General features: G+C 58.4%; 3 protein-coding genes and 1 pseudogene across 10 annotated transcripts; all 4 read left to right on the top strand.

Moving 5' to 3' along the window:
- Window positions 1-1,481: 1,481 nt before the first annotated feature.
- On the top strand, window positions 1,482-24,536 carry CPXM1 (carboxypeptidase X, M14 family member 1). The gene is made up of 14 exons (XM_030563357.1): window positions 1,482-1,701; window positions 3,393-3,500; window positions 8,779-8,888; window positions 10,012-10,151; window positions 10,363-10,447; window positions 12,162-12,312; window positions 13,507-13,595; window positions 13,749-13,872; window positions 14,456-14,652; window positions 15,560-15,739; window positions 16,292-16,589; window positions 19,479-19,618; window positions 22,079-22,181; window positions 23,462-24,536. Exons 1-14 carry the CDS (start codon window positions 1,482-1,484, stop codon window positions 23,722-23,724), a joined length of 2,208 nt encoding a protein of 735 aa, XP_030419217.1. The 3' UTR covers window positions 23,725-24,536.
- Window positions 24,537-27,054: 2,518 nt separating this feature from the next.
- Window positions 27,055-37,466, top strand: LOC115651944 (probable N-acetyltransferase camello). Of its 4 annotated transcripts, XM_030563296.1 has the most exons (3): window positions 27,112-27,126; window positions 33,626-33,703; window positions 35,800-37,466. In XM_030563296.1, exon 3 carries the CDS (start codon window positions 35,806-35,808, stop codon window positions 36,469-36,471), a length of 666 nt encoding a protein of 221 aa, XP_030419156.1. In that variant the 5' UTR covers window positions 27,112-27,126; window positions 33,626-33,703; window positions 35,800-35,805; the 3' UTR covers window positions 36,472-37,466. The 4 variants fall into 4 exon arrangements, with proteins under 4 accessions (XP_030419153.1, XP_030419156.1, XP_030419155.1 ...); XM_030563293.1 differs by lacking the exon at window positions 33,626-33,703 and having other exon boundaries at window positions 27,055-27,127; XM_030563295.1 differs by lacking the exons at window positions 27,112-27,126; window positions 33,626-33,703 and adding an exon at window positions 31,804-31,873.
- Window positions 37,467-37,560: 94 nt separating this feature from the next.
- On the top strand, window positions 37,561-43,268 carry LOC115651945 (annotated as a pseudogene).
- Window positions 37,915-67,831, top strand: LOC115651946 (N-acetyltransferase family 8 member 3-like). 5 transcript variants are annotated; one of them, XM_030563299.1, is made up of 4 exons: window positions 53,851-54,067; window positions 60,853-60,933; window positions 64,640-64,837; window positions 65,350-67,831. In XM_030563299.1, exon 4 carries the CDS (start codon window positions 65,372-65,374, stop codon window positions 66,041-66,043), a length of 672 nt encoding a protein of 223 aa, XP_030419159.1. In that variant the 5' UTR covers window positions 53,851-54,067; window positions 60,853-60,933; window positions 64,640-64,837; window positions 65,350-65,371; the 3' UTR covers window positions 66,044-67,831. The 5 variants fall into 5 exon arrangements, with proteins under 5 accessions (XP_030419161.1, XP_030419160.1, XP_030419159.1 ...); XM_030563301.1 differs by lacking the exons at window positions 53,851-54,067; window positions 60,853-60,933 and adding an exon at window positions 37,915-37,972; XM_030563300.1 differs by lacking the exons at window positions 53,851-54,067; window positions 60,853-60,933 and adding an exon at window positions 38,526-39,617 and having other exon boundaries at window positions 64,637-64,837.
- Window positions 67,832-68,071: the final 240 nt, after the last annotated feature.

Here is a 68,071-nt window from a genome sequence, read left to right as displayed (position 1 = left end):
AGACCAATACCATTGTCAGGATTCTTTTTGTTCCTAATATATTTAAATAACTTATTGTCCTTAACTTTGCTGGCTCCTTGTGTCCCTTGGCTTCTCTTATCAATGTTCTTCAGTTCCTAACTTCTGATTTATATTCATTATTATCAACTTCCCCTTTCTTCCACTAACGATATATATTTTGCACTTCCCCTCTAAACCAGGCTGGCTTTTTAACCAGTATAACCTTCTGTCTTGATGTTGGCTTTTGAGGCATCCAGTAAGGTGTTCTTAAAAGATTGCCAATTTTTGTTCGCATTTTTCTGGAAATGCCCGATGGAGACAGAGCGTGCCCGGCCAATTTCTGTCCTCAGGCACCCTGGTGCAGGCTCCACTGAAGATACCGTATTAATAGTGATACTTAACTCTCCGTGTTGCATGGCCTCAGAGTGTGCATGGTGCTGTGGAGGCACATGCACCCCGTGGGGCTGAGGGCACAGTGAGGGACACAAGGACTTTCACTCCAGTGCTGGTTTAGCACCTTCCATCCAAGAGACCCAAAGCACCTCCCATGCACTAATTGATTAACACCCTTTCCTAGGAGGCAGAGGAGGAAGGTTGATCCAGTGGCTTGGGCACAGGCCTGGGTGTCCCTGGCTTCTCTGCTATCACCTCTGGCGTGGCCTTGGACAAGTCACATAGACTCAGGTCCTTAGGACCTTATTGAGGGGCTTAAAGCCCATTGATCCAAAGTCTGTCTGGCCTCAGTTCCCATCTGTCAGTGTGGCTCACAGCCCTGCCCTGCCCGGGGTGCGAGGAGGAGAAACACATTAATGATCCTGTGTCGCTCAGCTGCTGTGGCAAGGGGGATCTTCACAGAGGGAAGCCCCATTTTACAGACAAGGAAACTGAGGCTCTGAGCTGTGAAATGACTGGCCCAAAGCCGGGGGGTGGGATGGCAGGCCCAGGAGTCAGGACTAGAAGGCAGATCTCCTGGCACCTTTTCAGTGGGGGCAGCACTGGCCAGAGCCAGCGCCCAATGCCAGTCCCCCCCAGGAATGATTGTGGGGCCGTCTCTGGCCTGTGCCATCCAGGGGGTCAGATGATCCCTGTGGTCCCTACTGGCCTTAGACTGTACACCGGGGCTGTAGCATCAGGCCTGGTAGCAGTGCACCCGCGGGCACACTTCGCCCACAGCCCTGGTGCCATGGGCTCGGGCAGCTCCTGGGAGCTTCGCTGGCGGAGCAGGGCAGCAAACAGCAGCAGGCTCGCCCCAGGGAGCAGCGGGCCGGGCCCCTGACTCTGACTTTGGGGACTCCGGGCCCGTGCGCTGCAGGAACTGCCCCCCACCCCTCCAGCCGGGAGCCCAGGCGCTTTTGGAGGGTCCCGCTACTCCGCGCAATGCGGTAGCTGTGTGGAGCCCGGCGGGGGGAGGGACCAGCCGTGCTGCGGGCTGAGCGCACCGAGCCAGAGCAGCGCGTCCCGCGTCCGCTGCGCCCCTCGCCATGCTGGCGCTGCCCCTGCTGCTCCTCCTGGCTCCGGCCCCGGCCCTGGTCCCCGCAGCCCGCCTGCCCGGGGCCCCTGTGCGCGCCACCCTCCGTCCAGGCAGCGAGCGGGAGGTGACGGCGGCACCCGCAGCGCCGAGCACCCCAGGGCAGCTGGGGGAGCCCGTCTCCGAGGGCGAGAGGCTGCGGCTTGCCGAGGAGGAGGCAGCGGGTGGTGAAGGTAGGGGCTGGAGCCCAGCCTGGCACCGGGGGGTCGGGCTGGGCTGGGCGCGGCGCTTGGGGGAGGGGGGTCAGAGGTGGGGTGGGTTCGGGCAGGGTGCTCCAGCCTTCTGCTGTGTGTGGTTGTGTCTCCTGTGGCTGTGTTGGCTCCGTGCACTCTCTGCTCAGGGTGTCTGTGCTGCTGGGGTGCGTTGTGAGTCCTTGGCTGGGTGCGCTCGGCTTGGCTTCCCCGTGGGGCTCAGGGGTTGTGTTGGGGCATGGTGTCCTGTTGTGGAGCCTGCTGCATCCCGTTTTCTTTCCTGTGGGCTGTGTGCTGTGGCCTGGCGTGTGCGCTCTGTGGGGCGTGTTGTGTGGTGTGTGCGCGCTGCGGGACGTGTTGTGCGGTGCCGGGGTGTTGTGGGCGCGCTGCGGGACGTGTTGAGCGGTGCCGGGGTGTTGTGGGCGTGTTGTGTGCTAGTTGTGTGGTGCCGGGGTGTTGTGGGCGTGTTGTGTGCTAGTTGTGTGGCTCGCGGGGGGGGGGATCTCTCACTGCACAGCATCCCCCAAGAGTGCCCAGCTGGGCACACCGGCTGCTCCCATTGCCCTTCTCTGCAGTAACACACAAGCCGCGCTGGGGCGGGGCAGGGGACTCGCTGGGCACTGGGCTGCGGGGATCCTCCCCCGAGCAGCCCGGCTCCCCTCACAGCATTTCTTCCCTTCCCTTCCCTTTGCCTGCAGAGGGGATCGGTTGACCGGGCTGCTCTCCCGCACCGGCTGGCTGCCAGCTGGCCTGTTCCACACTTGGCCAGCAGCTTTCTGCTGAGCAGTCGGTAGGCGAGGCCAGGACTGGTGGATCCTGGCCCAGGGTGATGGACAGGATGCCCCTGAGTCTTGCTGCTCCCAGATCCCACCACCCCCAGCACAGCCAGGCCCCTGGCCTCCCGCATGAGCTGGGCTTGGCTGAGGGGGTGGAGAAGCCACAATGGGATCTCTGAGCCGGGGCCCAGGGAGAGGAGTTGGGGAATGGAGCAGAGGGAACCCATCCACACCCGCTAGCCCCAGCCCTCCCCTCCACTGCCAGGTCTCCGAGCGCTCCCCAGGCTCCTCTGGGCCAGGGGGGGAACTAGCAAATCTGTGGTCAGGGGTCCCCCACTATCCAACAGCCCTAGGTGCCTCCCTGCTCTTCCACAAACCTACTGACAAACTCACTAGGGCTCTGGGCACCAACTGCCTTCGTGAGACCGGACCGAGCAGCTCCAGTCCGTGTCCCAGGCCCTCGTGACCTCCTCTAGCCACAGCCGCAGAAGCCGGAGGAACTGATTTCTGGCCCTGCTGCAGCTGTGCTGCTCCCAGCAGCCGGGATGTGCAGCACAGAGGCAGCAATGGAGCTGCCTGGGGGCACTGTGTGTGTCACAGCGGACAGGACCCACAGGGCAGTTCCAGCATAGCTGGGCCCTTTGCTATGGGGCTGAGCTCTGGGGCAGCAGGAAACGCCAGTCCTCAGTTGTTCACGAAGGAACCTTGATCTCTCGGGTTAGAGGGAGCAGCACAATCCTCACAGCCACTCCCCATGGCAGGCCTGGCAGCCGGCAGAGCCCTGAATCGCAGCCCCCACGTCCCCCGGTCCGGAGCTCGCTGCTGTGCTGGCTGCTCCGGGTGCCCCCTCCCCAAGGAGAAGCAGGGTGACCGTGTGTCTGGTTTGCCGTTCTCCAGCCAGGGGCACCACAAAAAAATCCGTGCGGGTTAAAGTAGTGAAGAAAAAAGTCTTGAAGAAGAAACCCAAGGCTTCAGCCCCGGGAGCAGCTACCGAGCAGCAGCCACGTACGTACTTCCCCCGCCAGGGGGTGCTGACGCAGCCTGGGTATCCCCGCTGAGCCCCATGCCGCGCTCCCAGGCTGCAGGAAAGCAATTCCGGCTGCTCCACACGGTTCCACTTGTCCAGCGCCGGTCTCTTCTCCAGCTCCCACATGCACGCACAGTCGAGGGCCTGCGTCCTATGCGGCACATCGGTCCTACGCAGCAGAGACCTCAGAGTCCTGCGGCTCCACCTCCCCGCCCCACCATGGCCGCCCGTCCAAGGCAGCAGCACGGGATTCCTGGTGGGGTTGGGTCTGATCCCAAATTCCATTCACTATACGCTGCCCCCTGGCCCCCCACTACATTGCCGGCGCGCTGCTCCATTACCCGACGCTTACCTGCCTTGCAGAGATGGGCAGGGCCAGCGGGGGCTTGGAAGTGCGGTTGCCACCTGCTCAGGTTTTCCTGGGAGAGTCCCTTGTCCTGGGAGATCTGTCTGGGTGCTGCGTGCACATGGCCGGCTGGCTCACTGGCTCGGGAGCAGCCCGGATGTAGCTCCAAGCTGGCAAACCTAATGGGGTCCTGCTTGGGAGGCAGGTGACCCTGCGAAGGGGAGTCAGCTCCTTCCTTCTCCCTTTGGGGCAGAGGTGACTTTCCATTGTAGGGGAGCAGGGTTGGAGTCTTAACCCCCCCCACACCTCAGCAAACCTTGTCAGCAGCCTGCTCCCCCCCACGCCCGACCCCGTGCCTGCCACTGCAGCCAGCCCCCAGGAGCTGCCGTAGCTAGCGGTGTCTGCAGAAATGCAGTTACAGCTGTCATTAGATCAGCGTTAACACCCCATTGCTCCTGCCCCTCGGCTGTACCCCCCTGCCCTGGGCACCCCGACAGGGACTGCCACGGGCTCACATACCTGTCTCGGTGTACCCACCCCCCTGCCCTGGGCACCCCGACAGGGACTGCCACGGGCTCACGTACCTGTCTCGGTGTACCCACCCCCCTGCCCTGGGCACCCCGACAGGGACTGCCACGGGCTCACGTACCTGTCTCGGTGTACCCACCCCCCTGCCCTGGGCACCCCGACAGGGACTGCCACGGGCTCACGTACCTGTCTCGGTGTACCCACCCCCCTGCCCTGGGCACCCCGACAGGGACTGCCACGGGCTCACGTACCTGTCTCAGTGTACCCACCCCCCTGCCCTGGGCACTGACAAACAGCCTTGTGCGCCTGCCCCCACATGCCTGGGCCTGAACCGCCCCCCATGTATCCCCCACGCACACACGCCCCCACATGCCCTCTCCCCGCTCCCACGAGCTCCTGCATGCACACACAGATACCCCCCGGGCAGTGCCTCTGAACCTTTGCGCAGAGGAGCCAGCCTTTCCAGGGCCCGCCCGGGCTCCCGCGGGTTATTCTGGGAAAGCTGGCGCTCTTTTTCCTTGGGCTCTTGAGGCTTCAAGCAGCGCTGAGGAGCGTTTCCTGCTCAGCTCTGGCGCAGCAGGGTGGAACGCTGGCTGGAGCCCGCTGCTCACTGGGACGGCCTCGTGAGGCAGCAATGCCAGGGCAGCAGGGCGCCCGCTCTCGCAGGCCCCTGAGGAGCTGTACTGGGGAGATTTCCAGGGAACATCTAGTGTAGACGCAGCCTCCGACAACCAAACACGGAGCAAAGCCCGGCCAGGAGCCTTTGGCAGCATCCCAGCAGGAGATGCTGAGTCTAGGGTGCTAGTCTGGGGCTGGGCACGTCTGCGAGTGGCCCAGAGCAAGAACTGGGCAATTTCCCCCCTCACAGTGGGAGCTGATCACTAGCATGGGGCCGAAGGACATTCCCCTGCAGGGTGCAGTGGGGAGCCACTGTCCCTGGGCTCTGGGGATTGTGCTTCCCTGGGAACGAGCTGGAGAGATGGGCAGATTTGGGAGGAGAGTGGGGCAGAGAGATGGGCAGATTTGGGAGGAGAGTGGGGCACTGGAGAAGACGAGGGGTCTCTGGGCTGTTCTGCCTGGCAGAAAGGGGATACTGGGGGTGAGACAAGGTTGCCAGGTGTCCAGTCGACCGGAATGCCCAGTCAAAAAGGGACCCCGGCTGTTAAAAGTCCAGTGAGCAGCACAATGGGGCTAAGGCAGGCTCCATACCTGCCTTGGCTCTGCGTAGCTCTCGAAAGCAGCGGCATGTCCCACATGTGGCTCCTAGGCGCCGTACGCTGCCCCAGCCCCAAGCACCAGCTCTGCAGCTCCCATTGGCCAAGGGCCACAATCAATGGGAGCTGTGGGGGCGGCACCTGCAGACAGGGCAGCGCGCAGAGCTGCCTGGCTGCGCCTCCGTGTAGGAGCCGGAGGGGGACATGCCGCTGCTTCTGGGAGCTACTTGAGGTAAGCGTCGCCCAGAGCTTGCACCCCAAACCCTCTCCCAAATCCCAACCTCCTACCCCAGCCCAATCCCCCTCCCACCCTTCGAACCCCTTGATCCCAGCCCGGAGCCCCCTCCTGTACCTCAAATCTCTCATCCCTAGTCCCACCCCAGAGCCTGCACCCCCAGCCCCAGTTCTGATCCCCCTCCTGCCTCTGAACCCCTCGGTCCCAGCCCAGAACCCCCTCTTTCACCCCAAACTCCTCATCCCCAGCCTCACCCAAGAGCCTAAGCCCCAGCCAATGCCCTCACCCCCCACCCCAACCCTAGCCCTGATCCCCCTCCCACTCTCTGAACCCCTCAATCCCAACCCAGAGCCCCGTCCTCCACCCGAAACCTCTCATCCCTGGCCCCACCCCAGAGCCCACAGCCCCAGCCAATGCCCTCACCACTTCCAACCGCCTACCCCAGCCCAGTGAAAATGAGTGAGTGAGGGTGGGGGAGAGCGAGCGACAGAGGGAGGGGGAGAGAGTGAGTGGGGGCAGAACCTCGGAGAAGGGGTGGGGCCTCATGGAAGAGGCGGGAAGGGAGCAGGGCAAGGGTGTTCGGTTTGGTGCAATTAGAAAGTTGGCAATGCCAGGGTGAGATGGGCACTGGGCTGTTCTGTGAGGCAAATCCTAACCTTGCGATTGCTCCAGGGCCTGGGAGCAGCGTTACCTAATGGTTCCTGTTCTCACTGTTCCCCGGAGAGAGGGGTGTCTCCCAAGCCAGGTCCCGGGGAAGACATACAGCGGCAGGAGGCAGGGAGCCCACCTGTGTCCCTGGCAGGGCAGCTGAACCGCAGGGCGGGCTCACCCCGTATGTCTGAGACGAGATCGCTTCCCCTGCAGAGAGGGGGCCGTGGCTGGGGGGAAGAGGAAGCCGAAGGCTCCACTCCAGGCTGCTGGGATTCAGGCTTGGGCGTTCCTGGGAGAAACGGGGCTCAGGGGCCGCGTCGGGCTGCAGAGGCAGGAGGGAGGCTGCCCGCCCCGCAGTGGGCTGGAGAAGCCCAGTTCCCCTGGCTCATCCCTGTGTCTCCACACGTGCGCAGGGCAGCCCCAGGGTGGCATTGGCCCTGCTACAGCTGCCGGGGGGGGGGGGGGGTATGACCCTGCTGGGCAAAGACCTCATGAGAGTCACTCCCAGCCTGTGGCTGGCCCGGCGCAGTTCTCCCATCGCGGGGCCTGCCGGTTCCCATGCTTGGACTGTAGCACGGGGGGGAGGAGAGGGTTTGTGTCCGAGTCACCCTGTGAGATCCCCTCTTTCCCCGCGTCTCCAGGGCACTGTCAGTGAATCTGGGTGCCCAGGAGTTCCTAGGACTTCTCCTTTCACCCCCCTGCCCTCTGAGCAAGGACCAGAGGGAGCACCACAGAGCAATAGTTACCTGCCTACCCCGCAGGGACAAGCCCAGCCTGCAGCCGGAGGTTCCACAGGGGAACAGCTGCGACCAGCCTGGCCCCATCCCCTGCACAGACCCCCTGGGATCGCGCCAGCTGGGCAGGATATGATGGCTCTTTGACTCAGCCTCACAGGCTGTGGTTGTGGTTTCAGCAGCCCCTGTTGTTCTCTGGTATCCGCTGGCCTGATCTCCGCTAGCGCTTGTGTCTCCAGCAGTGTGTTTGGCTCCAGGCTGGGCTGAGTGCGCTGCGCTCTTCCTGGGGCGGGGAACGGGGGAAGTGTGCAAAGCTAGACACCATCCGGGAGCTCGTTCTGAGTCCTGGCTGGAGGAGAACTGAATCAGGCTGGCCTCGCGGCTGTGTGCAGCCCCCTGGATCCAGGGGATCCCCATGGACTTTGTGCCCAGTGTGACAATAAATAATCCCCGGCCCTAGCACTAACGCGGCCTTCTGGGTGTTGCACACAGCTGTGCCCGCACTCCCCCCAGCCGTGAAATGCTGCAGCCACCTCGAGGGGAGTTCGGCCACTGTTTAATAGGCAGAGTAACCCTGCAGTAATGTAGGACAGGCAGCGAGGAGGAATGCTGGATGCGGTTTAAACTGCAGGGGGACTCTTAGGAAAGCTGAATGTAACCGCCAGGCTGGAATGCTGAGGTTAGCCTGGGCGCGTTAGCGACGGCCGGACGGCGTTGCAGTGTGTCCCTGCACGGCTGGCTCCGGCACTGAAGTCACTCTGCTCTGGCTCTGGGGATAGACGCGTGAGCCCCTAGGCTCATTCCCTGCACTGTCTGTGCCTCTGTGACAGCCGAGATGTGAGGTCTCCAAGCCAGCAGCCCAGCACCCCGTAGCAGCCAACTGGGCTCTGTATCGGCTCCGAGAAAGAGCTCATCAAGCACACTGAAACCAAGCAAAGGGAAAGAGGAGGAAATACTCCCTTCTCTCATGCCACGGGGTAACCCCCATCACTCAGCACTAACTCCCAGCCCCCTGCGGCACTGGGAATAGGCCGCAGGGGATACCCATGCTGCCCGGGTCTAGGGCCCGCGCAGAGGACAGGGAGCTAGGAGAGCAGAGCTCTGCCCCGCGGTACATCTGGGGGGGTTTGCAGTCAGTGCCGGGCGGGGCTCTGGAGACTGAAGGCTCTGAGCAGGGGTCACTGGGGCCCGGGTGATGCTAAGTGTAGAGGGCAGCAGATTTGGTGCTGGCTGTCACCCAGACCATGGGCCCCCAGACATCACACCCCTCTTGACACCAGCCAGTGAGAGAAGGAGAGAGATGGTCCCTGACGCCCCAGGGTGCTCAGCCTGGCTGGTCTGCCCCTGGGTGGGGTCTCCCCATCGTTCAGAGGATGGGATTCCAGGGGGAGCGGCTCCTGGCCCGGCCTCCCTCTCCTCCTGCCCCTGTCGCTGGCCAAGGCTGCAGGGAGGAGAGGTTTGTTTACAGTTGCACCAAGGATGCCTTTGGCCCCTCTGGCTTTTCTTTAAGCTGATTTTCTTTCCTTTCCGCCTTCGGCCTCCCACCAGAATGTCCCCCGCTGGGGCTGGAGTCTCTGAGGGTGTCGGACTCGCAGCTACGAGCCTCCACCAGCAAGCGCTACGGTCTGGGTGCCCACCGGGGACGCCTCAATATACAGGTGTGCTGTGCCGGGGGGAGGGGGGACCCTTTCCGTCAGAGCGAGGCCTCTCCCAGCCCACATGGCAGTTACCTGGCCACCGGCTGGGCATCGTCTCCCTCCAGGGGCTGTGGGGTGCCGTCCGCACGGCTCCTGGCTGCAGCCCCAGCCCCCTCACCCAACTCTCCCCCTCCCCCCCAGAAGGGTGACCCCATCCATCCCCCACACTAGCCTCTTCACTGCACTATCTTCCACTGGAGGGCGAGAAACCTCCCACGGCCGCTGGCTAAAGGGTCCTGCTGAGCATTTCTCCTCTCCGGTAGGGGACGCGCCATCAGGGGTGGCTCTAGACATTTCACCGCCCCAGCACGGTGGCACGCTGCGGGGGGCGCTTTGCCGGTCGCCGGTCCCACGGCTCCGGTGGACCTCCCGCAGGTGTGTCTGGGGAGGGTCCGCTGGTCCCGCGGCTCCACCGAAGTGGAGGCACACCTGCGGGAGGTCCACCGGAGCCGCCTGCCGCCCTCCCGGCAACCGGCAGAGCGCCCCCCGCCGCATGCTGCCCCAAGCACACGCTTGGCGTGCTGGGGCCTGGAGCTGCCCCTGGCCGCCATCAGACACTGAAATGTGTATAACGACCCAGCAGCCCCCCGAGCCTTTCCATTTCGTTCAGAGCCAGAGAACTCGGCCCGTTTCTGCGGGGAGGGTTGGGGGGAGTTTTGCACAGCTCTGTGGATTTCCCCACTGAAACCAGGGCTCTGTTTTCCAGCCAGGATGTGGGGATTTTGGGTGGGAAGCTGCCCCGTTCCCGGTAGCGCAGTAGGTCCCACTGGCCTGTGCCCCAGACGTGGGGAGAGCGCTCGTGACATCTGGCCCAGGTTGTTCAGAATAGTCAGATCTGCACAGAGCTGGTGAATTTCCCTGCAGTCCTCGGGGGGCGATGAGCCCCAGGGCCGGCTCAGGTAGGGTTACCTGTTCACAGTAGCACTCGCTATCGTGGGAGGGACAGTCACTGCCACGAGGAGCCCCAAGGAGTCCAGCACCCCAGGGCGCTGGCACGGGAACTCCCAGTGCACAGCTTCACATGCTCCACGGCTGCCCCACAATGACCTCCCGCCGCTCTCTGTCCCTCTCCTCCCCGCTGCAGTCTGGGATTCACGACGGTGACTTCTACGATGGAGGCTGGTGTGCTGGCCACGAGGACCGGGACCAGTGGCTGGAGATTGATGCCCGGCGGCCAACCCGTTTTACCGGCGTCATCACACAGGGACTGAACTCCATCTGGACGTAAGCAGCAAGTGCAGGGGAGGAGAGAGTGCGGGGTGATGGATCCAGGGCCGCAGCCACTGGCTGGGTCAGTGAGCCCATCGCTGTGGTATCTAGGCTCTCGGACAGCTCTTGTGGGGCTATCAGTGAAGGGGACCAGGATCCCTATAAACCCCTCAGTGCTGGTGACTGACCCCACAGCTGATTCTCTCTCCCCCTCCTCCCCGTGTAGGTACGACTGGGTGACGTCCTACAAAGTCCAGTTCAGTAATGACACACACACCTGGCAGCCAGGCAGGAACGGGACGGAGGAGGTGGTGAGTGGGGGCGCTCATGGGGACGGGAGGCTAGCGGGGCAGGCGGCCAGGGCGATGGGCCAGCACCGGGGCGAATGGTCTGTGTGAGTGTCTGTGGGTGGCAGGGCCTGCCTGGGCCTCGAGGACTTAAGGACAGAGGTGCGGGGTCAGAGCCTCTGGATTTCACTGAGCTCTGTGCGGCCCGGCAGGGGCAGGGCACTGGATGCTTTAAGCTACATTTGCTGCCCTGGAGTCAGGCTGTGCCAGACCAGACCCCCAGCCTGAGGGCGCCTCTCACTCACCCACCTCGGGTGCCTTTCCCCTAGCAGCAGGAGCCACAACAGCCCCCCAACGGGACCTGACCCCTCCCTGCTCCCCACAGCCCTCTCCTGGTGTCAGCCAGTCTGCGGAGGGTTAATATAGCTGTGTGGGCTGGGATAGTTTGTAGCTAATCCTGTGCTTCCCCCCCCCCCAGCATCAGCTGGGCTCCATCCATCCAGAGCTTCTGTTTGGGGGTGGGGAACGGCCAGAGCCCCAGGGCAGCTCTGCTTCCCCTGGCAGCCCCAGCCCCGGGCCAAATTCCTGCCTCCCGGGCTGGAGGGGGTGTGTGTGTGTGTATGTGTAAATAAATCAGTGCAGTGTGTGTGTGACTACATGGTATGTGTGCGCGTGTGTACAGAAGTGCGGTGTGCGTGTGTAAATAAATCAGTGCAGTGCGTGTGTACGGCCGTGCAGTGTGTGTGTGTCTGCGCTATAGAATTAGTTCTGCTCTGACCTCTCCCTGTCCCTCCTGCCCAATCTTTTGGGAAAGAACTGAGTTTGTGAACAGGCAGAAAGCAGCCAGCCGGGGGGAGGAACCGGCAGCTCCCAGCCGCCTCTGCACTAGGGGGAAAGGCCAGTCCATCTCACTGGCGGCCCCGAGAGGGAGCCAGGCCCCCCTGGGGAGGGCGGGGGGGTGGGCTTGTGGCCGGGTGGTGAGTGGGTCTCTGTGAGAGTCCCATACTGCACTCTGCGGCTCTCTCCCTGGGGAGCTCTGAGCTGGCGTGAGTCCCAGCGGGCGCCTCGAGCCCTGTTGGCCCGGGGCAGAGGAGCTGTTGCTTTCCCTGGGATTTGGCACAAGCCTGGGTCTGGTGTCAGGTTCCAGCCTCACGCAGGCAGCTCGGGTTGAATGGGAGCCAGGGGGAGCAGGCGGGGGCTGGGTCGGTGTAATCCTTTGGGTTCTGATCCTGGGCCCTCTGAGCTGCCAACTGGGCAATGTGGACACTGGACCCAGCTGCTGTTTCTCTAGTGCCAGGCAACATGGGGCGGCTCTCACTGCCTGGCAGTCCAAGAGCCCTAGTTCCCAGAGTCCCGGGAGCCTGGGAGAATCCCGGCTTGTGTTAGAGACGGACTCAGCATCCTGCCCCGGGAGGAGGGCTGGGTGTGTGGCCTGGACAGCGCTTTGGGCAATGGCGGCAGCAGGCCACGAGGTGAGCGGGTACTGTCCTGCTCAGAGCAGGGGGAGATCCGGTCTGGGGCATAGGCGGGAGATCAGTGACTCCAAGGGCAGGGGGCAGCATGGAGGAGCCCTGCTCCGGCTGCTGGGGGTGTGCAGGGCTGGAGGCCCCAGGCCTGGCATGCCAGCCCCTGTCACCAGCACCCACCTCCCCCAGAAGGACGAGTATTTATAATGGGGATAAGAATGAGCCTCGCAAGCAGCCGAAGGCCAGGACCGTGTCCGTCTGTCTGTCTCTAGGTGTTCCTGGGGAACAAGGACCCCGAGACGCCTGTGCTCAATGCACTCCCCACCCCGGTGGTGGCGCGCTACATCCGCATCAACCCCCAGACCTGGTTTGAGAACGGCACCATCTGCCTGAGGGCGGAGATCCTGGGCTGCCCCTTGCCAGGTAAGACGCGCTGCTGGGGTGGGCTTGTCCCTGTGCTCTCCCTCCGAGAGGGCGTCTGGCCAGGCCCATCTGTCTTCCCCTTCGTTCCGTTATGCGGCATCAAGCCGGGGCCTTTGCTCTCAGTCCCTCCGGCCTGTCTCCTCTGCAACCCTCTGTCGCGCTAGCAGTGCCAGGTCCCCGGGCCAGGCTGGCTCTGGGGCACAAATCCCAAATGGTCTGGGACGCGGCTGTCTGAGAAATTCCTCTCACCTAACAGCCCTGCCGGGTCATGCACAGCAACACAGGAACTGCTGGGCCAGATGAGATCCGCAGTCCTTTTAACCCAGGCTCTGGCAGTGACCTGTACCAGCTGCTTGAGAGAGTCCCTGGGGGATAGGTTAACCTGCCGATGGCAGCGTTCCCTCCTGCCCCCCCAGGAGCTATAGGCCAGGTCAAGCCCTGAAGCATGAACATTTCTGTCCCTCCCAGCTTGCTCGGATATTTTTACGTATTTACAGGTATAATTCTAGCTTGTCTTGTTCTCCTGGAGGTGCTGGCCGTGCCCTGTAGTTCAGGGTGAGTTTTGCACTTGAAGCAGGGATACAGCCTCTGTTATGTAGGAAAAAGACTGTGTATTCTCCCACGCTGGGCAGCCCAGACTCTGAGCCTAGCACGCACGGGCTGAGGTGTTGCACGTGGATCCGTGAATTAGGTTGTGAACAAAATTTAATTCTGAAAATGGGTCAACACAGCCTGCAGCGTCAGACCCGTTTTGTCCCTGTTGATATCAGATCAGGTATTGGCTGTTTACACACCAAGGGGCTGAGAGGTGGATCTGGAGCAAGGGATAGATTTGTATGTAACTTTTTAGGCTGACTGGTCATTTTTTGCCATTATTCGCCATAAGGGGAAGGCTGCACAATAATCTTTGTTAGTGACGCTCGGGGAGAACTGCCCTCTTTCCAAAATGGCGGCCACCTCCCCTTGTTCTAAAGGGGACGCAAGCCGCTCTCCGCGAAGGGCCTTCTCAGACGGGAAAGAGGCAGCGGGCTGCCCTTAGCCAGGATGACCGCTGCCTTCATCCAGCTGCTGAGGGCAGCCTCCCATGGCCCCATCTGGGGAGAATGGGGGCCGGCGGCCCGCGAGCGAACACGGGAACGCTTGGTGCCTGGACCTGATGCCAGCCCCGAACTTCACGCCCGTCTCTCCCTGCAGACCCCAACAACATCTACTCCTGGGAGAACGAGCCAATGCCGACCGACAAGCTGGACTTCAGGCATCACAACTACAAGGAGATGAGAAAGGTACGTTCCCTTTGCTCCCTGCCTCCATGCGGCTGGGGCAGGCAGCTCCCGCCCTGAGCCCGCCCCTCGCGGTGCCCACCGCCGGCAGGGAAGGCAGGCACATGTCGGCCAGCCCTGGCAGGAGAGGCTAGCCGTGCCACTTGCCCTTCACAGCTGATGAAGGAGGTGAATGAGGAGTGCCCCAACATCACCCGGGTCTACAGCATCGGCAAGAGCTACCTGGGCCTGAAGATGTATGTGATGGAAATCTCGGACAACCCCGGGCAGCATGAGCTGGGTGAGTCCCCGCAGCACGGGGCCGAGGGGAGACGCCACCGGAACTGCTTCCCGGCTGCACCCCTGGCGCTGGCGGACGGAGAGAGGGAGCTCTGTTTCCTGCCTCTCATGCCATGCTCCGAGAGTCCCATTTTGGTTGAGGGGACGTCCATCTGCACCGCTGTTCTGCTGCCCCATGTCCCACAAGGCTGGCCTGGCTGAACTCCACCCTGAGCCAGGGTGCCCCTCTGAGTCTGCCCCCACAGACACCCCCAGGGCCAGGGCGCTCACTGGGTCTGCCCCCAAACACCTCCTCCCTCCAGTCTAGGGCACCCACTGGATCTGCCCCCAGACGCCCCCTAGAGCCAGGGCGCTCGCTGGGTCTGCGCCCAGACACCCCCCCAGAGCCAGGGCACCCACTGTGTCTGCCCCCAAACACCTTCAGTCTAGGGCGTCCACTGGGTCTGCCCCCAGTCTAGGGCATCCGCTGAGCCTGCCTCGGAGAGCAGGTGGGGTTGGCCGTGCTCTCAGCCTGGTGCCCGGAGGGTGGCGCCGGGCGGGCGGGCAGCAGGCTCCATGGGCAGCTGGCTGCGTGTCACCGGCAGGGGAACCAGAGTTCCGCTACGTGGCCGGGATGCACGGGAACGAGGTGCTGGGCCGCGAGCTCCTGCTCAACCTGATGCAGTATCTGTGCGGCGAGTACACCCGGGGCAACCCCCGCGTCGTCCGGCTGGTGAGCGAGACCCGCATCCACCTGCTGCCCTCCATGAACCCCGACGGCTACGAGACGGCCTACAAGCTGGTAGGGACCACGGGGACCCGTGCCCAGGGGAGGGCAGCTCCGGCCGGGCGTCTCCGCTGCTGGGCCTGGGGGACCCGTGGGCATCATCTCACCACCACTCGGGCCCCTGCGGACGCAAGGCAGCACCACTGACGGGCTCAGGGAAGCAGGCAGTACAGCTGCACCAGACACCAGCCAGGTTGGCTCCGAGTGGGGTGGCCTGGGAATCCCAGCCTGCCGGCAGGGCTGGGTCCCTCTCTGCACCCTGCTGATGCAGGGCCGGGTGGCTGCTGAACGCTCGCCCCCTCCACTCCCGTGAAGCCAGCAGGAAGCGCTCTCAGCACGCCCGGTCAGCATTGTTCCGTGCTGCTGGCACGGCAGAGGCCAGCCCCAGGCGGGAACAGGGGCAGAGCTCTCGGGAGCTTTAACCCAGCTCGCTCCTGTGGTCAGGCAGCTGAGCGCGTGTGCCTGCAGGGCCCCGGCAGGGAGTGGGCCAGAGGGGCCTGACGGGCTCTAGGGGGACAGCCCCACGAACTGTGCTGGGGCTGGCCGTGGGGCGCCCTGGCCGTGGGGCGCCCTGGCCGTGGGCAGTGAGGGCGATGGGGATCCCGGGCCATCAGCCTCATGTCGTTGTGCTCTCTTCCAACACAGACGCACAGGGAGGAGCGAGATGGGATGGGGGCAGGGTGCCAGAAGGGGGTGTGGGGGCCCTTCTGGCGGGTGTGGGCTGAGCTGTCTGGGAGGGAGGGAGGCAGATGGGGGTAGGAGAGCCGTGGCAGGCCAGGGGATGTCACAGCGGCCCAGCCGTTATTAGGGGCTCTGACCTGTGGGGGGCTCTGAGCCCCACATGCTCTGAATGAGCCCCAGAGAGTGGGCGGGTGGCAGAGGAGGGGGAGCTGAGCTCTCCTGCAGCCCCCCCTCCCCACAGGGCTCAGAGCTGGCGGGCTGGGCCGTGGGCCGCTGGACCTACGAAGGCATCGACCTCAACCACAACTTCGCCGACCTCAACACGGCCCTGTGGGACGCCGAAGACAACGAGCTGGTTCCTCACAAGTTCCCTAACCACTACCTCCCCATCCCGGAGTACTACACCTTCGCCAACGCCACGGTGAGCCCCGCCGGCCATGCGGTGGGGGGGGGGGGACACAGGGTGGGCCGGGATAGGGGGTGCTGTGGAGTGTGGGGGGTAGGGGGCCCTGGGGGGGGCCCTGTGGGGTGTGGGGGACATCGGGGCACTGTACGGTGCAGGGGCAGAAGGCGCATTGGGGTGCAGGGATGGATGGGGCTGGGAGGCCCGGGGACTCTCCTTGCTATAAGGCAGAGTGAGGGGCGGGGGCTGGCGTGACGGATGCGAACCGGGGTGTTCTGGGCCTGCTGCCCGGCGGCTCTCACGTGCCAGCAGTGGGACGATCCAGGCCCCGAGGGGGAGCCGCGGTTCAGGCCAGGGGCCTGCAGACACCATGGGCACCCTGCTCCTCCTGCAGCCCTTCACCCCAGGGCGAAGCGGGTGCGAGATGCTGCCCGGGCAGAACAGCAGCACCTCGCACAGGAGCCAGTCCCAGCCGAGGGTTAGGCCACGCTTCCCACCCCACCCCTGCCCTCAGCGTCTGGGGGCACTTGTCCCCCCAGCGCTCTGAGGCCGAGGCCTGTCCCTGCCCAGGTGGCCCCGGAGACCCGCGCTGTCATCAACTGGATGCAGAAGTTCCCCTTTGTGCTGAGCGCCAACCTGCACGGGGGGGAGCTCGTGGTGACCTACCCCTACGACATGACCCGCACCTACTGGAAGGCCCAGGAGCTGACGCCCACGCCCGACGACGCCGTCTTCCGCTGGCTCGCCACCGTCTATGCCACCACCAACCTGGCCATGGTGGACGCTGAGCGCCGCCTCTGCCACTACGAGGACTTCACCAGGGAGGGCAACATCATCAACGGCGCCCACTGGCACACGGTGCCGGGAAGTAGGTGGCCCCGCTCCGCAGCCCGGGGAGAAGGGCTGTTGGATCCCCTGGGGCAGGGAGGTCCTGGCAGCCCACGTGCCCTGCGCTGGACAGGGAGTGAGGTCTCTGGGTTGGAGCCCCATCGTTTCCCGAGGCCCCCAAGCTGGGAGCGATCCCGGCTGTGCATTGCCCGGGGCACTGGCTGGCACAGGGGGTGGGGGAGGAGGCGGCCTCACTGTGTTTGGGACGGAGCTTCTTGGCTCAGGATGCAGACAGGCCTTGCCCAGCTGCCCTCTGGCCAGACCCGGCTGAAACAGCTTCTGTCGCTGTGTCCATCGCTCAGGAGTGACCCTGCACGCAGGGCCTGTCGCTGCCGAGTGACCCTACAATAACCAACCAAGGTGCGAGGCCTGTCACTGCTGAGTGACCCTACAGTAACAAACCATAAGAACATAAGAACGGCCGTACCGGGTCAGACCAAAGGCCCATCTAGCCCAGTATCTGTCTACTGACAGTGGCCAATGCCAGGTGCCCCAGAGGGAGTGAACCTAACAGGTGTCGGAGTGTAAAGATTCCAATTCTCTAAATACCTGCAGATTGTTGGACCATAATGTACGTACATGAAATAAGATGGGGTACCCTTAGGGGGTGAGCTGGAATAATTAAACTGTCCCCTACCCATTTTCCAATCACACACACACAGGGGGGATGCCCTGTCCGCGCTAGCGGCACGTAAACTAAGGATTTTTCCCTACAGGGTACTCACACAGGAGAGGCTAACGAGGATGGCCACGACCCTCCTACACCTCCCTTCAGCAAAGAGCGTTGGCTAGTCTCAGGGAGACGGCGCCGCTTACTCTGATTGCATCCAGTGAGATGATCAGACTGCTCAGTAGCCCACACGGAAAGGAAAGGGGGAGGGAAGATGGGTTCACACGCTCCTAGACCCAGGCAGCTTCCTCACCGGACGATGCCAGGCCGAGTCAGCCCACCGTGGGTCGGATCTCCTAAAGATCCACTAGTTACCAGGCTTGCGTTAGAGTAGTCCTGGTCACGAGCTTTCGCTTCACAGGGTACTCTGGGCGTCTTCCAATAACAGTCACTCACACTAGTGTATACACACACACACACCAAGGCCTTATTTCCAAATACCACGATGCATCTGTACCTTATGTCTGGACCCAATACCATGAGGCGGTATAACAACCCCTCTTGAGGCGGTTAAAAACCCCTCAGCACCGGTGCATACCTAATGCATTTCACTATGCATTACCTAATGCATTTCACTATGCATTACCTTGTTGGCCAACCCAGCAGTTTCCCAGTACTGCTATAAACTAACCTGATTGGGGCTTTCCCCCAATACCACTTTGTATCTGATCTTGCTGCACAGTCAATAAGTTCAGATGACGTGAGCCCAACAGAGACAGAAGGCCCCACGGACAGTCCTCCGACGACACCCCAATAGAGATTTCAAAAAGTCTCATACCTCTCTTGTGGCGCCATGAGGTTCGAAAGGGAATGATCCATAGCAGCTGCCTGTATCTCAGTAGGCGTTGCCATCTCGGACGAGCCCCCAAATTGTCGGAGAAAAACTTAGTTCTCGCTTTTTGTTTGGGTGCAGCAAAATCAAATACTTTATTCTAACTCCAGCAATTGCAATAGAGGGAGGGAGTGCCCTAGGATACTGGGTCGCCCCAGTCCCGGACAGGTCTCTCAACAGGTAAACAATTACAGCAAGCATTTATACCTTCGTTACAGACAATAACAAGCAATACTATAGACAATAATGAGCAACAGCTGCATTTTGTTTATACATAGGCTATCCTGCTATCTTATTTTCCTCACGTTGGGCGCCAGTCTACGTATTTAATTATCAGTGCAAGGTCGTGATAACTTCTCACACAGTTCTTTCCTACTCGCCTCACACTAACCGCGCTTCTACAAATCTCACGTCATTAGGGTTACAGCTGGCCTAACTCTTGCTAACAGACTGACATGCATTAAGATCCCCTACAAATCCTTGTCAATTCTTTCCCTACTTCCACACAGGCAATGATCAAGTGATCTCTCTCCTGCCATCCATCTCCATCATGAATTTATCCAGTTCCCTTTTACTGGAATTTATCCAGTACTCAGGGTGCAGGGCCTGTCACCACAGAGTGACCCTACAGTAGTGTTGCAGGCACAGAGGGTGCCTGAGGCAAGCAACAGTGATTTGTTGCCCAGAGTGCGAAGCACCAATGAACACACACCAGGGTGGAGAAGCAAGCAAAGTTTATTTGAGATCTCAAAGCTGTGCAAGGAGACGAACGCCTCAAATCATGCACACCGACACAAGCGGCTTTTCCCTTTTTATAAGTTTTTTTTTTCCTCTTTCTTCTTTCTCCTCCCCCCTCCTCCCCCTCCTCCTTCTTCCCCCTGTAGCAGTTACGTAAGCGCAGGTGCATTAAGTAATCTTGGCCGCGGCAGCTCGTTAGTAAGTTTTTCTTCTGTAAGTTGCCTTGTCCTTCTGCTAAAGGTGCACAGGCCTTATCACCACTGCTATAGACTGGTCTGAGCTGTGCTGCAACTGATAACTTACTGTTACACATTTCATTTCACAGCGGCTGGCTTTCTAGATCAAGTAGAGTTCAACACGGAGGAGCTTTGGTTCACTGAGGCCTAGATTTATGCCTAGTGACACCAACAGTAACAAACCAAGGTGCAGGGCCTGTCACCACCGAGTGACCCTACAGTAACAAACCAGGGCACGGGGTCTGTCTCTTCCGAGTGACCCTACAATAACAAACCAGCAGCAGGGCCCAACACCCTGCTGTATTTCCCATTCCAAGTGCAGGCTGCTGTAAGGAGCTCAGCTCCCTTCTCTGACGTGGCACCAGATCGCCCCGTGCTTGTCTCCCGGTGCAGGTATGAACGACTTCAGCTACCTGCACACAAACTGCTTTGAGGTCACTGTAGAGCTGTCCTGCGACAAATTCCCGCACGAGTCCGAACTGCCCAGGGAGTGGGAGAACAACAAGGAGTCCCTGCTGGTCTTCATGGAGCAGGTGCGTGTCCTGGCCTAAGGGGGGGCGCTCCGGGGCCAGGGCAGTTCCGGAGCCTTACCTGGCACTTGCACGTGGGTATCTAGGGCAGTGCCTCCTGGAGCTTCTCTGTGGAGGTCACGTGGCCTTGTGGGAGCTGGGCAAGGCCCCAGGAGCGGCTGCTCTGGGCAAGGCAGGTTCTGGCTGGGTGCTGGTGCTGGCGCTGAACCTGTCATGGCGCCAAGGCTGGAGAGACATGGGGCAGCACTTACCCACCTGGGATGGAGGGAGACCCAGTGGTTAGAGGATGGAACTGGATGTCATTCAGGACAAAACCCAATCCCCTACCCCTTGAGCTAAAGGGGAATCACCATTAGCTGATAGCAATGTAGGGGCAATGACACACAGAGCATTTCTGAATCCAGCCAGCAGAGGGCAATATGCACATGCATGCACAAGCACACAGGGCTTGATGAGAGTTTTTTAAAGGCTAGTCAGAAGATCATGGAAGCTCGAGATGAGAGAGGCCCCCAAACAATAAACAGTGATATCCGGCTTCTTGGGGGCCGGCAGGGGCGAACGACGCCATCCTAAGGGATGTTTGCCCTTGTCTACACTGGGACTTTCACCCCCCGCCCACGCAGCAGCCTGCGCGCACTGCCTAGCGTAGACACTACTCGTACGGGGCAGTGCGATTTGCACCTGCGCAGTTTAGCCTCATTTCAAACTACGCCACTGGCTCAGACCCCAGGGTAGACGAGTCCTGACACCGTCCCGCATCCCCGGGGATGGGCGCTTGCCGAGATTCACTGAGCACACGTTGGACATACGCACGGCCCGTAAACCAGCAGCTGCTGGGGGCTGCAGAGGTCACTGTGGGGCAATGACCCTCCGGGGGGAATAGCAGGTAATTGGGGTTAGCTCTCCGTGCCAGCTCGGTCCCTTGGGCAGCGTGTGCGTCGGGGGGCCCAGCCTCGGCTCTTCTCTCACCAGTGTGGGCAGCCCACATGTTTCACACCTGTCACGGGGTCCCCGGGCGATGCTCTGGAACAGCTCCCCACAGAGCCAGTCAGGACTTTGGGGAGCCTCCTCTCCCTTGGAGCAGACTGATTTTAGGGCAAGAAGCTCACACAGCTTCACCTCCTGGGTCTCTCCTTGGAGCATTCAGCATCCTCTGCCCCTCCGTGCGCTTCCCACAGCGAGTCCACCCCAGCGGGGTCCTGGGGAAGCCACTGGGTCCTGCACCCCCACTTTGCAGTCAGACGTGACTCTCAGCCAGCCACTAACACAGAGGTTTATTCGATGACAAGAACAGGGTCTAAAACAGAGCTTGTAGATACAGCGAACCGGACCCCTCGGCTGGGTCCATTCTGGGGGGCAGTGAGCCAGACCCCCACGTCTGCCCTCAGCCAGCTCCAGACTAACCACCCCTCCCAGCCCCTCCTCTCTGCTCAGCCCCTTTTCTGGGCCAGGAGGTCACCTGATCCCTTTGTCTCCAACACCTTCAGCTGGCACCTTTGCAGGGGAGGGGCCCAGGCCATCAGTTGCTAGGAGACAGAGTGTCAGGCATTTAGGTGCACTGGCCCTTTGTTCTGCAGCAATCACACACCCTGATTCCACCACCTAGATATTAAGAAATGTGTAGGGGACACTGAGGCACCAACACAGTATTCAGAGAAAACGTTAAGAACACTCCCAGTTCATCACAACACCCTTCTCCTACGGGGCTTTGCCGGGCCATGTAAGGGGGTGGCTTGTTAATCTCTGGGCTCTCACAGCTGGTGCCCCGGGGCTCAGCGCTGGGCACCTCAGAGAATGGCAAAGGGTAGGGAGTCCCAGGGCAGGGAGGGTGGCCAGCGGCTGAAGGCACCGCTCTCCGGGGAGAGGCTGAAAACTCCCCGCCTAGCTGGGCTCCACACACACGGACAGGAGAGCCGCTTGGTGACGACTGAAACAGCCGCCGTAGCTGATACAAGAGGCTGTGTGGAGCTGTGGGGTGAGCTCAGGACACCTGGGTTCTAACCCTATCTCTGCCACTGGCTCACCACGTGGCCTTGGGTGAACCGCGCCTCCTCCGGAACCGGGGGTGGTGATGCTGAGCCCTCTCCGCGGGGCTAGTCCGTGAGCGCGGCGCGATGTGACTGGCCGAAGGTGAACGCTCTGGGAGGAGAGGAGGTGTTGGGGCCTGCAGGGGCGATGAGCAGCGATGGGGCAAAGGGAGATCCAGGATGCCCACCAGAGCGTTCGGCTGTGGGACAGGCAGCCGCCCCAGCCAAGGGGCACAACCCCCAGTGCTCTGGATGTTTAACCCAGGACTGGACAAACTGCAGGGAGCCGCCCCGCAGGCGACATGTGGATGGTGCTGCCCCTTGGGCTGGGGGGCCGGCTCGCTCTCCCCACTGTACCCAGGGAGGGGCAGTGCCTTATGGACTGTGTGGGCTCGGGAGCCCCCTCTGAGGTGTGCTCCGTCCTGTGTCTGCCCAGGTCCGCCGGGGCATTAAAGGGGTCGTTCGGGACAAGGACACCGAGCAGGGAATTGCAGACGCCATCATTGCCGTGGACGGCATCAACCACGACGTCAGAACAGGTATCGCAGGCGCCGCAGCCTGTTAGTCCCAGTGACGCCCCTTGCACTGCAGCTAGAGCAGAACATGGCATCTGGCCTGCCAGGGCTGCGGGGCAGAGGGACGTGTGGGGGGCGGTGCAGTGCCAGCCCCAGCTGTATGGCACGGGGTGACCAGTGAGCCGGGCAGCACTAGCATCTACTGCACAGCTGTGGGGAGACATTAGGGGAGCCGGGTCCATGGCCTGCGTTGCTGGAGCAGCCTCGGGGATTGGGGGGGCAGGTCCATGGCCCATGTTAGGGGAGTCGCCCCAAGGAGCTGGGTCCCTGGCCTGCCTTGGGGAGCATCCCTGGTGGGAGGAGCTGGGTCCGTGCAGAGCAGCCCTGCGGGGGTGTGTGTCCATGGCTTGTGTTAGGGGAGCGGCCCCAGGGGGGTCCGTGGCCTGCCTTAGGGGAGTGGTCTTGGGAGGGGGGTGGTCTGTGGCCCACTTTAGGGGAGCGGCCCTGAGAAGCTGGGTCCATGGCCCATGTTAGAGGAGCAGCCCGGGGTGGGGGGGCGTGGCCCATGTTAGGGGAGTGGCCCTGGGAGGAGGGGTCCATGGTCCCTGTTAGGGGAGCGGCCCCGGGAGGGGAGGGGGGTCCGTGGCCCGTGTTAGGGGAGCGGCCCTGGGAGCAGGCGTCTGTGTAACCAGCGCTCGCACAAGGCCGCGCTCTACCCTGTCTAGCGGCTGGACCAGCCAGCGGCCTGTGGGTGGAGTCCTCACTCCATGGACTCCCGACTTCGGTGGCTCCGGGGATTCCTGCTCCGAGTGCGCTGCTGGCTCCGAGCTGGTGGAGCTGCAGCGAGGCTCATGCCTTCAGAGACGCAGGTTCTGGGGTCAGACCCAGGGATGTCCTGATGAACTAAATCCATCTGGGTGGCTCAGCCCATGGGGATGGGGGATGACTGGGGCCAGTGACGGACGGACCTAGGGTCCCAGGGGGAAAGGAGCTGGGTGGGGTGGGCTCTGGATGGGTGTAAATAGCGGGACTGAGGTGAAAGCAGGGAAAGGGAGATGGATGCTGACAGACGGGCTGGCCCCAGCAGTGGGAGCCATGCCATGGAACCGGTCACCCCAGCCCCAGACAGGACTGGGGGGAGCAGGGCCAGGCCTTGTCTACACAGGGCTGCTAGTCACTGAGGTGGCAGCACAAGCCCAGCCCTCTGCAGAGTAGGGCTCACCAGAGACAGGCGCTAACAGATCCAGCCCTGTGACCTTGCCGCCCCTCAACCCTCACCCCGGCCTTTATTGTCACCCCGGCAGCTTTCGACGGCGACTACTGGCGCCTGCTGAACCCGGGCGAGTACGAGGTCACTGCCGCGGCCGAAGGCTACCACCCCGTCACCAGGACCTGCCGTGTCTCCTTCGAGGACAACCCCACCCTCTGCGACTTCCAGCTCACCAAGACGCCCAAGCAGCGGCTGCGCGAGATCCTGGCCAAGGGGGGCAAGATCCCCAAGGACCTGATCCTGCGGCTCCGGCAGCTGCGGCTCCGCAAGCTGAGGGCCCAGCGGCAGGCCCGGTGAGAGGGGATTAACCCCTTCTGGACTGTGTGGGGACGTAGAAGAAGGATGTGCTCTGTGCGACTCGCGGTCCCTCCCCCACGCTCCCTAGTCTAGCGGCTTCTTGCTCCTCTGAGTTGTTTCGCTTCTGACCTCTGGCTCTGACTCGTGAGTCTGTAGCAGGGTGTGACTGCTGGCCCGGTGTCTTCTTGGGACCTGTCCCTTCCTACCTCCTGCCCTGCCCTGCCTGCTCTCCAGCCCGCAGCCCCAAGACCCTGCTTCTGAGCACCCAGATGGTCTCAGTTCAGGGGGAGAGGTGCCTGGGCATGGCAAGACAGCAGAAATCAGTGGCGCAGACAAAGCTGCAGGCATGTTCCCTAGGGGCACAAGCAGCCGACAGGCACCCGGGATGGGCTTTGCCAGCGGAAGAGGACTTTGTAACACCTCAAAGAGCAGCTTTCCCCCAGGAGGGTCTCAGCACGGCTGCTGTCGTCTTAGCCAGACCAGGGAAATCCCTGTTTAGTGGGATCCTGCAGGTCCCAGTCCAGCCACCCAAGAGAGGCGTCTGCTAACTGGTTCCATTCTGCTCTGCCTGGCTGCCGCTTGGCAAATCCCCCAGGAGGAATCCTCGGGTCTGGAGGCAGCAGTAAGCAGAGGGCATTTGGACAGCAGGCCCCAGGGCGTGCGGAAGAAAGGGAAGGGCCTCAGGAATGTGAGCTGGTCCTGGGCAGGGCCACCCAGAGGATTCAGGGGGCCGGGGGCAAAGCGGGGAAGCTGCAGTGTTTGTACTGACCCAGCAGTGGTCTGGGTCTTCGGCGGCAGGGGGCCCCTCAGTTGCTCCGCGTCTTCGGCAGCACTGAAGGGCCCCATGCCGCCGAAGACCCGGACCATCACGGAGCCAGGGCTCACGGGGCCCCTATGGGGCCCAGGGCCTGGGGCAAATTGCCCCACTTGACCCCCCCCCCGGGTGGCCCTGGTTCCGTGAGCTGAGCTGTGGCTCTCCGCTCCCGACTGCGATGGGCAAGAAAGGATCTTGTCCTCTCTCTACCTGAATGTGGTGAGGTCAGAAGAGGGGGAAATCGCCTGGCCGAGGGGGTTCAATCAGCTGTACTGCCTTACTTTAAACCAGTGAATCTGTTTCTTTGGGGGGGTTACTGACACATGGGTGGCAATCGTTGGGCTAACAAAGCAGTTGGCTCAGTTGCTGAGGGGCCATAAGGCTGCGTGGATATATCTGCTGTGAGCCTGCGATGGTTCTGTTATGCAGTGTAGGGGAGGAATCGCACACGTAGTGAAAGGGGAACAGACTGGGGTGTGTTTGGTTGAGATCAGGAAACAGGCCAGGCAGTGTGGCACACTAGGTAGCGACGGGGGCCCCCTGTGACGCTCCCCAAGAGCAGCGTTTGGCCCCATGAAATGCCCTGAGTGGTGTCCATTCAATCTCTTGAGCGTGAGCGAGCAGCCACCACTGATTCTTCAAAACATGCAGAGTCTGCATGAGAGACTCCAGGGTGGTCCTAAAAATAGCTCCTGGCACACCATGGGCATGACGCAAGCAGGACTTGGATTGCCTGGCACAGGGTCTGGCTGGGCAGGAATCCAGGGCAAACATACATCAGTCGGTCAGTACCAACCATGGTAGGGTGTGTGCTGGCTGGATTCCCAGATCCCTTGGGGGGGAGGGATCGTGGTGCTGTCAGGGATAACCTTGTTCCTCCCCATTGGTAATGACAGCGCAGTTCCCAAGGATGGGCCCTGTAGAATAGCCAGCACCCGCTCGTTTGGCCTTCCCTCATCTGACTTCTCTGGACCACAGGAGCCATCAGGGGGAGCCAATTCCTGGCCAGAGGGGTGGCCATGGCACCCTCACGGAAACCACCGCCTTTGGCACCAATTGTCCCCCCGTTGGCAGTCTCCTCAGGGCCAACCCAAGAGATACCAGCAGCCTTCTCAGCTGCGAGGTGCCCCTCCAGGGCAGGGCAGGGCAGAAGCACGTTAAGGGGACACAGGGCCGGATTTCGTATTCGCTCCAGGTTCCCCGGGCATTACAATTAAAGGGCTGTTACTAAAGAGCCAGCTGGCACCTCATCCGAGCCATGAACCGGATCCTAGGCAGAGATGACTCCCTTGGTGCAGCGAATGGTTCCTGTGGCTTCCTTTCCCCTCAGCCTTTGTTGTCAGGGGTGCTTGTGTGAATACAGTTCCTCCCCAGGGCGACTCCAGTAAAGACACTGGAGTTACCCCAGGGCTGACTTCAGCCTCAGCTCTTTGTTCTCCTAGAGCCCCAGGTGATGTCACCCTCCTCTGCATGAGATGTCACAATTATTTTCTTGGCACTGGCCTGTGCTGTCACAGTCAGAGGTTGAGACTGTGGAAAACGAACAGGCTCCCAGGGCCAGCCGCTGAAAGCTGCTGGGCAAACGTAGCTGTGACGGTGCATCGGCCAGGAGCTGTGGGTGGGTGTCAGCACCGCTCTCGGGTCAGGCCCTCAGCGAACAGAGGAGAGTGTCCAGGAACAGCCGCTGCTGAGGGCGTTCAAATGTTATTCAGAGCTTCCAGCTCTTCTGCGTGCAAACCCAGGGCTAGTGGGCGCTTCGTTCTGCAGGCGGGACCTGACCGGAACAGGGCATGTAAATAGCATTGGAGCAATGGCTCGCGGCTCCGACCTAACGGGGGCGGCGAGGAAGGGATCACTGCTCGGGTGGCACTCAGACTCAGCATGAGGAGCTGATGAGTTAAAGATAAAATGCTGGCATTCGGTGTCCTTGCTAGGCAGGTGGCATCCTCAGGAGCAATAAACCTTCGCTGTTTTACCTTCCAGAGCGTGTGGGCTGTGGGTTCTTTTCTCTTTGTTTCATTGATTTCATTATTAATTCAGTGGGGAACTGCGGGGGGCAGAGACTGGGTGTGTGCAAAGCCCCTTGCATGGGCCACTCACAGCAGGGCTGGGGCTGGAGCCGGGGCAAGGGGGCAGCTCTGTGGGGTGGAGAACAGGTGGGGATGGGTGACCCCTTGGCACCCTCCAGGCAGTTTCTGTGTCCGTCCCTGTCCCTAATGGGTGACTGACTATTTGGTGAATAGGCCACGCCCCTGATTTTAGGCCACGCCCGCTGGCGGGAGGGGCTAGTCTAGGGGGATTATGCTCCACCCCTTGGGGCCAGAGCCCGCCCCTTTCCCAACGTGTGCCATGTGACAGTAGGCCCCGCCCTCTAACGTGAGTCCTGACCCCCTCGGGTAAGGCCACGCCCCTTGCGTGCTGTCCCCGCCTCCCCCAGCTGTCTGCTGGCCGCCTATTGGCTGGCTAGAGTTTGTGGGCGTGTCGCCAGAAGGAGCGCGTCCAATGGGCAACGGCTCCGGGCGACATCACGTGGGCGCTCTGGGTGCCCCCGGAAGTGGCGTTGCTGAGCAAGGGAGCCCGCGGCGGAAGGTGAGTCGGGGCGTTCGGGGCCAGGCCCTTCCCGGGCGGGGGTTGGGGGTGCGCGGGGGGATGGGGGTTGGGGGTGCGCGGGGGGGTTGCTGGGGGGGTGGAGGTTGGGGGTGTGCGGGGGATTGGTGGGGGGGTGGAGGTTGGGGTGCACGGGGGGTTGCTGGGGGGATGGGGTTGGGGGTGCGCGGGGGGTTGGTGGGGGGTGGAGGTTGGGGGTGTGCGGGGGGGTTGCTGGGGGCCCAAGTGCACGTATGGGGGGTGGGGGTGCACAGAGGGGGGCGGGGGTTGTGGGGCTGCGACCTGGGGGCTCCAGTAGCGGGATTGTAGCTTCCAAACCCAACTGCCCTGAACCCCGCTGTCCGGGGCAGCAGCAGCCCCCCCCCCCCGTCACAGGGGTTACCTGGGGCACGTTGCTGGTAGCTGCTTGGTGCAGTGTCGATGCTCTGGAACTGCTCCCCACCAAGCCAGGCAGGACTTTGGGGAGCCTCCTCTCCCTTGGAGCAGACTTGTTCAGGGCAAGAAGCTCACACGGCTTCACCTCCTGGGTCTCTCCTTGGAGCATTCAGCATCCTCTGCCCCTCCGTGCGCTTCCTACAGCAAGCCTGCCCCAGCGGGGTCCTGGGGAAGCCACCGGGTCCTGCACCCCCACTTTGCAGTCAGATGTGACTCTTAGCCAGCCAGTAAAACAGAGGTTTATTCGATGACAGGAACAGGTCTAAAAGAGAGCTTGTAGATACAGCGAACCAGACCCCTCAGCCGGGTCCATTCTGGGGGGCAGTGAACCAGACTCCCCACGTCTGCACTACACTCCTCGACCCCAGCCAGCTCCAGACTAACAACCCCTCCCAGCCCCTCCTCTCTGCTCAGCCCCTTTCCCGGGCCAGGAGGTCACCTGATCCCTTTGTCTCCAACACCTTCAGCTGGCACCTTTGCAGGGGAGGGGCCCAGGCCATCAGTTGCTAGGAGACAGAGTGCCAGGCATTTAGGTGCACTGGCCCTTTGCTCTGCCAGATACTTAAGAACTGCCATGGGGACACTGAGGCACCAACACAGTATTCAGAGAAAACATTAAGAACTTTCCCAGTTCGTCACATCTCTCCCCCCTTCGAGACCGAACTGAGCGAGGTCACTCCAGCCAGTGACCTGGGGAAGTTCGAACCCACCAAGGTTCCCATGGATGCCCCAGCATCTCTCCCATTCCTTGGTGTGAGTTACACCAGGACAGTCCAGTCTCACGCCCTCCCTTAGGTCGGGCGTGCTTGATGGCACTTGCAGGCCGCATGTGGGAAGGTTTATGCAGCCCACACCCTTTGCCACCCCAATACCCCTGGGGTTCAAGCTGGGATTGGACTTTTTCCCAGCCCTCTGGTCTGTGATTTGGGCTCTCTTGGTTAAGAGCCCCCATCTTGGCCTTGGCCAGCTCTGGGCTTGGGCAGCCGCTTCCCACTTTGTGGCCCAGACACAACACCTCTGCCGTCCCCCCTTGCACTTTCCAGCTTTTACCGTCAGTCCCACCTCCTTGAGGCAGCCCAGCCCCCACTTCACCTGGGACACCTGTTCCTCCCAGGTCTGGCTAAAGATGCACATGTTATCAGTGTCTGCCAGGGCCAAGTTCTCCATCCCTCTCAGCTTGTCTAGAATCTCCCCCGGCCTAGCCATGGGGTCGGCATCGGACGCTGTGATGGCTTTAAGCTTCTGAGAGCCCCCATAAAACCAGATCATCCTGTCTCGCTTGGGGATCAGCCCCACGGGTGAGGCCCATGGACTGTAAAACGGCTGGATCCCATCTAAAGCCAGCAGGTCCTTGACCTCTCTCTCCAGGTTCTGGGCTGCTTTCCCAGTGACTCTGAATGGGGAACACCTGATGGGGAGATTGGCTCCCATCTCAGGGAAGAGATCCCCCCGGGGGTCTTCCCCCTTCTTCATCCAATCCTCCCTCTTCAGGTTCAGGGGTCCCCTCACTCTCCTCCCATCCAGCAGCTCGAACGGGAAGAACCCTGTGGATTCCTGGGGTACCACCAGCTGCCTCCCGATTCCCCCCAGTTCTACTTCCCCTTGGGGAGCCCATTCCCGGTACAGGAATCCCTCCTCCTGCAGGACTCTGTCCCTGCAGCCTTCCCCAGGGGGTCTGCAGTGCTGTGGCCAGCAAGTTCTCTCAGCTTCTCCAAGGAGGGATCCCTCTGCAGCTCGGTCTGGGATTCAGCTGCTGGGGCAGGGAGTGGGACCTGCTCCCTCTCGCTGACTGGGCCTGGGGTCACAGCCCCCCTGAGCCCTGTCCCTGGTAGCTCCCTCCCTGCTGTGTAATCACTTCCCAGCAGCACGTCTGGACCAGGCAAACCTGTTTGGCCGCTGACCTGCCCTGCCTGGGTGTCCCTGCACTCAGCTGGGGTCTCAGCTCCCCCCGTGCTCAGCGCTGCCCTTGCTGTCCCAGTGGGGGCAGGCAGCGAGCTCTCTGCTCTGGTCACAGCATCAGAGCCAGCGTGAGCCCCCTCTCCGGTGTGCAGGGGGGGCGGGGAGCATCTCTCCCTCCCACTCAGCCCCAGGGGGCTGGTTACAGGTAGGCAGGTATCCTGAGCCCAGCAGCCCCTCCCCCCTGCCAGCCTGGTTATTTACATTTTCTCTGACCATTTCCATCCTAGCCAATTGGTTCCCTGGATTTGAATTCAAACCCTCAGCCGTTACAGGTGCAGGGCCTGGATCCTCTCCCAAAGAGACACAGTCACCCCCCAGCAGGACCTCCCAGCTGATATCCTGGAGAACCCCAACTACCAGCCAGCCCGACGCCTCCTGGGTCTGCACAGGGATCTGGGCCATAGGCAGGGCGAGGGGCCTCACCCCAGGGAACTTCACCCAGGTCCCACAGTCCCTCAGCATCTGGGGCTGCACCACCACAGTTCTCTCTGTCCCAGGGTCTCGCCCTCGCAGGCGTGTTTCCCCACTGACCCCTGGGCAGCCCCCTATGTCTCTCTGCTCCACCATCACCAGTCCACGCTGCTGCTGCTTCTCCTGCAGCTTTTCCTCGGGCTCTTGCTTTCTCTCATGGTCCTCTCGCTCTCTCGGGCTCTGCTCCCATCCCATCCTTCTCCAATCTCCTGATGGGGAACCCAATCGTGAAGACCCTTGTCTGATTGGGGACCAGACTCCCGGGGATGTCTGGCTGATGCTCCAGCTGCTCTCAGATCCTCTTGTAGCCCCATCTGGGCCCGGAATCTGCTCCTCAGAGCGGTGCTTCTCCTCCAACTGCACGATTAACTGTGCCTTGGTGAATTTCCCCATGCGTAACCCTCTCTTTGTGCACAGGATCACAATGTCCTTCTCAAGGAGATGGTGACAGGCCATCACTTCACCGTTCCCAAGTGGCTCTGGACTTACAGGCCTGTGTGCTCTTGGCTCCCCCATGGTTTCCAGGAAGAACCCCGAGTGTGCCAACCCTTCTCGTGATCACCACCTCTTTGCCAGGGTCGAGCTGCAGACTCCTCCGCCCCTGGGACTGCTCCTGCAATCCCCAGGGGAACCCTGCTACTGCAAAATCCTTCTCTCTCCCAGGGTCGAGCAGCAAGCTCCTCCGCCCCGAGACTGCTCGCTGCAGTCCTCAGGGGGACCCCCTTACTCCAACAGTCCTTCTCGCTGGTCACACACTCCCAGAGGTTAACCGCCCCCTGAAACCGTCCCTCTCTGAGCCTTCAGCACGCCTGGTCCTCATTATCCCTCCTTTGTTTTACTGCTCCCCAGTCACTTACTGCAAGCAGCGCCATTCACAGGGTGCAGTACGTCCCGCCGCTGCCACCAGTTGTCACGGAGTCACCGGGCGATGCTCTGGAACTGCTCCCCACCAAGCCAGTCAGGACTTTGGGGAGCCTCCTCTCCCTTGGAGCAGACTTGTTCAGGGCAAGAAGCTCACACGTCTTCACCTCCTGGGTCTCTCCTTGGAGCATTCAGCATCCTCTGCCCCTCTGTGCGCTTCCCACAGTGAGCCTGCCCCAGCGGGGTCCTGAGGAAGCCACAGGGTCCTGCACCCCCACTTTGCAGTCAGACGTGACTCTCAGCCAGCCAGTAAAACAGAGGTTTATTCGATGACAGGAACACGTTTAAAACAGAGCTTGTAGATATAGCGAACCGGACCCCTTGGTCGGGTCCATTCTGGGGGGCAGTGAGCCAGACCCCCAGGTCTGCACTTCACTCCTCGACCCCAGCCAGCTCCAGACTAACCACCCCTCCCAGCCCCTCCTCTCTGCTTAGCCCCTTTCCCGGGCCAGGAGGTCACCTGATCCCTTTGTCTCCAACACCTTCAGCTGGCACCTTTGCAGAGGAGGGGCCCAGGCCATCAGTTGCTAGGAGACAGAGGGTCAGGCATTTAGGTGCACTGGCCCTTTACTCTGCCAGATACTTAAGAACTGCCATGGGGACACTGAGGCACCAACACAGTATTCAGAGAAAACATTAAGAACATTCCCAGTTCCTCACACCTTCAGCCAGGGGCTCACCCCAGCCGCCTCCCGCAGAGCCCAGCCTAGGGGGGAGCTGGGGTCCCAATACTGGGACACTGCAGCCACTGGTGCAGGCTCCTGTAATGGCCTGTCCTGGGGCTTGAGATGTCTCCAAGGGCTTGGCAGGGCCCATGGGTGTCCATCTCAGGGTGTGACTGTACCGCGTTGCTGGGGCGCTGCCAACAGCCAGCCCTGACCCACGCTGGGACCCCGGTGGAGCCGCCTGTCAGTGTGGGGGCGACTCCTAATAGCGACAAAGGTAGCGGAGTTGCAGGCAGTGGCATTGCTTGTGGTTGTGCGCTCTGTGCCGCGGGGTAAGGTATTGCCTGCTCTGGAGGGGGCACGTTTCCTGCACTCCTGCCCCTCGGTAATACAACCGGCTACACCCAGACACTTGTCCAGCAGCTAATAACACCGGGGCTCAATTCTTTCTCTTCTGTAGCACACATAAGTGTGCCAGGCACTTCACAGGAAACAGGCGACTGGTTCCTGGGCTGAGGCACTCAGCCAGCCCTGGGTCAGCATAGCAGACCCTTGTGAGTCTGACTGAGGTCCCTGCAACTCTGCATTGGTTCACGGGTCCATGGGTCTGATTGGGGCCTAAATGCTCTGGGACCCTGCCCTTTCAAATGTAACCCCTTCCTTACTGTTGCATTAACGAGGGGGCTGCTTATTTGCATTTCACTGCTGTTTTTTGAACAAGGTGGGGAAAGAGAGCAAATGCTGAGCCCCGTTGCTCCCCCCAGTGGAGTGTGAGGTTCTTATTGTAACTGCAGTGTCCCAGCCTGTACGAACCCCCGTTCTGTGCCAGGTTTCCGAGTCCAGCTCTCACTTCTCTGGGTGGAAAGCCACTGGCGGCTTTGTGGGGTGTGGGGGAAGGGATGTGTGTTCAGAGCTGCCGAAACTTTTCCACACGCCCCCCGTTGGCTGAGCTCAGGCGTGGAGACCCGTAGGAAGTCCCGTGGGAGTGAGATCCAGAGGTGGGGGGTTCTTTCTTGGGGAGGTCTTGCAACCTTAACTGTGATACTTGCAAACTCCCCCCATAAGAGTGCAGGTTTGAACCTGGCTTATGTTCTGCTTCTAGACACTAATCGAGCACTGGTTGCTGCCCCACCTAGGCCCCTGCGGTGGGGATGGAGCTCTAGCTGATCAGGTGGGGTTTATTATGGGAGACAAGGAGCCTTCTGGAATTGTTCCCCTTTCTCTCCCTTCCCTAGACCTCGTTCTCTGGCTCTGTGTTGTGGCTGTGCGCTCCCTTTCTCCCAGGGTGACCCCACCGAGTCTGTCCCGGGCCTCTCCCAGAGGGCAGCTGTCACTCGAACCATGGGAGGTGCTAATATAACCCTCCTTGCACCTACAGCACTTTCAGCCCTGGGGCAAACGAGAGGGAGAATGTGGATCCCCATTGGGATCACGCTGCCTGTAGCCCACCTGGGGGTTCTGGATGAGGACGTTTTAGGGCAGGGGTAGTCAAGAGCAGACCACAGGCCAAATCTGGACTGCCAGACGCTTCTGAATGGGCCTCAAAGGTCAAATGGGCTGAAGCAGAGCTGGGGCTGCGTGTGCAGTGCCGTGTCTGCTCCCCAGTGCAGGGCCCCCCAGCAGGCAGCTGGGCTGGGTTGCAGGGTGCAGTGTCCCCAGGGGGCTGCCCCCACCAGCTCTCTCTGCTGCCGGCCAGCAGCAGCACAGGCACTGGCATCCGGGCCCAGAGAGTGGGGCAGCGGGAGCCTCTCTGGGTGGGGAGCTGGCAGGTGAGTGGGGAGTTATATTCCTGATGTCTCAGTCCTGCAATGGGCAAAGCCTGAGGCTGGCTCTGACTCTGAGGAATGAGCAGTTGCTTTTCTCTGTCACTTCAGTCACCCTCCCATTCCCTCTGCTCATTGGCCTCTTCCCCCGAGCTCACTGTCCCCCACTCTCTTCTGTTTTTGTGGGGACAGTGAGAATTTCAGTGTCCTGTCACCTTCAGGGAGTGTCTGTCTGTCACGGTCACACCTTGTCTGTTTTCCCCCCCGCTCCATGTGAGAGGAGAGGAACTGAGGCTCCAGTCCATTGCCTTTCCCAGCTCAGATACAAATCGGGGACAGAACAGGTAAAGCTGAAAGCTCTTTGGTTAGTGATAGCCCAGAAACCTGCCCTCATCTTGCATCAGTGACATCCGTGGGAGCTTTTCCCATGGACTTTAAAGGGAGCCGGATCAGAGTAGGATGCTGTGAAACGTTCTGTTTTGACAGGAGCATGACCACATCTGAATAAATGGTGGCAGATCAGAGTTGATGCAGTTAGCTCAGATGATTTGGATCTTGTGCCTGGAGCTGGGATCAGCCTGGGGTTTAACAGATGCGTAGCAGATAAAATAATGTCCTAAAGGAAAATAAAACAGAAATATCAGAAATAACGGGGGACAATAAAGGAAAACGTTTGAGCTGGTAGAAAAGGTTTTGAACAAAGGTTTTTTTAATTGCAAAGTGGGCTTCTCTAGGAAATGAAAACGGTGAAAGTTGAGTTTTTTTCAACTTTGCAATTTATTTTTTCAAAATTTTGTTATAAACATTCATGATGGGGTTATGGAGAATGTTTGTTTGTTTACTGAAACCCCCAGTTTTTCATTAAATGAAAACGTTTCCGTGCTGTGTGTGATTTTAAACCAATCACAAAAATAGCCAGAAATTGATCAATTTCAGAGCTGGTGAAATGGAGAGAACTTTTTTTTTTTTGTCACCAAGTTTGTTTTTAAATTGTCAGCCAACCCTTGAGCAAATAAAGTAGCAAAAACCCCAAATAAAATAATAATATGGAAATAATAAAGTGACAATACAAAGACTAATGGAGTAAAATCCCATGATACGATGTCGTCACACAGTGTGTATTAAATAAAGGCATGATCCTGAATACACTTCTTAACTTGGGCCCCAATCCTGCAAGTGCTTCCGCCTATGCTTAACTTTACTGTCATGAAATCAAGGGGACTTCATGGTAATAAAGTTGAGTACGAAAGCGTTTGTAGAATTGGGTGCTACCTTCATAATACTAGCTGTAATTCTGCAAAGATGTACATGTGTGCTTCATTTATACGCGCTGAATAGTCCCATTGCTTCACTGAAGGTACCCACAGTGTGTAAAGCCGATCACACACGTGCATCTTTGCAGCATAAGGGTCATTGTCTATCCTAGCTCCCTGTCCTTCACTGATTTCTCTCCACTCCCCTTCTGTCCTTTGACGCCATGTCCTGTGGCAGAGGCAGAGAAATGCATCGATGGGTAGTTGTGATCGGGAGTGTCATTGACTGTATCCCGCCGTGTACGCTTTGCGGGTTGAATGTTTTCCCTCAGGGTTGACCAAACAAAATCCCTCCCTGTACACCGACCCCCTAGTGGGTTGGTAAAACTCTAAGCAGTAGCCCCAGGCTGTATCACTCAGCACTGAATGTGTTTGTGAACAGGGGCACTTGCAGTGCAAAGTCTGGACCTTGACACAAACTAACTGAGGACCCCTGCTTTAGTGTGTGTGAACGTGGCTACGGAAGGGGACAGCTGGGGGTGCTGCTGTGGGGGGCGACAAGGAGGCTGGTACTGGGGGGGAGCTGAGCTGGCGTCCTGTGTCCCTGTCTCTGCTCTGTTGCTGCCTCTGCCACTGTCTCTGGCCTGGTCACCTCAGCTTCCCCATCTGTGAGGTGGAGGCGATGGTCACCTGCCTCTGAGGCTGTGAGGCTCTCGGGCGCTGTGCTGATGGGTCAGAGGGAAGCCTGGAAGTCCGCAGTGCGGTGCTATGGCACTGGACTGGGAATCCTGCCCCCAGGGATCTCAGCCTGCTGCTGACACTGACCTGCAGCATGACCCTTCTCTGGGTCTCTTTTTCCCCCTTTCCCGGAATCTGATTAAACTGTCAGTGCTTTGGGACTCGTAATATAGGTCCGTACCCAGCATTTTGCAGTGTGAGGCCCTAGTCTCAGATGGGGCTCTGGGAGCTACCAATAAATAGCTACACCCACTAGTGCTTGCAGCCCCTCTGAGGGAGAGGTGACTACGTGCACCTTTCTTCTAGCTGGGGAAACTGAGGCACAAGGGGGGGGAAGTGACTTGCCTGAGGCCAGAGAGGGAGCTGATGGCTTGCAGGCCTGTGCTCATTGCACTGCTATGGCTCTGCTGACCCCCGGCCTTGTGCTGAGCTGCTTTCTCTCTCTGCAGGGCACCATGGCAGACTATCGGATCCGCAAGTACAGAGACGAGGACTATGAGGTGGTGCGCGAGCTGTTTGCCACTGGGATGAGCGAGTACGTCCCCGCCCTGTGCGTGCACGTGCTAAAGCAGCCCTGGGTGATCCTAGTACTGGCCTGCACCTTCTGCATCCTGCTCACCAGCTCCAAGTCCCTCCTGCTGCCCATCCTGGCCATCACGCTGCTCCTGGCTACAGGGCGGCAGCTGCTTGGCTACTTCTGGACCATGTATATTGAGCACTGCTTGAAGGAGGACCTGCTGGACATCAAGACGACTTACATGGGTAGCAAGGACTCCTGCTTCTGGGTGGCAGAAGCAGATGAGTGTGTGGTGGGCACCGTGGCTGCCAGGCCATCTGACGATCAGGAGGGGGAGCTGATGCTGAAGCGGATGTCGGTGCGAAAGGACTACCGGGGGCTGGGCGTTGCCAAGGCGCTGTGCCAGGCAGTGATCTGCTTCGCCCAGCAGCAGGGCTGTCACGCTGTGGTGCTGAACACCCTGATGGTGCAGGATGAGGCCCGCCTGATGTATGAGCACGTGGGCTTCGCGAAGTACCATGACGATGTGCTGCCCACCGTCTATGGGAGACTGGCCAACGTCACCATCTCCAAGTACAGGTACAGCGTCCCCCGCAGGAGCTGACTCTGCTCTGCTGCCAAGGGCTGGAACCAGTATCTCCTGTTCCCTCGCCCCGGAGCATACAGAGTGCAGAGGGTGAGACGTAGCTGACTGGTCATCTTGCAGAGTGCTCCCCTGAAGGAAGTGGTGTCTCGCTCTTACTGGCCTATGCTACCGATGTCTCATTGCTCTGTGCAGTGGGGGAGAGCCGACCGGATCCACTTTGGCCTGTTGCCTGGCTGCCTTCTCAAGGCGCAGACTGTGTGTTTCCCAGGGAGCTGGCCTGACAGACACACCGACATTGTCCTGCTGACCTCTGGCCTTGTCTGCACCAAGGGCTGGGAGCTGGGCCCGGTGCGTTCAAGGCCTTCTCAGTACACTGCCTTGATGCAGCAGTTCAGACAGGTTCCTCAGGCTGAGCGTTCTGGGCTCTGTTGTAGTCTGCGTGCACAGGAAACTCGCCCAGCCTCGGCAGGGAGGTTTCCATGCTCACCACTGGGACGGGATGACTGCAGGGTGGATTGTGGTGAGATGCTGGTAAATCACTGGTTCAAACCCAGGTCACGTGGGTGGATTCAACGCCATTCCCGTGTGCATTGTGTTCTTTCAGTAGCCTTTGAGGAGACCAAGCTGTCTTGGGGTGGGGTATCACGGCTGGATCTAACTGGATGGGGTGTCATCATCACCGTCAGAAGCCCTAGACTGAGTGGACCGTGGGGACTGAAGTCCCGTCCTGTTTGGAGGAACCTCTTTGTAAGCAGAACCTGTCTCCACCCCTGCTGAAAGAAGGTTCATCCAGCCTTTCTTCCTAGCATCAAATCCACCTAGAAATCTGAACAGGCGTTTGTGTCGTTCTCCCCAGCAGGCTGCCTGTGGGCCGGAGTCCCTCCATCTGGCACTCAGCTGAGCATGCTGCCTAAGCAGCGGCTCCAGGGCTGGGAGTGTCAGCTGTGGGCCAGTGCTGCGTTGCCGTAGTGTTGGTGGTGTGGCACTTTGGTGAATAAAGAAATTGCTACATCACTTTCTGATGCAAATGTCTCTCTTCTGTGCCATGGTACTGTTGACCCCCTCTGCCTTGGGTGAAGTGTAAGAAGAGGCCAGAGAGTGGAAATGTCTTGTATCGGGTTGTGTGTGCGATATGTAACACCACAGCAAGTGGCAACAGGGTGAATAGCACATCCCCTTGTCGTAGGACATAAACCAGGGAACAGCCCCTGTCGTGAAAAGGCAACCCAGTTAAATCTGCTTGGGAAAATATTTCCTCTTAGTGTGCAGTTAGCCTGTGGAACTCATTGCCACTGGATACACGCAGGAGGTCAGACTGGATGGTCAGAACGATCCCTTCTGGCGTTGGACTCTCCCTGGGAAGCTGAGTATCATTGAGGCCACAGGCTCATCAGGGATCCAAAAGGGATTGGCCCATTACGGATAAGGAGAGCAGCCAGTGTGACAAGATGTATATCACCCACTGCTGCGACAGACACTTCCCCATCACTGCTACAGCGGGAAACCCCGGATGCAGCAGGTTTGGAGGTGCCTGAGATGCAACTTGTGCATGTTTCACACAGCCCCAAAGTCCCCTTCCCACAACCAGCTATGGGCGTGCTCCAACCCACTGGGCCTGCCGGGCTCTCAGCCCCTGGTGCAAGACTCTCCCCCAACTCGAGTGACTCGGGTGCTGGGAATTTCTCTGTCTAGCTCTTCCCTGGTTTTCTCCCCCCCCCCAGCTCTTTCTCTCTTCTTTGGCATTTTCTACCCTTGTGTTACCCAGCGGGCAGACAGCTCTCCTGTCCCTCCCCAGGGGAACACACCCAGCTGCGTAGTGCAGAGCCGTCCTTTATCACGCCTGCCACCCCTCTCCTGCGACCCTCTGTTTTGTGTAGAGGTGAAGGTGGCCTGACTTCACAAGTAAGGCTAAGATCCCAGGTTGCCACCCTGCAGAGGAATGTCTGCTCCAGCCAGCTTTCTGGAGATGGCAGCCTCTGCTCGACCGAAGCAGTGAGAAGATGGGGGCAGGAAGCAGGAGAGTTACGCCAGCCCTGCAGACCTGGCCAGGAGACACAAAGGTGCCGGTCAGTTGCTTGAGTAGAACGGCAGCGTTTTCCCACAGCTGGGTGGCGCCGTCCTTGGGGGTGATGATACAAACGCTGAAGGGGCCCAATTCATGGCGGCCTGTGGGATTGCAGTCAAACGTGCTCATCAGCTGATAGCGGGGTCAAGTTAAGGGATAGCTCTCACCTCCGGGGGAAGTATCCACTTCCTGCGCCTGCTCGGGACTGCGCTCTAGCACCCGAGCCTGAAGTTGCACTTGGAAATTGAGCGTGTCAGTTCTAGCCCCGTGCGAACACTTAGCCCCTGCAGAGTGAGCCGCTGAGCTCTGGCAGATGCACTGCACAGGAGGGATGTGTGGCAGGGTCTCCCTTTTCTTGCTATGCATAGACTTGCTGAGCAAGCTGCCCTCGCCTTGCCAAGGCGGCTGGAGGAACTGGCAGTTGTGCCTGGCCCTGCTGTTGCTCTCACGTGCAAATGGTTGCAGAGAGGGAGCAAAGTTTGCCCTGCTGCTCCATTGGGGGTGGGGGAACAGCCATTCTCCTGGCATGGTGCCCAGGCCCCCTAGGTATCATATGTCAGCCTTGGGGCTGGCAGTAGGGCAGGAGGTGGCCAGCACCAGTGGCTCTGTTTGCTCTCCCTCTTTCCCAGAGCAGCAGCGTGTCCCACCTATGCTCACAGAGGGCAAGGTTCCTGGGTGGGCTGGAGGGCAGCGTGGGACTGCAGTAGGGGGTGGAGTTCTCGTCCAGCTGAACTGTTGCAAAGACCCCGCAGGCTGAGCTGCCTGCGTCAGGCTCTCTCTAAAGCCTGCTTTCCCTTTAAGCACCCTGGGCCCTGCCAGCTTTAATAATTGGAGTTATACCCATCTCCAAGAACTGGAAGGGACCTTGAGGGGTCATCGAGTCCAGCCCCTTGCCCTCACTAGCAGGACCAAGTACTGATTTTTGCCCCAGATCCCTAAGTGGCCCCCTCAAGGATCTGCTGGCTGGATTCCTGGGGAGGGCGGCTACCTCTCGGCTCTGTGCAGCCCGCGGTTATATCACCGCTGCTCTGGAGCTCCCAGCTCAAAGGGGGGCGGGTTCACTCCGGCTGGGAGGCGCCGGGCTGGGGTCTGTGCACAGGTGAGTCTGGCAGCTGGGAGGGGGGGTTGGGGTACTGCAGTGTCACTGCACCCTGGGGTTTTCCACGGCCACAGAAGGATGGCTGGCCTGGGCGGGCCTGTGCTATGGGGCTGCTCGGGAGAGGAACAGGCTTTGCTCCTGGCTGCAGCTGCAAAAGCAGGAACTGAAACCGCTTCCAAGGCCCTGAGCTGGCCAGCCCGCAGTTCCCATGCCAGGGCCGGGCCCGTGGAGGTGTTAGTGGGGGGCTGTTAGTGGGCACTGGCTGGCCAAGCCGCAGCTACGCTGAGAGCAGGGGAGAGAACCCAGGTGTCCTGTCCTGCCCAGCCAGGCAGCAGAACAGGTGTCACCAGGCGAGCGCTGACTGCTGCGCTCCCTCTCCAGAGCTTCCGCTGTGCAAAGAGCCTGGTGCTGCCTGGGTGTGTAAGGGCCAGGCCGAACCGAGGGGATCTGGGGCACGTCAGGCCCTCCCCTGTGCCGGTCATGGGGCATTTCCCCGAGGGCAGCTGTCGCTCACCATGCCCAGAGCAGGCGAGCCTCCTGAGCAGCACGAGGGTCCTGTGGTTAGAGCTAGTTGCATAGCTAGGGGGGTGCAGGGGAAGCAGCCGCTTCCCCCAGCACATTTTCCAAACTGGCGCCAGTGGGCAGGGCCCATGCTCTGCTCTGGAGCTCGACCTGCCGGGACGGCGCTGGGCTCCTGCAGGCAAAAGGGGGCAGCACAGCTGGAGGAGCCATGGGGGTGGGGCCGGCTCCTCAGCCATTGCTCCCCACCATCGCCGCGGCCACCCGTGGCGGCTCAGGGCTCGACGGCCGAGCGCTCCCTGCCCCTTGCTAATGCGGCAGCAGCAGCATCTCCTTGCAGTGGCTCGCAGCCCATTATACAGGCGGGAGGGGAGGGGCTGACCGTCCGCTCCCTGCTCACATCCCGTCCAAGACTCCAGCCCGCCACGTGCAGGGATCGCCGCATGCAGGGGTGCGAAGCGGTCACAGAGTGGCCCCGCCCTTCGGGCCACCCCTGTTATCCCACCCCCCTGTACCATGCCCTTCCCCCCGTTTGCTTGGTCCCACACCCCCGAGCAGACCCTCTAGCTGTCGCTTACATTCCAACCGCCTGGAGCTTCCTGTGTGCCCCTCTCCTCGGTGTCATGGCTTCCTCCGAGGTCACTCAGCAGCTGGTGAGTCCCGCCCGGGGATGCGTGAAACTTTCTTGCCTCTTCTCCCCACCCCTCTCCAACCTCACCCTAAAAACTTCCTCGGCGGGCCGGGCGGTGCTGCACCCAGTCCTCCCCCCCTGGACTGAGGCCCTCCGAGGGGGGGCACAGCATGGCCACAGCACAGCGTGCCTGGAGAAGCCGGGAGGGTGCGGCACAGAAGGAGGAGCCAAGGGGTGTGTGGCCAGAGGGGGAGCCATGGGGGGCACCTTTTTTCTGTTTCCTCCCCCTGCACTTAGAACTGGTTAGAGCCGTGGCTGGGAGTCAGACCATCTGGGGTCTCCCCAAGGAAGTGTTAGATCCACAGAGCTTCACACCGACGTGTGCAAACCCAGGTGTGCAAAGGGAGGCACTCAGCAGCCTGTCCCTGTAACCAGCAGTGCCAGGCTCCTCGGTCAGTGCCCAACCCACCACCCTGCAGCGGCCTGGGATGGTTCCTTGCCCCCCAAGGGACCTGGCTGAGGGGTCCTGGTTGTACCTACAAGCCCTGCTTGGGACTGTGTTCCTGGCTGGCTGAGAGTCACAGTGAGTTGCAGGAAGTGGGAGGTGCAGGGCCCAGACTCCCTCGCATTGCGTGACATTGGGGTTATGCTCACACACTCCGACGACGGGGCTGGGGAGCATTTCCCGGATGTTTTTCTGTTCGCTGTGATCACTGGCTGGGGGGAGACAAATCAAACCGCCAGATGAACGCTCGGGGGGGCCTGGCAAAGTGGCTGTGCAGGGGGTTTATGGCCGTTTGTGCCTTAAAACAATCCCCGAGTTGTGTGCCTGCCGTGGTGCACGGAGCTGGATGCCCTGAGGGCTGTTGGCCATGCCCAGGGAGGATGGGAGTCCAGCTGTGCAGCTGACAGCACCAGGCAGGGTCAGCGAGTCTGGGCCATCTCGGGCAGCATGGGCCGTTGTGCCCCATGGAGTCCAGGAGCTTCCTGGGGGCTTGGTCCCAGCGGATGGTTATTGTCCTTTGTCCCCAGCAGCTTGGGGCAAAGTCCCTGGATACAGAGCGCCTCTTCTCCCACGAGTCCAGGAAGCCTCTTCTGATCCCGAGCGTGGAATCTCTGGGGACTCGGGATCCAGGGATCTGCTCCCAACCCCCCTGCAAGGTCAGCAGGTCGTCCTGAGCAGAGACAGCCCAACGGGCTGGCTGTGACCCTGCAGCGCTGCACCCCCCCTGAGTAGGTACCATGCTGGGGAAGGGGACCAGGGTGACGGGACCACTGCACTGCGAGCTGCTCTGTGTGTGGATCTGGGGGAGGGGAGAGGCTGATCCACAAACACCTGCCGTCCCATCCCCCTCCAGACAGGATCACAGCCCGTTAGTCTGGGGAGCTGCATGGGGCATGGAACCTCCACAGCCAGCCTGTCACCAGCTGGGGCTGGCGTTTAAAGGGGCAGAGTCAGCCTAGTGAATCCCCCTGCCCTGCCCCCCAGCCCCTCTATCCTGAGCCCCTGGAAGAGATTGTCTCCCCCTGCCCCCGACCCGTTCCTGGTGCTCCTCTTGCAGGGCAGGGCTGATAGGTGGGTGCTGAGGTGAGAGTGGGGGGCAGGGCTGTGGGTGGAGGCATGGAAAGTGTTTGCCGGGAGTCAGTGAGGGGGTTGGGGGGAGCCCAGTGCAGCAAGAAGCCAGGGGCACTGCGGGAAGTGGCCGGTGGATCAGCAATGTCCCAACCCGCTCCCTTGGCTTTAAACTCTGTCTGCCCTAGGTTCCCTGGGCTGCGCAGCTCCATGGCCCCGTACCGCATCCGGCAGTATGAGGACAGTGACTACGAGGTGGTGCGCACCATGTTCGGCCACGGGATTAAGGAGCACGCTCCTGCTGGCTACATTCACATGCTGAAGTGTCTCCAGACCCAGCTGCTCTTCCTGGGCCTCTTCCTGGCGGTGCTCGCAGCCTCCGGGTCCCTCCTGGTCTCCCTCCTGGCTCTCCTGCTCACTCTCATTGGGGGCTGGTTTTGCATCCGGTCTCTCTGGACCGATTACGTCCACCAGTCTCTTTGCAGTGACCTACTGGACATCCGGAGAACCTACCTGGAGGCAGCAGACTCTTGTCTCTGGGTGGCAGAGGTTGAGGGGGCCGTGGTGGGCGCCGTTCTACTGTAGGATCCCTCGAAAACGGGGCGCGCCCTGGAACTAAAGCATGTGTCCGTGAGGAGGGAACACCGGGGCCGAGGCATTGGCAGGGCACTCTGCAGGACAGTCGTCCGATTCACCCAGGAATGCGGGTACAGTGCGGTCGTGCTGTCCACCTCCATGGTTCAGTACTCAGCCCTGCAGCATGGTCTTCCAGAGGGTCTCGGAGAGGTCCCAATCCCACCTCGGCAGCTTCCTGCAGTTCTCCGTGCAACCCGTAAATCCTCGGGCAGGCATTGGCAGAGCTCGGGGAGCCCAGGGCAGGGCTAGCCGGACCTGTGTGTTATGCTTGAGGGGCACTGGCAGAGCTGCGGGGGCAGGGCTGGGGTAGCAGAGGGCTGTGGGTGGGGAGTGAGGGGCCCTGGCAGAGCTCGGGGGGAGCCCAAGGCTGGGGTAGCAGGGGGCTGTGTGTCAGGCTTGAGGGGCACTGGCAGAGCTCGGGGGGAGCCCAAGGCTGGGGTAGCAGGGGCTGTGGGTCAGGAGTGAGGGGCACCAGCAGACCTGTGGCGTGGGGCTGTTTCATATCTCTCTCTCCGGGGCTGTGACCTGGGCTCTTTGCTCCATGTGTCCTCGGTGCCAAGCTGCCGGAGGCGCTGCCCAGGCCAGGGAGGAGAGAAGCCAAGAGCCCAAGGAGCCAGGACCCCCCTTTCCTGGCACATCGTATTTCTCCGACTAGCTCGACCCTCTCCTCCCGGTGATGCTGCACCAGCCTGGTCCAGCCCCCCTTCCCCAGGCCTCAGAAGCTGCCACCTGGCAGCAGAAGCCAGGCCCAGGCCGGGTGCCCGTCTCCTCGGGCCCAGCTCCGCTGGCAGGTACAATGGGCGGCTTGTTGGACCCTATTGACACGGGGCCGTGGTGCTGGTCCGTACCCGGCTGCCGGTCGGTGGACAGGACTCTGGGCCGGGGCTGTTTGCATTAGCAATGCTCCAGGAGCTGGGCACAGAGCGCCCGACAGCGCTGGGATTCCCTCCCGCTCCGTTTGTGTAGGAGCCAGGCTGGGCTGCCTGCCATTGACCGAGGCTCTGTCCCCTCGGGCGGCAGAGTGGGGGGGCGGGGGGCGGACCCACTGGGGAGGAGATTGCGTCTGTTTGGATTAATCAGCTAAGCTGTGAAGCAAACAGGGCTGCCTCCCCCTCCCCCTGGCCTGCGAGCCCATCTTCCCTAGCCAGCTGTTGGGGGCGTGGGGCAGGTGGAGGTGGGCTGGGGAGGGTCAGTGATTGGGGGTGTTTGTCTCTGGGTGGAAGCGGGGGTTGTAGGGAGGCTGGGGGCAGGGGGTTAGGTGGCTCATTGAGTGACAGGTATGCTACAGGGTCAGCTACTGGGAAGGGGGGGTACACACTTGGAGGGCTGGGAAGGGCTGTGCAGTGCCTGGGGGAGGGGGCAGGGCAGGGTGTGATGAAGTGAGACTGTTCTTAATGTTTCCTCTGAATAATTTGTGAGTGCCTCAGTTTCCCCTTTCATTTCTTAAGTCTCCTGTGTGCATAAATGGCCGACACTTGGTCTCCTGGCAACAAATTGCCAGGGCCCTTCCCCCCTGCAAGGGAATAGCTAAAGGTGAACAAAGAGGTCAGGTGACCTCCTGGCCCGGGAAAGAGGCAAAGGCCAGAGAGGAGGGGCTGGAGGGGGTTTCAGTTTGGGGCTGGCTGGGGATGGGAAGTGAGGGCAGACGTGAGTGTCTGGCTCACTGGGCCCCAGAATGGACCTGGCTGAGGGGTCCCATTCTCTGTACCTAAGAGCGCTGGGGGGGTGTCACAGAGTGCAGGGGAGTCAGGGCCCTGCACCCTCATTTCCTGCAACTCAGCCAGCCAGGAACCCAGAAGGTTTAGTAGGCGACAGGAACCCAGTCCCAAGCAGGGCTTGTGGGTACAACCAGGACCCCTCAGCCAGGTCCCTCTGGGGGGCAAGGAGCTTAGACCCCAGACGTGGGGTTCCTGCCTCTTCCCAGCCAGCCCCAAACTGAAAAACTCCTCCAGCCGACCCCCCCCCCCCGGCTCCTCCTCTCCCTTTGTCTAGTGTCCTGGGCAAAGGTGTTACCTGGTCCCACCCCCTTCCTGGCCCAGGTTACAGCCTCAGGTACCATCACCCCCTGCTCTTCCCTCCCTCTTGCAGACAGTCCCAGCAGAACTAGACACATTCCCATCCCTGATAGTCTGTGATTGTATGAGAAGCAACACACAGTGTCTTTGTTCCCACATATTAGTAAGGATACAAGAATATCAAAAGGCAACCCCAAAATTCTGTCTCAAGCCCACAAACAGGCCTATATATAACACCTAGCATCCCAGAACACCCTGCTCTGCTATTGGCTGATGGCAGAGGAAGGCTGGCCCAGTGGTTAGGGCCCTGGCTAGGAGTCAGAGCTGAGGTCGATTGCTTGCCTGTGTGAGTGTGAACAAGCCTCTCTGTGCCTGAGCCAGGGTAAGAGCATTTCCTGAGCCCGCGGGGGGCAGGTACCTTATAGTCAGATCAACTGTGCTGCCGGGGGCTGTATAGGCGCCTCAGCGGACAGCCACAATCATAGAATATCTGGGTTGGAAGGGACCTCAGGAGGCATCTAGTCCAACCCCCTGCTCGAAGCAGGACCAACCCCAACTAAATCATCCCAGCCAGGACTTTGTCAAGCCTGACCGTAAAAACCTCTAAGGAAGGAGATTCCACCACCTCCCTAGGGAACCCATTCCAGTGCTTCACTGCTCTCTGAGTGAAAAAGTGTTTCCTAACATCCAACCTAAACCTCCCCCACTGCAACTTGAGACAATTCTTGTTCTGCCATCTGCCACCACTGAGAACAGCCACCCTCCATCCTCTTTGGAACCCCCTTCAGGTAGTTGAAGGCTGCTATCAAATCCCCCCTCACTCTTCTCTTCGGCAGACTAAATAACGCCAGTTCCCTCAGCCTCTCCTCATAAGTCATGTGCTCCAGCCCCCCGATTATTTTTGTTGCCCTTCACTGGACTCTCTCCAATTTGTCCGCGTCCCTCCTGTAGTGGGGAGCCCAAAACTAGACACATTACTCCAGGTGTGGCCTTACCAGTGCTGAATAGAGGGAAATAATCACATCCCTCGATCTACTGGCAATGCTCCTACTAATGCAGCCCAATATGCCATTAGCCTTCTTGGCAACAAGGACACACTGCTGACTTCTATCCAGCTTCTCATCCACTGTAATCCCTAGATTCTTTTCTGCAGAGCTGCTGCTTAGCCAGTCGGTCCTCAGTCTGTAGCAGTGCATGGGATTCTTCCTTCCTAAGTGCAGAACTCTGCACCTGTCCTTGTTGAATCTCATCAGATTTCTTTTGGCCTAACCCTCCAATTTGTCTAGCTCATTCTGGACCCTATCCCTACCCTCCAGCGTATCTACCTCTCCCTCCAGCTTAGTGTCATCTGCAAACTTGCTGAGGGTGCAATTCATCCCATCATCCAGATCATTAATAAAGATATTGAACAAAACCGGCCCCAGGACCGACCCCTGGGGCACCCGGCTTGATACTGGCTGCCAACTAGACATCGAGCCACTGATCACTACCCGTTGAGCCCGACGATCAAGCCAGCTTTCTATCCACCTTATAACCTATTCATCCAGCCCATACGTCTTTAACTTGCTGGCAAGAATACTGTGGGAGACCGTATCAAAAGCTTTGCTAAAGTCAAGATCACATCTACGGCTTTCCCCTCACCCATGGAGCCAGTTATCTCCTCATAGAAGGCAATCAGGTTAGTCAGGCATGACTTGCCCTTGGTGAATCCATGTTGACTGTTCCTGATCACCTTCCTTTCCTCCAAGTACTTCAGAATGGATTTCTTGAGGACCTGCTCCATGATTTTTCCAGGGACTGAGGTGAAGCTGACTGGTCTGTAGTTCTCCAGATCCTCCCTCTTCCCTTTCTTAAAGTTGGGCACTACGTTGGCCTTTTTCCAATCATCCGGGACCTCCCCGATCGCCACAAATTTTCAAAGATAATGTCCAATGGCTCTGCAGTCACATCAGCCAACTCCCTCAGCACCCTCGGATGCATTCAATCCGGCCTCATGGACTTGTGCATGTCCAGCTTTTCTAAATAGTCCTTAACCTGTTCTTTCACCACGGAGGGCTGCTCACCTCCTCCCCATACTGTGCTGCCCTTGTCTGTGAAGACCAAGGCAAAAAAAGCATTGAGTACTTCAGCTTTTTCCACATCCTCTGTCACTAGGTTGCCTCCCCCATTCAGTATGAGTCTCACACTTCCCCTGTCCGTCTTCTTGTTGCTAACATACCTGTAGAAACCCTTCTTGTTACCCTTCACATCCCTTGTAAACTGCAACCTCAATTGTGTTTTGCCCCTCCTGATTACACCCTTACATGCTTGAGCATGCCACACTGCGCGTTCTCATTCAATCGCTCTTCCCCAGGAAACAGAGACGTTCCTGCTCCCTCCTTTCACTTTCACTGCTCTGCAGAACACTCTCCCCCCCCGCCTTCGCTGGCCTGAGGTAGGAGGTGTGCATGGGTGTATGTGGGTGAGATAAACCAGTGGTTCTCAGATACGGGTACATGTGTCCCGGGTGTACGCAGGGGTCTTCCAGCCGGGACATCAACTCATCTAGGGCTTGGCTACACTGGAGAGTTGCAGCGCTGGTAGTGGGTTTACAGTGCTGCAACTAACCGTCCACACTTGCAAGGCACATACAGCGCTGCATCTCCCTGGCTGCAGCACTCGCTGTACTCTTGCTCTGCCTGAGGTATAACGATTGCAGCGTTGGTGATGCAGCACTGCTCCGCCAGTGTGGCCACCAAAAGCACTGTAATTGGCCTCCAGAGGTATTCGGAGGTATCCCAGAATGCCTGTTCAGCCACTCTGCTCATCAGTTCGAACTCTACTGCCCTGGCCTCAGGTGACCCACCCTTTAAATGCCCCGGGAGTTTTAAAAATCCCCTTCCTGTTTGCTCAGCCAGGTGTGGAGTGCAATCAATCAGTGAATCTTTCCAGGTGACCATGGCTCCATGTGCCAAACAAGCCCCAGCATGGAGCAATGGCGAGTTGCTGGACCTCATCAGTGTTTGGGGGGAGGAAGCTGTACAGTCCCAGCTGCGCTCCAGCAGTAGGAATTACGATACCTTTGGGCAGGTATCAAGAGCCATGCTGGAAAGGGGCCATGACCTGGACACACTGCAGTGCAGGGTTAAAGTGAACGAGCTGCAGAGAGCCTATTGCAAAGCCCGCGAGGGAAACCACCGCTCCGGCGCTGCCCCCACGACCTGCTGTTTTTACAAGGAGCTGGATGCGATACTTGGGGGTGACCCCACTGCCAATCCGACGACCATGATGGACACCTCAGAACGGGGAGAGGGGGAGGGAGAGGAAGAGGAGGGGGAGGAAACCAAGAGTGAGGGTACTGGGGTGGGGGGAGACACTCCGGAGTCCCAGGAGGCATGCAGCCAGGAGGTCTTCTCAAGCCAGGAGGAAGGTAGCCAGTCGCAGCAGCCGGTACTTGGTGAAGGACAAGCAGAGGAGCGGCTTTTATTTTCAGGATGGAAATGTTTCGGGAGAGGAGGGAGGATTAGGGCTGCATGCATGCCTAGATGTGGAATAGCCCATTGATGTGGTCTGTCACGTCACGGCAATTGGCCTCGGTAATCTCTTCAAAAGTTTCAGCCAGAGCATGGGCAATGCGCTTGTGCAAGTTTATTGGGAGAGCCACTGTGGTCCTTGTCCCAGTCAGGCTAACGCGGCCGTGCCACTGTGCCGCGAGGGGTGGGGGGACCATTGCTGCACACAGGCAAGCTGCATAGGGGCCAGGGCGGAATCCGCATTGCTGTAGAAACCCACCCGCTCTTCCCAGGGCTTGTCTACATCACAAAGTTGCAGCGCTGGTGAGGGGGTTACAGCGCTGCAACTTAGGAGGTGTACACATCTGCAGGGCATCACCAGCGCTGCAACTCCCTGTTTGCAGCGCTGGCCGTACTCCCGTTTTGTCTCGGGTGTAGAGGATCCAGCGCTGGTGATCCAGCGCTGGTAATCAAGTGTAGACACTTACCAGCGCTTTTCTTGACCTCCGTGGAATAAGCAGGTATCCCAGCATACCTGAGGAAGCCTCTGGTAATCAAGCAGGTCTCCTTCCCCGGTTTGCTCTCACGTTCCCCGAACCCCCGTGCAAGCAGGTCTCCTTCCCTGCGGTTTGCTCTCGCGTTCCCCGAATCCCCGAGCAAGCAGGTCTCCTTCCCTGCGGTTTGCAGGAGGGTTCAGGGAACGCGAGAGCAAACCGCGGCGAAGCTGGTTTCCTTCCCCGGTTTGCTCTCGCGTTCCCCGAACCCCCGTGCAAGCAGGTCTCCTTCCCTGCGGTTTGCAGGGGGGTTCGGGGAAGCGAGAGCAAACCGCGGCGAAGCTGGTCTCCTTCCCCGGTTTGCTCTCGCGTTCCCCGAACCCCCGAGCAAGCAGGTCTCCTTCCCTGCGGTTTGCAGGGGGGTTCGGAGAACGCGAGAGCAAACCGCTGCGAAGCTGGTCTCCTTCCCTGGTTTGCTCTCGCGTTCCCCGAACCCCCGTGCAAGCAGGTCTGCTTCCCTGCGGTTTGCAGGGGGGTTCGGGGTACGCGAGAGCAAACCGTGGCGAAGCTGGTCTCCTTCCCCGGTTTGCTCTCGCGTTCCCCGAACCCCCCTTGAAGCCGCCCAACAGCACTGCAGTGTGGCCACATCTAACACCACTTGCAGCGCTGGTTGCTGTAAGTGTGGCCACTCTGCAGCGCTGGCCCTATACAGCTGTACTAATACAGCTGTAACAACCAGCGCTGCAAAATTGTAGATGTAGACATACCCTCAGATGACCAGCAGCAGCGAGATATCTTCCAGGATTAATTCCTGTGGAAAATGTTGGGAGAGTGTTCAGTGTAGATGCCCCCTGCAGCAGTTTGCTTTCCCCAACGCACAGAAACCCCTGCACAGCCCGGAAGCAATCAGTCCCCCTTACTCACCATTTCGTGGCTCCTGTGGGTTAGGTGCGCTCTGTTTGGTATGGGAAAAGTATGCTAAAGTGAAGACTGTAAACTCCTTCACTGTGTGGGAATAACTGTCTGGGTGAGTTTACAAACAATGCTGCCTCTGTTAACTGTTGCCATTTTTGCCTTTCGAAAAGTGTCCTTGACTACTCGACTGCCCGTATCATCCACGGCTCAGAGGCTACAAAACCTCAGGAAGAAGCCGTGAAAAAGCAAAGAAGACATGCTGAAAACAGTTATGGATCACTCTGCCAGAGAGAGTAAAAAAACTGCAGGACTGGAGGGAAAGGGAAAGCAGGATCCGACAGAGAAATGCAGCGGCTAAGAAGAAAAGCACAAAGCAGCTGATAAGCATCCTGGAGCGCCAAGCTGACTATCCAGGCACTTATAGCCATGCAGGCAGAGCACTACCGTGCCCCCCCCCCATCCCAAAGCTCTTTCCCTTGTGCCCCAATGTCAGCTCCAAACCCCCTTCCCCAGCATCCAGGTTCTTACCGCCAGCAGCTGCCTCCAACACCTGTACGTTCACCAACCAGCCCTGAGAACTATGGCCCTTACCCTCTGCACTCAACCCCCATCACCATGCAGTATTTTCATCCTGAAGTGCAGCAGTTATTGCACAGCACTCCAGACAGGACATATTCAAACCTGTGACTGTACAGTTCCCCACCGCACCCCCCTGCTCTTTTAGGTTCCCAAAATGTTGTGTGTCTGTCAAGGAAGTTATTTTCTTTTCAATAAATGAATTCTTGGCTTTGAAAACAGTCTTTAATATTGCAGAAAGTCAAAGATACCTTAGCCCAGGAAAGAAACAGGCACTGCAAATCAGCTTAGGAAAAACAGATTCCTACTAACTTTGTAACCACTGCACTTCACTCCCATGCAAGGCACCAAATATTACTGTTGGTTTTCAGCCTCAAATTCCTCCCTCAAGGCATCCCTAATCCTTGCAGCCCTGTGCTGGGCCTCTCTAGTAGCCCTGCTCTCTGGCTGTGCAAATTCAGCCTCCAGGCGCTGAACCTCGGAGGTCCATTCCTGACTGAATGTTTCACTCTTCCCTTCACAAATATTATGGAGGGTACAGCACACGGATATAACCGCAGGGATGCTGCTTTCCCCCAAGTCTAGCTTCCCATACAGAGATTGCCAGTGCCCCTTTAAACGGCCAAAAGCACACTCCACAGTCATTCGGCACCGGCTCAGCCTGTAGTTGAACCGGTCCTTGCTCCTGTCACTTCCCTGTATACGGTTTCATGAGCCAAGGCATTAACAGGTAAGCGGGGTCTCCAAGGTTCACAATGGGCATTTCGACTTCCCCTACTGTGATCTTCTGGTCTGTGAACAAAGTCCCGGCCTGCAGCTTCCTGAACAGGCCACTGTTCCGAAAGATGCGGGCATCATGCACCTTTCCAGGCCAGCCTGTGTTAATGTCAATGAATGCCCAAGGTGATCCACAAGCGCCTGGAGAATCATAGAGAAATACCCCTTCCAATTAACGTACTCGGATGCTAGGTGGGGTGGTGCCAGAATAGGAATATGCATCCCATCTATCGCCCCTCCACAGTTAGGGAAACCCATTTGTGCAAAGCCATCCAGAACGTCCTGCATGTTCCCCAGAGTCATGGTTCTTCTTAGCAGGATGCGATTAATGGCCCTGCAAACTTGCATCAACACGATTCCAATGGTCGACTTTCCCACTCCAAACTGGTTCACGACCGATCGGTAGCTGTCTGGAGTTGCCAGCGTCCAGATTGCAATAACCACCCGCTTCTCCACCGGCAGGGCAGCTCTCAATCTCGTGTCCTTGCGCCGCAGGGTGGGGGCGAGCTCAGCGCACGGTCCCATGAAAGTGGCTTTTCTCATCCGAAAGTTCTGCAGCCACTGCTCGTCATCCCAGACTTCCGTGACAATGTGATCCCACCACTCAGTGCTTGTTTCCTGAGCCCAAAAGCAGCGTTCCACAGTGCTGAGCATTTCCGTGAATCCCACAAGCAATGTCGTGTCATACGCGTCAGGCAACTCGATATCATCATCGGACTCCTCATCGCTTTGGAGCTGAAGGAATAGCTCAACTGCCAAACGTGATGTGCTGGCGAGATTCGTCAGCAAAGTCCTCAGCAGCTCGGGCTCCATTTCCCACAGAAATCGCGCTGCACAGAAACCGCTGAGAGAGTCAAGATGGCGCCAAAGGTGGACGGAAAAACAGGGATTGCTGGGATGTGAAGCAATGCACCATGGGGCGTTGGGACAGGAAGCAGAATGACCCGCACCCTCCACCCCTTCCCACAACCCACAGCACCAAAATGGGATGAGGTGCTCTGTGGGATAGCTGCCCATAATGCACCACTCCCAACAGCACTGCAAATGCTGCAAATGTGGCCACACTGCAGCGCTGGTAGCTGTCAGTGTGGCCACACTGCAGCGCTTTCCCTACACAGCTGTACAAAGACAGCTGTAACTCCCAGCGCTGCACACCTGCAAGTGTAGCCATACCCCTAGAGATTTGCCTAGTTTTACAACAGGCCACGTAAATAACACGAGCAAAGTCAGTACAAACTAAAATTTCATACCGACGCTGACAGGTTTATACTGCTCTGTAGATGATAAACTGAAACGTAAGTACAGTATTTATATTCCAATCGATTTATTTTACAATTCCATGGCATAAATGAGACGCAGCCATGGGCTGTGACACGGTATTTTTATGTCTGGTTTTGTAAGGAAGTAGTTTTAAGTGAGGTGACACTTGTGGGGTACTCAAGAGAAATCAGCCCCCCGAGAGGGGTACACTGGTCTGGAAAGGTTAAGAGCCACTGAGACAACGCATCGATGTCAGGCTTATTTCCATGGCAATAGCCGGGGGCCTTCCATCTGGTTAGGACTTGCAGCGGCCAGCCTAAGTGTGGGAAGTAGGGGTGTAGGGGTGCTGCAGGACCACCAGGTTTTATGCAGGCCTTTGCTCCCAGCCCCATGCCCGCCCCCAGCGGTGGCCCCAGCCTTGGCCCTCTTACCCTGGTCTGTGTCCCCCCTTCTCCCAGAGACACCGCCCAGCTCCCAGCCTCAGCGCAGGGGGAGGGGTGCAGACAGGGTTAAGGGGGGTGCAAGATAAAAACTTTGGGGATAGTTTCTCTATAAAATGTCCCTGCCCCACAGACAGCCCTGGCGCAGTCTGCGGATTCTCCGCAGTAACCGCAGCAACAGGGGTGTCTCTCCTCGGCAGAGCTGGTACAGGAGCTTCGCATGAACTGGCCTTCAGCTAGCTCAAGGGGCATGTGAATATCCCGGGGCAGGTTTCATGGTTTTTGCATTTCCTGAGTGCCAACCCCCTCTCCGGATCTGGGCAAGAGGGACTGGGAGGGGGAAAGGGCTGCGGCTCCAGTTTGCTTATTTCCCCCCCACCCCCACCCCAGTTCCACCTGCAGTCGACACTATTCGTTGTGTGTGTGACCCCCGCAGCGCCTGGACGCTCCATTGTCCTGCACCCATGCAGCCAGACGGTCTCTGCCCCCAGCAGCTCCCAGTCCCCAGAGAAGCCCCAGGCAAAGCGCCGAGGGGAAACATGCCTAGGGAGGGGAAGGGGCTGAGCCGACGTCCCGCAGCAGGTCAGGGGCAGAGCTGGAGTAGCCACATCTCCTGCATGCTAGCCCACTGCCCCAGCCACTAGCCCACACTGCCTGGCGTCTGGCTGTTAGCTGCTGTGTGAAGTGGCCTAGGCCTGACGCCTAGGGAATGTGGGTGGTGCTGTGATCCCCTTACAGAGATGGGGACTCCCAGCCACAGAGCAGCTCGACTGGACACAGCTATAATCTGCCTCCACGGCCGGGAAACAGCCTCAGCTTCCGCCAGGAGGGAGGGAAGCAGTTAGAGGGGTGGGCTCTGGGGAGCGGGGGGCCGAGCAGGTTATTGCTCGAGTACGGCTGTCGGGGGAAAGCTGAGAGTTGCAAAGACCCCGTACTGTCCCCGCAGGCCGAGCTTTCCCTTTAAGCAGCCTGGGCCCTGCCAGTTGGCTGTATGCCCGGGGAGGGCGGCTACCTCTCGGCTCTGTGCAGCCCGCGGTTGTATCACCGCTGCTCTGGAGCTCCCGGCTCAAAGTGGGGGGGGTTCACTCCGGCTGGGAAGCGCCGGGCTGGGGTCTGTGCACAGGTGAGTCCGGCAGCTGGGAGGGGGGGTTGGGGTACTGCAGTGTCACTGCACCCTGGGGTTTTGCACGGCCACAGAAGGATGGCTGGCCTGGGCGGGCCTGTGCTATGGGGCTGCTCGGGAGAGGAACAGGCTTTGCTCCTGGCTGCAGCTGCAAAAGCAGGAACTGAAACCGCTTCCAAGGCCCTGAGCTGGCCAGCCCGCAGTTCCCATGCCAGGGCCGGGCCCGTGGAGGTGTTAGTGGGGGGCTGTTAGTGGGGAATGGCTGGCCAAGCCACAGCTATGTCGGCCAAATAGGGCCCGTTTCCCCCTGGAGCTTACCTAATTACACCAAGGAGGCACGGAGGACAAGAAGACGGATACCACACCTTTATTTTCGTTCAGCTGAGCGGGTGTTTCTCCTCGACTAGTGTCAGAGAAGAAGAACACACCTTGCATGGGCGACATGAGCCCCTTTTATAATCAGCAACAAACAACTTAGTTTACGTCATTATACTGACCCATAGATAACAGGTTACACAGAATACATGGATTATTTTGGGGAGGGGGATACAGAAGACATCTGTTGCGGATACATTTATCATTTTGAAGGGAGTGTAAGGTACATGCCTTGAACCCTGGCATTGAATAGCTTTGAGGATACATGAGAAAACAGCTGCATATACTTTTGGGCCAAGCGGGCCAATTAGTAAATCGCTAACATGGATAAATGTAAGATTAAATGCATGCCCTGTCCTTGATTCCCAGGTCCCGTCTATCATTCAAATCCCTAGGCCCATCCTTTAGCTAAAAGCAGAAAGAGCAGAAGCCGAAGATGCAGGCCTTTTAATTCTTAGGCCTTTTCTATCAAGTTTCCCCCCCCTTAAAAACATTTTAAGAGCTTATGGGCTTTGCACCTCAGTTCCTTCAGGCTTGTACAATATCATCATTTGCTGATATGTAACTTGACCAGCCAGCTTGCGGACCACTGCAATTAAGCACGGGGTGAAGCAAGCAATTGTTAATAGGATGGTAATAAAGAGTATAAAAAGGAGGAAACCTTTTCGTAACCATCCCCACTGTGGTAGCCAGGAGGTAAACCAATCCGTGTCCCAACCGCCCCAGGTCTGTACTGGGACATGGGCTATTTTTCTCATTTCCTTGGTTAACTGTTTTACTGCCTGGCCATTATCGTCTATTTGTAAGCAGCAGTTAGATTCATTCAGTTTTGCACAGAGTCCCCCTTCCTCTGCTAGCAAATAGTCAAGAGCTATATGGTGCTGGAGAATTGCGTGTCTCATTTGAGTTGATTGATCGGCCAAGAGGTCTAGTGCTGCAGCTGTTTGATTAGTTACTATTTCCAAGATAGCCTGTAGCCTAATAATTCGATTTAGATTGTAAATTGGTTCCCTGGCCCCGGTTACAAGCTCACTGGGATTCCAGGTGGCCGGTCCATAATGTTTGATGATTCTTTCAGGGGGCCATTCTTGAGCTCCCCAATTTTGGGAACTTCCGGCGGTTAAAGTGGAATCCAAAGACCGTTTTTCTCTAACTAAATCATCATAAACTTTAACTCCCAATTTATTTCCTTGGGCTTGAGGTAATAAAAAGAATAGAGGCCTAATATATCCTATGTAACATATTCCCGACCAGTTTGGAGGCAATTTACGATAAGCATAGGATCCACAGATCCAATAGTGGCCTTTTAATGCCCAGATCCCATTGGCAAAGGGTCCATCCCAGGTCTCAGGAGAATCAGCGGGGCCCGGCTCTTCATAATATAAAGCATTACGTGATTCTATAGGTCCCCCTAGGAATTTGTCTACATTTGGGTTACAGTAGTCACATTTCCACGCTCCAGCCCCTGCCTTCCACACACAGTTACAACCAAATCTTGGGCTATTGGTACTAGCCCAAAATTGTCGAAAATGGGTAACTCGGGTTCCATTAAGGTGTTGCCACGCCCACTGATACCACCGTACCACATGGTGTTTGTTAGTGGTGTTGTCTCGCTGGCAGCTTAGGAAGAGGGCATCAAAGTACCCATCTAGTCCTACTGCTTTACAACCATCGCCCCTGTGATTCCAGTAGGAACATTTCACCCAGCTATTATTAGTTAGCTTTACATGGGTAAGGTTCCATCGTCCTTGGTACTTAAAACAGTCATATGGGCGACAGTGGGGATCCCAGCAATCAAAGCCCAGAGATAAAGTCCATTCACACTTACTTTCCCCCATATACCTTCCCTCATGTCTTGTTCGATTAAGGCAAAAGACACCTACTCCAGCAGAGTAGAGTCGCCAAAGGCCATGGTTTTCAGTCCACCTTCCCGTTCCCTTATGTACTATGCTTAAGCTACTTAGCCACCATTTAGGCTGTACCGGCTGAGCTACCCAGGGCCATTCATTTAATTCTCCCGGACCGCCACATACCCAGCAATTAGTAAGGTTAAAAGAATCTGCTATTATTTCCCCTAGTTGCATAAACCTATTTTCCCAACCATATGAATAACTGAACATACAGACCAGAAATACAAAGGATGGTTTCATTGTTTCTGTCTTTTAAACAGTCCTTTTAGTCCTTCCAATCCTTGGTACTCCCAGGTAGAGTCTTCGCCTGTGTCACTCCGGGCTTCCGGAGCCGGAGAGGACAGAGGGCTGATGTCTTCTTCAGTTAGGCTGTCCTCTGGGTCAGGGCTCAGGAACCACTTTACTCGGGAATGGTGCGTCCACTTGTCGCTCCCAAGGACCTTAACAGCGGCCTGGCTGATGAGCGATACAGTATGCGGACCGTCCCACCGTGGTGTGAGGGGATCACGCTTCCACTTTTTAACAAGGACCTGATCATCAATCCGGAAGGAATGCACCGGTTGTTCCAAGGGAAGGGTCTGGAAAGGTGCTGCGTATCGATGTAACTGTAACAAAACAGATTGCAGCGCAGAAACCTGTTTCCATAAAGAGTCATTCCCCACTTCCCAGTTTACGTCCTCTCGGTACCCCGGGATGAGTACTCGGGGAGGGAACCCAAAGACCAGTTCGAAGGGTGAAAGTTTCAGACCCTTACGTGGGGCCCTCCGAATGCGAGTAAGGGCGAGTGGTAGGGCGTCAGGCCACTTTAACCCAGATTCTATACACAGTTTTGTGAGAGTGTCCTTAAGAGTCCTATTCATTCTTTCCACTTGGCCCGAGCTTTGTGGTCTCCAGGGCGTATGCAATTTCCATTGGATCCCAAGGGCTCGTGACACCTGCTGAACCACCTGGGAGATAAAATGACTTCCCCGGTCCGACTCAATCACCTCCGGGAGGTGGAAGCGGGGAAGTATTTCATGTAACAGGGCTTTGGTAACGGCTCGTGCCTGACAATGTCGTGTAGGGTAGCACTCCACCCATCCAGTAAATTGATCAACAAAGACAAGCAAGTACTTATAACCCCTACAAAGGGGGACTTCAGCAAAGTCCACCTGCCATCTTTGAAAAGGGTAGGCAGCCCAGGGCCGACCTCCCATTGGGGCAGGCGGACCGCACCCCTTTTGGTTTGTTCGCTGACAAACGGAACAGTTATTTACAATTCTTTGGGCTTCCATATGTGCACCTAATCCCCGAAGGGATCGGGTGATTAAATCGACCATAGCTCCTGATCCCAAATGTCCCTCCTTGTGTAGGGATCGGAGAATCTCCTGAAGTACTGGTCTAGGCACAAAAATCTCCCTCCCCCCCCCCCGGCAACTTCCACCACCCAGTGGGAGTTGGTTGGGCCCCTGCAGCCTGGGCGTGGGACACTTCCTCTGCTGTATAGTGGGGAGCAGGGGTTTTGGCTTCCGTATCTTGGACCCAGAGGAGCCATATGGACCCTTCTTGTGCGGCTTCTTTCACGGCTTGATCAGCCAATCGATTATACTTTCGCTGTTCAGTCTCAGGGGCCCTCCCATGTGCACGCACGTGTATCACTGCGACCCAGAGGGGAAGCATCAGGGCCTCAAGTAATGACTTAATAAGGGCCCCATGGGCTATTCTTTGGCCTGAAGCCGTAATGAAACCCCTCTCTTTCCATAGGGTTCCATGGGCATGCACCACCATGTATGCATAACGACTGTCAGTATACACATTAATAGTCTTTCCAGTTCCCATCCGGAGAGCCTCAATAAGAGCCACCAGTTCCGCCGCCTGGGCAGATAGGTTGGGGCTAAGCTTAAACTTGTACACTTCTCCTTCCTTAACTATGACGGCTGCTCCTGTAAATCGCTTCCCTTCTTCTACATAACTGGATCCATCTACGTACATTTCAATATCGGGATTGGGCCAGGGTAAATCTGAAAGATCAGGGCGGGGTTTAGTTTCTTGTTGTAAGATTTCAATACAATCATGGGTGGGACTAGCCCCATAAGGGACTTGGGGATCTGGCAGTAAGGTAGCTGGATTGAGAGAACTAACTGTCTTAAAAGTTAGGTTAGGGGCCAGCAAAAGCCCCACCTCATATCTAGTATGCCGACTGGGGTTTAAATGCTTCTCCCCGGCTCCTGTTCCCAGTATCTGGGGTATTCCATGGGGTACCACAACCTCAATATCCCCACCCAAGGTTAGTTTCTCAGCCTCCTGTACAAGGAGAGCGGTTGCAGCCACGGCTCGTAAGCAAGCCGGCCAGCCTTTGGCGACTGGGTCCAACACCTTGGAGTAATAACCCACAGGTCGCCAGGCTTGTCCCGACCTCTGGCACAGGACTCCAGATGCCACCCCTCTCCTTTCATGAACGTATAGGGTGAACGGCTTCCGGGGATCCGGGAGAGCCAGTGCGGGAGGCTGAACCAAGGCTTCTTTAAGCTCTTGAAATGCTTTTTCTTTTTCCTTGGTCCATACCCAATTAAGCAGACCCTCCTTAGTGAGGGACTCGTATAATGGTTTAGCCTTCCCTCCGTAGTCGGGGATCCAAAGCCGGCAAAAACCGGTCAGCCCCAAGAAAGCCCTTAGCTCTCTGGGATTTCGGGGTTGAGGGCTTTCGAGTATTGCCTGGATCCTATCTTTACCTAAGCTACGACGTCCCTGACAGATGATATCCGAGAAAAGTAACCTGTTGTTTAACCAGTTGGGCTTTTTCCCTGGAAACCTTGTACCCCTGGGCTCCAAGAAAGTTGAGGAGTTCTATCGTATGTTCCTTACAAGCTGTCTCTGTTTCAGTGCTTAAGAGTAAATCATCACAGTACTGAACTATGTTACACGAGGGATGTCCAGCTAGGAACGGGGCAAGGTCTCTTTTTAGCTGGCTGCCGAAAATCTCGGGTGCACAAGTCAGTCCCTGGGGAACAACAGTCCAGAGATACTGAGCCTTGTAATGGGTATCTGGGTCTTCCCATTCAAAGGCAAACAGTTTCTGAGATTCTTGATCAAGGGGTATGGAAAAGAAAGCGTCTTTTAAATCTATCACGGAAAACCACCTGTGGTTCTTGGGGACTTGGCTCAAGATAGTATGGGGGTTTGGGACAACTGGATAGGGGGCTTCTATTAACTTATTAACCTGCCTCAGGTCCTGGACTAATCGATATTGCCCATTAGGCTTAGGCACTCCCATTATTGGAGTATTATATGGGGAGGTGCCCTCCCTTAACCAACCGCACTGCAAAAACTTTTGAATCAGAGGTTTAAGTCCGATCCGAGTGGTTAGCTTAAGGGGGTATTGTCGAATTCGGACTGGGCGACTTCCCTCCTTAAGGGAAATGTGTACTGGTACAGCGTTTCGAGCCCGAGCAAAACCTCCCTCCTCAGCCCAGACCTCAAGGTTAACCCCCGGCAGTTGGTTCCTCTCGCTCTCCGGCTGTGCCGGGGGAGGATTTTTAACATTTAAAAGGGCCATTTGATAGTTAGAAATTTGTTGTTTAGGGAGCCTAACTTCCATGGTCCCATTATTATTGAACGAGATTTCCGCTTGCAATTTAGTAAGCAGATCTCGTCCTAGCAGCGCAATGGGACAGGAGGGGCTACAAACGAATTGGTGGGTTATATGACAGTCTCCTACTTTTACTAGGAGGGGAAGAGATTTTTCCAATTTTATATTTTGTCCTTCTATCCCTTGGACTACAGCACACCCTTGAGCCCTCCCCCGGGGAGCCTCTGCAAGGGGAAGCAAGCTAAGGGTGGCCCCTGTATCAATAAGGGCTTCAATTGGGCGGCCCCCTACCTCAATTATTACCGTGGGATCCAGGCCAGCGGGCTGTGCCGCCAGGAGGGGCCGCTGGGTCCCTCGGCCTCCCTATACAAACGACTCTTCGTGCGCCTCGTTATAAAAAACGGGCGCAGGCGGGGTCCTATTCCTGCTTCCCTCCCTCCTGCTATGTCGCTGAGGGCATTCATTCTTCCAGTGCCCCTCTTCCTTACAGATAGCACACTGATTTCGTCCCAAACGGGAGCTTTTTCCCTTCCCCTGTAATCCTGTTCGTCCCTTCGTGTTGTCCCCCCCTTTCCCACTTCCCCCCTTCAGGGCCATTGCCAGTAGGCGGGCCCCCTTTTTCCGTTCCTCATCGTCTCTGCGATCATAAACTTTTAGCGCAATCTCTAAGAGCTCCTCTATATTTTTACCCGATGCCCCGTCTAATTTCTGCAGTTTTTTCCGAATGTCCTCATAGGACTGCCCAATGAAGAGGGGAATGAGCACTCGCTTTCCATTAGCATCCTCTGGGTCGAGGTCTGTGTATCTTTTACAGGTGTTACACAGGCGCTCGTAGAAAGCGGCTGGGTTCTCATTCTTTTCCTGTCGAATATTATACAGCTTGGCCCAATTTGGGGTCTTTCTAATACAGCGTTTCATCCCTTGTACTATAGCTAAGGCATATTTGCGATGGATCTCTCGACCCACTGGAGTTGTATGTGACCAAGCGGGCGCAGCCTCAGGGAGCTGTTCGGGTATGTTAGCTGCGTCCATTCCCCCTGCTACTAGTCCCTCCTTGGCCTTTGAAAGGACTAAGCGCCTTTCCTCTGCAGTTAGTAGGGTATTGAGAGCGATTTTCATGTCGCCCCAAGTAGGGTTATGGGCCGAGACCAGGGTTTCAAAAACTGCTGTTAATGGGGCGGGATCGTCCGAGAACGAGGGGTTCTGGTGCTTCCAATTATACAGGTCACTTGTGGTGAAGGGAACATATATCACAGTGAGTTCACCATCATGGCTCACAGTTTCCCTTAGGGGCAGTTCACGCACCGGGACTGTCTCAGCTACGGTCTTGTTTACCGCGGGGCTCTTAGTAAGAGCAAATTTTGTGTCTCCCGGGGTGCCTACTACTTTCCATCCATCCCCAGCCAGTTTAGTAAGCTTAGTGCAACTCCTCAGGCGGCAGGCTATCGGGGAGCCCCTGGAGTCTGTAGATGGGGTATCGATTTCCTGACCGCTACGGTCCTCCCCGCTACTGTCTCCTGCGTTGTTTTCTGGGGTCGTTGGTTTAAGGGGGGGGAACTGCTTCCTGGGTAGTCAATACAGGGGGAGGGGGTTGTGCCGGGGAGGCCGGGAGGCCAGGATACACTGGAGGAGGGGGCACAGGATCAGGGGCAGTAGGAATCACAGCTGGTGGACAGGGCTTTTTCACGGGGGGACGACCTCGATGCTGATCAGGGGTCTGAGCCATTAAGGCCCTAATGGCTTGGGCTCTACACTCTCGCAACCTGGCGGGGGATTAGCTGCAAGATCCTGCCAGATATCTATATAGGGGTACTGGTCCCAATGTCCATCCCTAGTTACAATGTTATGCACAGCTTGCACAGTTTTTAACTTCAGTGTTCCCCCAGCGGGCCACTCCACCCCGAATGTTGGCCATTCCACAGTACAGAATTTTATTAAATCATCCTTACATAATGCCACTCCATAATCAGCCTGGCGTCTAAACGCCTTCCAATTATTTAACATACATTCCAAGGGCGTCCCAGCATAAGTGCTTTGTCCGGACCCCATTATGCTCGTGTCTAAGTAAATCTGACCGACCCTCCCCTTTCGATTAAGACCTGGCTATTACAATTTTGGCTTCCAATACAGCATCAATATGAAGAAAAGCAATACTCCCCCCCAAAACAGAAACAAGCCCTGGGACTGTTCTATGTCCCAGTAATTATCCAATATGGCCCACGGGCTTGTGAAATTAGTGGTATTATTCATTAACTATTGCCTGGCTTATTTAGCATAACCTTCAAACATCCACAATATCTTTCCACACCGGGATTACCTATGAGGTCCAACCACACTGCGGGGGCGTTATATCCTTTAAACCCAAGAGGTAAAACGCACTTACCACCCGGAGTGGCCGCGTCCGGCTGTTGGACCTTCCCCTTCTTCTGGCACCGTCTTGCCTCCGTGTCATTAGGAGTTCTCTTAGAGAGGACGCAGCCGCCCCGACTGATCGCAACGACCCGAGGCCCGAGCAAACCAGTGGCTCAAGCTGGCCACTCCTCGGAATCGCCCTCGGTCGCCGGTCAGCGCCCTCTACAAGGAGAGAAGTCCCGGCGGAGTCGCCATTTGTTGGCCAAATAGGGCCCGTTTCCCCCTGGAGCTTACCTAATTACACCAAGGAGGCACGGAGGACAAGAAGACGGATACCACACCTTTATTTTCGTTCAGCTGAGCGGGTGTTTCTCCTCGACTAGTGTCAGAGAAGAAGAACACACCTTACATGGGCGACATGAGCCCCTTTTATAATCAGCAACAAACAACTTAGTTTACGTCATTATACTGACCCATAGATAACAGGTTACACAGAATACATGGATTATTTTGGGGAGGGGGATACAAAAGACATCTGTTGCGGATACATTTATCATTTTGAAGGGAGTGTAAGGTACATGCCTTGAACCCTGGCATTAAATATCTTTGAGGATACATGAGAAAACAGCTGCATATACTTTTGGGCCAAGCGGGCCAATTAGTAAATAGCTAACATGGTTAAATGTAAGATTAAATGCATGCCCTGTCCTTGATTCCCAGGTCCCGTCTATCATTCAAATCCCTAGGCCCATCCTTTAGCTAAAAGCAGAAAGAGCAGAAGCCGAAGATGCAGGCCTTTTAATTCTTAGGCCTTTTCTATCAGCTACGCTGAGCTTTGGAGCCCAGGGCGTTCTGAGAGCAGGGGAGAGAACCCAGGTGTCCTGTCCTGCCCAGCCAGGCAGCAGAACAAGTGTCACCAGGCGAGCACTGACTGCTGCGCTCCCTCTCCAGAGCTTCCGCTGTGCAAAGAGCCTGGTGGTGCCTGGGTGTGTAAGGGCCAGGCCGAACCGAGGGGATCTGGGGCACGTCAGGCCCTCCCCTGTGCCGGTCATGGGGCATTTCCCCGAGGGCAGCTGTCGCTCACCATGCCCAGAGCAGGCGAGCCTCCTGAGCAGCACGAGGGTCCTGTGGTTAGAGCCATGGCTGGGAGTCAGGCCATCCGGGGTCTCCCCAGGGAAGTGTTAGATCCACAGAGCTTCACACCGACATGTGCAAGCCCAGGTGTGCAAAGGGAGGCACTCAGCAGCCTGTCCCCGTAACCAGCAGTGCCAGGCTCCCGGGTCAGTGCCCAGCCCACCACCCTGCAGCGGCCTGGGATGGCTGCTGGCTCCTGGGGGGCTGGGTGTGACGCAGCAGGGAGTGGGGCGGACTGACCGGGGAATGTGTCTAGTTTTATTGGGGCTGTCTGCATGGAGGAGGGGAGAGCAGGGGAGAGACTTTAGGTGAGGGACAGGACCTGAGCCTGTGACCTGAGCCAGGCAGGGGGTGGGGGAAGCTGGACAAAGGGAGGGAGCCTGCTGGACAGGTTTTTAGTTTCAGTTTGGGGCTGGCTGGGAAGAGGCAGGAACCCCACGTCTGGGGTCTAAGCTCCCTGCCCCCCAGAGGGACCTGGCTGAGGGGTCCTGGTTGTACCTACAAGCCCTGCTTGGGACTGTGTTCCTGTCAGCTAATAAACCTTCTGTGTTCCTGGCTGGCTGAGAGTCACGGTGAGTTGCAGGAAGTGGGAGGTGCAGGGCCCAGACTCCCTCGCATTGCGTGACGTTGGGGTTATGCTCACACACTCCGACGACGGGGCTGGGGACAATTTCCCAAATGTTTTTCTGTTCGCTGTGATCACTGGCTGGGGGGAGACAAATCAAACCGCCAGATGAACTCTCGGGGGGGCCTGGCAAAGTGGCCGTGCAGGGGGTTTATGGCCGTTCATGCCTTAAAACAATCCCCGAGTTGTGTGCCTGCCGTGGTGCACGGAGCTGGACGCCCTGAGGGCTGTTGGCCATGCCCAGGGAGGGCGGGAGTCCCGGCTGTGCAGCTGACAGCACCAGGCAGGGTCAGCAAGTCTGGGCCATCCCCGGGCAGCATGGGCTGTTGTGCCTTGTTCTATGTCCCAAGCGCCGGGGCTCCCACCCCTTCCCTCCCACCACTTCGTTCCTCTATCCAGCTGACACCTGCCCCCTCTGAGGTCTCCCACCCCCTCCCGCTGCCCAGGCCTCTCCTCTCATCCCAGGGCTGGGCCTCCTGCCCTGCTCCTTGCTGGGGAAGGTGAAAGAGCAGAGGAGGAATAAGGAATCCAGGAAGTGCCCCATGGAGTCAAGGAGCTTCCTGGGGGCTTGGTCCCAGCGGATGGTTATTGTCCTTTGTCCCCAGCAGTGTGGGGCAAAGTCCCTGGATACAGAGCGGCTCTTCTCCCACGAGTCCAGGAAGCCTCTTCTGATCCCGAGCGTGGAATCTCTGAGGACTCGGGATCCAGGGATCTGCTCCCAACCCTCCTGCAAGGTCAGCAGGTCGTCCTGAGCAGAGACAGCCCAACAGGCCAGCTGTGACCCTGCAGCGCTGCACCCCCGCTGGGTAGGTACCGTGCTGGGCAAGGGATCACTGCAGTGTGAGCTGCTCTGCGCATGGATCTAGGGGAGGGGAGAGGCTGATCCACAAACACCTGCCGTCCCATCCCCCTCCAGACAGGATCACAGCCCGTTAGTCTGGGGAGCTGCTTGGAGCGTGGGGCATGGAACCTCCACAGCCAGCCTGTCACCAGCTGGGGCTGGCGTTTAAAGGGGCAGAGTCAGCCTAGTGAATCCCCCTCCCCTGCCCCCCAGCCCCTCTATCCTGAGCCCCTGGAAGAGATTGTCTCCCCCTGCCCCGACCCGTTCCTGGTGCTCCTCTTGCAGGGCAGGGCTGATAGGTGGGTGCTGAGGTGAGAGTGGGGGGCAGGGCTGTGGGTGGAGGCATGGAAAGTGTTTGCCGGGAGTCAGTGAGGGGGACCGGGGCAGGCCAGTGCAGCGAGAAGCCAGGGGCACTGCGGGAAGTGGATCGGCAATGTCCCAACCCGCTCCCTTGGCTTTAAACTCTGTCTGCCCTAGGTTCCCTGGGCTGCGCAGCTCCATGGCCCCGTACCGCATCCGGCAGTATGAGGACAGTGACTACGAGGTGGTGCGCACCATGTTCGGCCACGGGATTAAGGAGCACGCTCTTACTGGCTACATTCACATGCTGAAGTGTCTCCAGACCCAGCTGCTCTTCCTGGGCCTGTTCCTGGTGGTGCTCACAGCCTCCGGGTCCCTCCTGGTCTCCCTCCTGGCTCTCCTGCTCACACTCATTGGGGGCTGGTTTTGCATCCAGTCTCTCTGGACCGATTACGTCCAGCAGTCTCTTCGCTGTGACCTACTGGACATCCGGAGAACCTACCTGGAGGCAGCAGACTCTTGTCTCTGGGTGGCAGAGGCTGAGGGGGCCGTGGTGGGCATGGTGGGGGCCGTCCTGCCAGAGGACCCCTTGGAAAGGGGGCGCGCCCTGGAACTGAAGCGCATGTCCGTGGGGAGGGAACACCGGGGCCGGGGCATTGGCAGGGCGCTCTGCAGGACGGTCATCCACTTTGCCCAGGAACGTGGGTACAGTGCGGTCGTGCTGTCCACCTCCATGGTTCAGTACTCGGCCCAGAAGCTGTATGAGAGCGTGGGCTTCCAGAGGGTCTCGGAGCGGTCCCCATCGCTCCTCGCCAGCTTCCTGCAGTTCTCCGTGTTCTATTACCGATACGAGATTCCAGGGTCTCGCTGAAGGCTCAGAGGTGGCGATTCTTCACCTGCCCACTCAGCCGCTGAGAGCTTTGTCTGGCTTGTTAATTAACTCCCAACAAAGTTGATACTTATTTACCTTTTTGGTTAAAAAATAACTGAGCTTGGAGGAAAAGTCTCGCTCGCATGACACTGTTCTGGTGCTGGCTTGGGATTATTGTTCCCCCAGGGCCAGGGGCTCCCCTTTCCCCACAGCTACCTGGATCTGAATTTCACTCCTGGAGCTGAGCCGGCCAGGATCAGACTCACCCCCATTGCTCAGTGGTTCCTAGATGATCCCTGACCCCTAAAAAAACCAGGCGACCCTGGCAAGGAAACTTCCATGAAGGTTCATTTGAATTTTCACCCACTCTTCTTTGACAGGTTCATGTCTCATTCCTGTCATCCACAAATGTCCAATGCTTGGATCTTGCCAATTTCTTCACCCCTGCACAACATCCAGTAGCAGTGAGTTCCACAGGCTGGCTATGTGTTGTGTGGAAAGGCAATTCCTTTGCTAGGTTTACAATGTCCCAGCTTTCCCTTTCGCTGGCTGTCCCCTTGTCGGTGTATCCTGGGACAAGGAGAACAGAAGCGCTGGATCTTCGTTCTGTAGCCCATTCGTTCTTTTATTCACGCCTTAGAAAGGAGACGGATAAGAGTGAACAAGCCCAGGCTCACTGAGCTCTTCATGGGAGAGTTTTTCCAGGCCCTCGTTCATCCCCGTTGCCGTCCTCTGAACCTGCTAGTTCTGCATTGTCCTTTTGGAGCCGGACCGTATCCGGATCGACCTTCTCTTTGCCGGCCTGTGTGGACCGGGCACATCACTTGCTCTCGCTCCTCGCAGTCCAGAGAACTCAGCACCTCCCCGACAGCCCTGCTCGCTCACCCGTTTCCAGGCAGCACGGGTGTCTCGATCGCAGCAGCAGCAGCCCTGGCAGGAGACGAGCGAGGGTGCAGACGCCCAGCTTGGCCGGAGCACACAGCTCAGTCTGGGGGGTCGTGTCCTCGGTGCTCAGGGCATAGCTGGGGGGCTGGTTCCCAGGGCCGTCGACGGAGACGTGCTAGCTTTGATTTGAGCTGCTGGGCCAAAAGTAGCCATGTGCCTGCCAGAGCTCAGGCTAGCTGGCTGGGTATGTACCCAGGGGAGGGCAGCTGGGACTGGACTAGGCGGCTGACCAGAGCTATGGGTCTCCCGGAGCAGTATGACCCAAAGGGCCTTGTGTGCTAGCAACAAGCAGTGCCGCCAGAGCCCCGGCCCCACCCCGCACAGGGGCTGGGAAGTGCCAATCTGTTGGGGTCCTCGGCTGGGTGGTGCCGCCCAGGGAGAAACCCTGCACTGTGGTCAGCAGCCGGCAGCCGGGATTCTGCAGCATCAGCTCCTCCCCAGCCATTCCCAGGGCAGGGACTCCTGCAGCAGCTGAGCCAGGCCCCAGGGGCTGATGGAGAGCAGGCCCCGCAGCAGGAGGAATGCCTGGTTTTAATCCTGCCCAGCACAAGGCTGGGCGGTGCAGTGGTTAGGGCACTAGCTTGGACTGGGGCTATGCTGGATCTATGCCCTGCTCCACCACAGCCTGCCTGGGTGCCCTTGGGCCAGTCACTTAGCTGCTCTGTGCCTCAGTCCCTTACTGTGCTGGGGCGAGCAGCCCTGCCCTGCCTACAGCGGAGTGTGAGGAGAGAGATGGTTTTAGTAAAAGGAAATCCTGCCTCACCAATCACTAGAATTCTTTGAGGGGGTCAACAAGCATGTCGACAAGGGGGATCCAGTGGGTCTAGTGTACTTAGATTTTCAGAAAGCCTTGGACAAGCTCCCTCACCAAAGGCTCTTATGCAAAGTAAGCTGTCATGGGATAAGAGGGCAGGTCCTCTCATGGATTGGTAACTGGCTAAAAGACAGGAAACAAAGGGTAGGAATAAATGGTCAGTTCTCAGAATGGAGAGAGGTAAATAGTGGTGTCCCTCAGGGGTCTGTACTGGGCCCAGTCCTGTTCAACATATTCATAAATAATCTGGAAAAAGGGGTAAACAGTGA

The sequence above is a fragment of the Gopherus evgoodei genome, chromosome 5, assembly GCF_007399415.2.
Source record: "Gopherus evgoodei ecotype Sinaloan lineage chromosome 5, rGopEvg1_v1.p, whole genome shotgun sequence".
In the NCBI taxonomy this organism is placed as follows: Eukaryota; Metazoa; Chordata; order Testudines; family Testudinidae; genus Gopherus; species Gopherus evgoodei.
This window is presented reverse-complemented; position numbering and strand designations above follow the sequence as displayed.

Bases quoted from the DNA above. Each gene is read 5' to 3' on its own strand.
- CPXM1 (XM_030563357.1), top strand. From the start codon at position 1,482: ATGCTGGCGCTGCCCCTGCTGCTCCTCCTGGCTCCGGCCCCGGCCCTG. The intron at 10,152-10,362 runs GTAAGCAGCAAG...CTCCCCGTGTAG, and splicing joins GGACTGAACTCCATCTGGAC to GTACGACTGGGTGACGTCCT. The intron at 19,619-22,078 runs GTGCGTGTCCTG...GTGTCTGCCCAG, and splicing joins TGCTGGTCTTCATGGAGCAG to GTCCGCCGGGGCATTAAAGG.
- LOC115651946 (XM_030563301.1), top strand. From the start codon at position 65,372: ATGGCCCCGTACCGCATCCGGCAGTATGAGGACAGTGACTACGAGGTG.
- LOC115651944 (XM_030563292.1), top strand. From the start codon at position 33,389: ATGTCTCAGTCCTGCAATGGGCAAAGCCTGAGGCTGGCTCTGACTCTG. The intron at 33,704-35,799 runs GTAAAGCTGAAA...CTCTCTCTGCAG, and splicing joins ACAAATCGGGGACAGAACAG to GGCACCATGGCAGACTATCG.